Below are 72,089 nucleotides of genomic sequence, written 5' to 3' on the forward strand. Positions count from 1 at the left end.
CCAAAACCTTCAGGATACAGAAAAGACAGCCTTAATCACGAAGTATATTAGAATACAGGCCTATCTCAAGAAGCAAGAAAGGCCCTAAATATACAACATAATCTTTCACCTAAAGGAGCTAGAAAAGGAACAGCACATGAAGCTCACAGTCAGCAGAAGGGAAATTATAAAGATGAGAGCAGAAATAAATGATAAAGAAAAAAAAACAGTAGAACAGATCAACAAAACTAAGAGCTGGTTCTTCAAAAGAATTAACAAAATTGATAAACACCTGGCCAGACTTATCAGAAAGAAAACAGAAAGAAATCAATAGATAAAATCATGAATTAAAAAGGGGAGATCACATCCAACACCACAGAAATAGAATTATAAGAGAATGGAATGAAAGGCTATATGCCAACAAACTGAGCAATCTGGAACAAATGGACATATTCTTAGAAACCTATGAACTACCAAAACTATAACAGGAAGAAATATAAAATTGGAACAGACCCATAACCAATAAAGAAATTGAATCAGTAATTAAAAATCTCCCAAGAAACAAAAATCCTGGGCCAGATGGCTTCCCAGGAAATTATACTAGTCATTTGAAGCAGAGTTATATGTATTCTTTTCAAATTGTTCCAAAAATAGAAATGGAAGGAAGACTTTCAAACACATTCTATGAAGCCAGCATTAGCTTGATTCCAAAATCAGACAAAAACCATACTAAAAAAAGAGTTACAGGCCAATATCACTGATGAACATGGATGAAAAAATTCACAATATACTAGCAAATCCAATTCAATAGTACATTAAAAGAATTATTCACCACGATCAAGTGGGATTTACTACTCAGCTGTGGGGCTGATTCAATATTCACAAATCAAACAATGTGATACACCACATTAACAGAAGAAAGAATAAGAAACATATGATCCTGTCAATAGATGCAGACAAAACATTTGACAAAATACAACATCCATTCATTTCTTTTCTTTTTTCTTTTCTTTTTTCTTTTCTTTTTTCTTTTTATTTTTATTTCTTAATGGTTTCAACTTGGTTGGATATCTGTATCTATCTATATCTATCATCTATCTATCATCTCTCTCTATTATCTATCTGTTTTTATTATTATTATATATGAGTAACCTATCATCTAATATCTATCTATCATGTCAAGAACCAATTGCATGAACTTTGGTAACAACAAATGGGCCCTTTGGGCCCAAACTGGTGTGCTTCTATTTGCATCACTGGTGCAGGGTCAAGCTGTGGATTTTGGACTCTAATCTGCAGTTGCTGGAAGCATGACAAAAGCAGATCTATGCCATGAACTCTTCAGGATTTGGGATTTTTTTCCCTCTGCTGTTAAGGATGAAATAGCATGCAGAGCCCCAGGCCTGGTCCTCTCCCAAACTGTGATGACTACTCACAGAGCAGAAGTGGCCAAGGGACTTTTTATTTTTATTTTTTTTAAATAAAACAAAGCAAAATAAAAATCTGAGACAAATTCTGGGCATAGGGCCTTTGCTGTCTTACCTCATTTTTCATTATCATGAAAATGAAGTGTTGCTACTCTTATTTTCTCATATGCCCACAGGCATCTCTTGATGTTGGTTTATTCCAACTCAATTAGGTAAACAAGAGAGGGGTGGGGGTCCACCCAGAAGCAGTTGCAGGTGCCTGCCTCATGGCTCCTAGGAGCCTTACAAGCTGTGCTGGTAAAGAGCTCTAGCTGCTCAGGTGGGCTGACAGCTGACTGCTCCTCCTTCCAAGACTACATGAGACTGTAACACACCTAGATAAGGTAACTGGTGGTGGGGGGGGAGAGTGGCTAATCTCTGTCCTTCTCCTATAGCTCCATTGTGGCTTCAGAGCCCTCGGAGTTTGAGGTGATCAGCAGAATTGGCCAAGCTCTGTATGGGGTGGCAGCCAAGATGAGGGTGGGAGAGCAGACATGAAGGAGGCCTGATGTGGAGACCAGGAAGAGAACTAAGTGAATTTTTTCCTGAGCAGAGGTCAGACATCCCAGGGAGCCCTCCCCCCAGGGTGGGGCTAGAGTGGGGTTGCCAATATGCATTCAAGTAGAGGATTTGGTATGAAGGTCACTATGATTACATGTGCATCTATGACTGACGACTATGTAAGACATGTAGATGTAGGACAGCTCATCCCATCCGGAATGGCTGATAGGACTGGGAGACTCACAGTGCTATTGAATGGAGGGAGGGTTCCAGATACAGGAGTCAACAGCGCCCAGAAAGCAGAATATAAACTAGGAACATAGCATCCATTCTTGATAAGAGCCCTCAACAAGTAGGGATAGATGGAATATACCTCAACATCATAAAGGCCATATATTAAAGACCCACAGCTTATATCACCCTCAATGGGTAAAACATGAGAGCTTTTCCCTCTGGTCAGGAAAAAGACAAGGATATCCACTCTCATCATTACTATTTAACATAGTACTGGAAGTCTTAGCCTCAGCAATCAAACAAAAAGAAATAAAGTGCATCCGAATCAGCAAGGAAGAATTCAAACTTTCACCCTTTGCAGATGATATAATTCTCTATGTAGAAAACCTGAAAGACCCCACCAAAAAATTGTTACAACTAATACAAGAATTCAGAAAAGTCGCAGGATATAAAATCAATGTACACAAGTCTGTTGCATTTTTATACACCAATAATGAAGCAGCAGAAAAATAAATCAAGGAATTGATCCAATTTGCAATTTCACCAAAACCAATAACATACCAAGGAATAAACCTAACCAAAGAGGTAAAAGATCTGTACTCTGAAAATTATAAAACACTTATGAAAGAAACTGAAGAGGACACAAAGAAATGGAAAACTATTCCATGTATATGGATTGGAAGAACATTGACAAAATGCTTATACTACCCAAAGCAATCTACATATTTAACACAATCTCTATCAAAATACCACCAGTATTTTATACAGAGCTTGAACAAACAATTATAAAATTTATGTGGAGCCACAAAACACCCCGAATAGCCAAAGAAATCCTGAAAAAGAAAAACAAAACTGGAGGCACCACAACTTTGGATTTAAAGCTATATTACAAAGCTGTAGTCATCAGGGCACTTGGGTGGCTCAGTCCAACTTTGGCTCAGGTCATGATCTTGTGGTTCATTGGTTCAAGCCCTACATTGTGCTCTGTGCTGACAGCTCAAAGCCTGAAGACTGCTTCGGATTATGTGTCTCCCTCTTTATCTGCCCCTCTCCCACTTATGCTCTCTTTCTCTCTCTCAAAAATAAATAAACATTAAAAGCTTTAAAAAAAAAAAACAAGGCTGTGGTCATCAAGACAGTATTTTACTGCACAAAACAGACACATAGATCAATAGAACAGAATAGAACCCAAAAATGGACCCACAACTCTACAGTCAACTAATCTTCAACACAGCAGGAAAGAATATCTAATGGAAAAAAGAGTCTCTTCGACAAATGGTGTTGGGAAAACTGGATGGCTACATGCAGTTTAATGAAAATGGATCAATTTTGTACACTATACATAAAAATAAATTCAAAATGGATGAAAGACCCAAATGTGAGACATGAAACGATCAAAATCCTAGAGGAGAACACAGGCAGCCACTTGTTTGACCTTCGCTGCAGCAACTTATTACTAAATATGTTGCCAAAGGCAAAGGAAACCAAAAGAAAACATGAACTATTGGTACTTCATTAAGATCAAAAGCTTCTGCACAGTGAGGAAACAATCAACAAAACGAAAAGTCAATATGGAATGGGAGAAAATATTTGCAAACAACATATCTGATAAAAGGTTGGTATCCAAAATCTATAAAGAACTTTTCAAACTCAACACCCAAAAAATAAATCATCTGGTGAATAAATGGGCAGAATACTGAATAGACACTTTTCCAAAGAAGACATCAAAATGGCTAACGGGCACATCTTTAATAGGCTAAAGATGCTCAACATCACTAATCATCAGGGAAATACAAATTAAGACCATGATGAGAATCCACCTCACACCCATCAGATTGGTTAAAATTAACAACATAAAAAACAACAGGTGTTGGCAAAGATGTGGAGAAAAAGGAATCCTCTTACACTGTTGGTTGGAATGCAAACTCGTGCAGTCACTCTGGAGAACAATATGGAGGTTCCTCACAAAACTAAAAAAATAGAACTACCCTACAACCCTGAAATTGTACTATTAGGTATTTACACAAAATATACAAAAATGCAGATTCAAATGGGTACATGCATCCCAATATTTATAACAGTATTATCAACAATAGCCAAACTATGTAGAGCGCCCAAATGTCCATCAACTGATGAATGGAATAAGAAGATGTGGTATATATATATATATATATATATAGAGAGAGAGAGAGAGAGAGGAGTTAAGTAGTAGGGGGACCCTGGGTTTGCCTCATCCCTCAAACATAGCTAGATCAACATCAAATCATTTTGAACACCTAGGAAATAAATCTGAGGATTAAGAGAATACTATGCACAATTAGAGGAGAGAACATGGCAGCTACCAGGTGTGGAGATGTGAATTAGGGCAGAGAGAAGCCACAGTACCCCTATGCCATGGAAGGGAAGTAGCCTTTTCACAGATAGAGATAGAAAGAGAGAGGGTTAGTGCATCAGGTTTGCACAAGAAATACACTCCCCCAAAACCAATGACTGGGGCATTGAGAGAAACTGACTATTCCAAGTTTTTACCAAAACGTGGAGCTCAAATTCTGAGGCTTTAGAAGTCTGTGCCATTCCCTGGAGTCAGGCATGGGGGGCAGAGGTGCTCCTGGGGAGAAGAAGGCTGCAGGCCTGGGAGTGGACAGCATGGTGTAGAGATTCCCTGGGACACACTGGGAGAGAACATTCCCCTTCCTGGAGTACTTTTGGAACAGGGTATATTGCCTTTCCAAGAACAAGGGACCTGGTTAGGCATGAACAGAGGGCAGATAACCTGGTTTCAGCTTTTCCCTATGCTTCACCATAAACCCAACCACCTTCGCAGCCATGTGACTGCTTTTCTGCAACTAACAGCCCCAGACACAACACTAACAGGCTTTCCTTGAGAGGAGAGGATTAGTTCTCTGCCTTGCACCTTGCCAGGTCCTGTAATATTTGGAGTTCTAAATCCTAGCAATGCACCACAGATAAAACATAGGAGAACTGTGGCACCAGTTATGCCTATGGCCCAGGCACAGAAAGGTTGAGGGCAGAGATCTAATGGGAAGCCTGAAACACAAGAAGAGGTGCCTTTTGTTGGCTTTTCTGTGAGGGCTTCTTGAACAGTGGCTGGAATGAACTCCTCTACAATGGGATGAGTGGGGTGACCCGAGTTTCCCTCACCACCACCCTCTCTGCTCCGCCTACTAGCAAGCTCAGACTTCAGTAAGAAACACAGCACCCTAGTGCAGTCTGGAGCCGCTTAGACCAAACTTGGACCCCCTGCACCTTGAAGGGGCATCTTTATTAAAGTAGGTTTGACTTTGAGCCAGGATAGTAGGTCTAGTCCCAGAAGACCAGTACATGCCCCCACATGCACGAAGTCTACTGATAATAGAATGCTCCAGAGTGTCAGTTTCAGTTCTCATGGAAATAAAACCAAGCTTTCTTTTTTTCTTTCTTTCTTCCTTCCTTTCTTTCTTTCTTTCTTTCTTTCTTTCTTTTTCCTTTTTTTCTTTGGAATCAGGCATATAGTTTTTTGTTTGTCTATTTGTCTGTTATAAGAGAATATCGTAAGCAATTATATTCCAAAAAATATGGCCAATCTGGAAGAAATGGATAAATTCCTAGAAACATAAAAATTGCCAAAACTGAAACAGGAAGAAGAAGAAAATTTGAACAGACCCATAACCTGCAAAAAATTAAATCAGTAATAAAAAATCTCCCAATAAACAATAGTCTAGGACGGGGTGGCATCCCTGTGGAATTCTACCAAACATTTAAAGAAGAATTAACATCTACTATTCTGAAACTATTCCAAAAAATATAAATGGAAGGAAAACTTCCAAACTCATTCAGAGGCCAGCATCACTTTGTTTCTAAAACCAAAGACCCGACTAAAAAGGAGAATTTCAGATCAATATCCTTGACGAACTTGAATACAAACATTCTAAACAAGATACTAGCAAATCAAATTGAACAATACATTAAAAGAATTATTCACCATGATCAACTGTGATTTATTTGTTGGATGCAGGGATGGTTCAATATTCACAAATCAATCAACATGATACACCACATTACTAAAAGAAAGGATAAGAATCATATGATCCTCTCAGTAGATGCAAAAAACAAGCATTTAACAAAATAGAGCATCCTTTCTTGATTTAAAAAAAAACTCAAGAAAGTAGGGATAGAAGGAACATACCTCAACCTTTTAAAGGCCATATAAGAAAGAACTACAGGGGCGCCTGGGTGGCGCAGTCGGTTAAGCGTCCGACTTCAGCCAGGTCACGATCTCGCGGTCCGGGAGTTCGAGCCCCGCGTCGGGCTCTGGGCTGATGGCTCAGAGCCTGGAGCCTGTTTCCGATTCTGTGTCTCCCTCTCTCTCTGCCCCTCCCCCGTTCATGCTCTGTCTCTCTCTGTCCCAAAAATAAATTAAAAAACGTTGAAAAAAAATTAAAAAAAAAAAAGAAAGAACTACAGCTAATATCATCCTCAAAGGGGAAAAACTGAGCTTTTCCCCTAAGGTCAGGAACATGACAGGGATGTCCACTCTCACCACTGTTATTCAAATTGTACTCAAGTCGTAACCTCAGCAATCAGACAACAAAAACAAAAGTAAAACACATCAAAATCAGCAAAGAAGAAGTCAAACCTTCACTATTTGCAGATGACATGATACTCTGTAAAATATCCAAAAGACTCCACCAAAAAATTGTTAGAACTAATATATGAATTCAGCAAAGCTGCAGGATATAAAATCAATGTACAGAAATATGTTGCATTTCTATGCATCAATAATGAAACAACAGAAAGAGAAATCAAAGAATTGATCCCATTAAAAACTGCACCAAAACCCATAAGATACCTAGAAATAAACCTAAAGAAAGAGGTAAAAGATCTATGCTCTGAAAAAATATAGAATTCTTATAAAATTAATTAAAGAAGACACAAAGAAATGGGGAAATATTCCATGATCGTGGATTGAAAAAGCAAATATTTTTAAAAATTTCACATTATCTGCCATTAAGGCAGCTGTTTTTAATGAAAACAGCACTGTGTTAAGATTTAGACAGATCTGAACTGAAATTCAGATTCTACCACTTAACTACCCGCCTGACTTTGGTTAAGCTCTATCACCTCTTTGAGCCTCAATTTAATCAAATGTAACATAGGTATAGTTACACTTTGCTGATAACATTTTAAAAATTAATATTAAATTACCTTTGTCTCTATGGCAGTTTTTTAGTGTTACAAACTGAATTAACATATTGAAGACTTTTAATCTAACTCTTGAAACATTTTTCTCTTTCAAATGAATCAGACTGCCCAGATAACAGAACTTCTGAAATAACAATCATTTTCTTCACAATCATCATCATCTACCAGGATCATATTATGTGTTAGGCACTGTTAATTTAAGTGTTTTAGATGGATTATCTCATTAAATCACTTCACAAAAATCTTATGAGGTATGTACTGTTATTGTCCCCAATTTTATAAATGAGAAAAATACCACACATGGAAAAATACCAATGTTACAGCCAGCAAGGCACAGAGATAAATTTTAAACATCAGGCAGTGGTTCTCCAGAGACAATACAGTACAAGTTTCTCACTGGTACTAAAAAGAACTCATGTTATTTGAAGAATTTAATTAGGAAAGTGCCAGATAACCTATAACACTATGGTAACAAAATGTTATTTTCAATAATCTTAATTACACTAGACTGTGAGATCTTCAAGAGTAAAATGTTTTTCTTATCTTTGAATCACAGATATAAGAAGATACTTCTTGCATAAATGCTTGCTGAATTAATGCCATTGAGGCAACCACATAATAAGCAAATGCAATGTTGAAATGCCATTTTCATAGGGAAATAAATCAAGAGACCATATGAATTGCTATAGCTATATATCTTAAAACGTATTTTTCAATATAATTCTGGTATTATAAAGGATGTTTACAGACCTGTGGGCCTCCAGAGTTGATTTCTCATAGCAGATTTTCATAAAATTAAAAGTGAAAAAACAACTGCAAATCCTTTATCATTTTTGAAGACAAGAACAGATGAAATTTGGTAATGTAGCAACACACTGATACAAAGCAACAAACAAATTTGTTTACCTTTGATTAATTCAAGAAACATTTGCAAGTGACTTCTATATGTAAGACACTGTTCTGGCTAGAAAGGGTACCATGTGAATAAGAAAGACATGGTTCTTACCCAATAATAATGTCTAGAATAAAGGAAACAATATACAGCATACAGATACATGATATAATGTCATGTCCTGGTAAATATTAATAAAAAAATTAAAATATCACAATTTGATAGAAGGTGACTGTGAGAACACAACTTTACAGAAAGGTAGTAGCTGACATTTGTATTGACATTAAAAAGTATCATGGGCAAATACACTGAATCAGGGAAGAACTTAGCCTGTTCAAGGAGCAGAAAGAAGGCCATGGTGACTCTAACAAAGTGAATGAGTGTTAGAGGGGGACCACACAAGGACAGAGAGAAAGGAAAGTACAACTTGCAGAATCTTATCAACCACAGTAAGGATTTAAGATTTATTGTAATGACAGTAAGAATTCATTGATGGATTTTAATCAAGAAAGTAATATTGCTATTTTAGAACTTAAGAGAATTTTCTTTTTTTTTCTGTATTTTTACATTCTTTTTTCTTTCATGAAATTTATTGACAAATTGGTTTCCACACAACACCCAGTGCTCATCCCAAAAGGTGCCCTCCTCAATACCCATCACCCACCCTCTCCTCCCTCCTACCCCCCATCAACCCTCAGTTTGTTCTCACTTTTTAACAGTCTCTTATGCTTTGGCTCTCTCCCATTCTAACCTCTTTTTTTTTCCTTCCCCTCCCCCATGGGTTCCTGTTAAGTTTCTCAGGATCCACATAAGAGTGAGACCATATGGTATCTGTCTTTCTCTGTATGGCTTATTTCACTTAGCATCACACTCTCCAGTTCCATCCACGTTGCTACAAAAGGCCATATTTCGTTTTTTCTCATTGCCACGTAGTATTCCATTGTGTATATAAACCACAATTTCTTTATCCATTCATCAGTTGATGGACATTTAGGCTCTTTCCATAATTTGGCTATTGTTGAGAGTGCTGCTATGAACATTGGGGTACAAGTGGCCCTATGCATCAGTACTCCTGTATCCCTTGGGTAAATTCCTAGCAGTGCTATTGCTGGGTCATAGGGTAGGTCTATTTTTAATTTTCTGAGGAACCTCCACACTGTTTTCCAGAGCGGCTGCACCAATTTGCATTCCCACCAACAGTGCAAGAGGGTTCCCGTTTCTCCACATCCTCTCCAGCATCTATAGCTGATACATGAATTCAGCAAAGTTGCAGGATACAAAATCAATGTACAGAAATCAGTTGCATTCTTACACACTAACAATGAAGCAACAGAAAGACAAATAAAGAAACTGATCCCATTCACAATTGCACCAAGAAGCATAAAATACCTAGGAATAAATCTAACCAAAGATGTAAAGGATCTGTATGCTGAAAACTATAGAAAGCTTATGAAGGAAATTGAAGAAGATTTAAAGAAATGGAAAGACATTCCCTGCTCATGGATTGGAAAAATAAATATTGTCAAAATGTCAATACTACCCAAAGCTATCTACACATTCAATGCAATCCCAATCAAAATTGCACCAGCATTCTTCTCGAAACTAGAACAAGCAATCCTAAAATTCATATGGAACCACAAAAGGCCCCGAATAGCCAAAGGAATTTTGAAGAAGACCAAAGCAGGAGGCATCACAATCCCAGACTTTAGCCTCTACTACAAAGCTGTCATCATCAAGACAGCATGGTATTGGCACAAAAACAAACACATAGACCAATGGAATAGAATAGAAACCCCAGAACTAGACCCACAAGCGTATGGCCAACTAATCTTTGACAAAGCAGGAAAGAACATCCAATGGAAAAAAGACAGCCTCTTTAACAAATGGTGCTGGGAGAACTGGACAGCAACATGCAGAAGGTTGAAACTAGACCACTTTCTCACACCATTCACAAAAATAAACTCAAAATGGATAAAGGACCTAAATGTGAGACAGGAAACCATCAAAACCTTAGAGGAGAAAGCAGGAAAAGACCTCTCTGACCTCAGCCGTAGCAATCTCTTACTCGACACATCCCCAAAGGCAAGGGAATTAAAAGCAAAAGTGAATTACTGGGACCTTATGAAGATAAAAAGCTTCTGCACAGCAAAGGAAACAACCAACAAAACTAAAAGGCAACCAACGGAATGGGAAAAGATATTCGCAAATGACATATCGGACAAAGGGCTAGTATCCAAAATCTATAAAGAGTTCACCAAACTCCACACCCGAAAAACAAATAACCCAGTGAAGAAATGGGCAGAAAACATGAATAGACACTTCTCTAAAGAAGACATCCGGATGGCCAACAGGCACATGAAAAGATGTTCAGCGTCGCTCCTTATCAGGGAAATACAAATCAAAACCGCACTCAGGTATCACCTCACGCCAGTCAGAGTGGCCAAAATGAACAAATCAGGAGATTTAAGAGAATTTTCAAGTTTATTGGAAGATAAAATATTAATGTAAAATTTAGCAAGTTTCTGAAACAAATTCAAGCTGGCTGCACATTCCAAGTAAAAAAAAAAGTTCACAGAGCTCTAGAAAGAGATATATAGTACTGTTTAGCTATAGAACCTTCAGAAATATCATTAAATATGTTTTATTGTCAGTGTGCATCAAAGATTAGTTGGAAAGGAAACAATCAACAAAACTAAAAGGCAACCAACAGAATGGGAAAAGATATTTGCAGATCATAAGTTCTAATGCTTACCTTTAATGAAGTCTCATTCCAATAAATGTAGTTCTATTGCATTTCAAATTAAAAGTCACCAATATATATAGTGGATTTTAAATTGTAAAACTGGATGCAAATGGAAGAGAGACCATAAAGGATTTAAACAAGATACCAATGGCCTCTGCATTTGCACCTTAAAATGCCCAATGTTATGGCTACAAAGAAGCATTAGTGCAGTGCTTCCCAAGACAGTGAAATACCACTAGTCTTCAATCTATTGATTTTTTCATCCCTTTGATGAAAATTGAACTCATTTGATTTTTTGTTTGACTTTAGAGTATTTGAGTGATAAAGAGTTGCTTTTCCTCTCTCTGACTCATGCTTAATTAATTTTAAAATACAACCAGCAGTCTCTATGCAATCTCTTACATTCCAATTTCAATGCTTGTTTTATTTTTCTTTTATCATTGCATGAATTTAGATCTAAATAAAAAAAAAGTCATTTCAAGAGCAACAGTGCCAGCATTGCATTAACATTCACTTCTTTGGCCTTACTAACATTCTACAATTGAAATGTGCCTTGTTTCCTAGAGCATTTTGGTTAAAAGTAGTCTAGGAATTAAAACTTCTCATATATGAATCCATGGTGGACTAAAGTATGTGGCAGAGAAACATGTTACCAAAAATACCCCCAAATGTCTCCTTGGTAAATGTTCCCAAATAAAGACAGAAAAACTACCACCTTACATCTTCCTTTTTTCTGCAGCTATATATAGTGAAAATAATGTTCTATTGAATACATAACCCCACCTCAATCACTCTACTTTTTAGTCAGAAGTTTCTAATTTAAGCATTTTCTAACTATGCTGTAAGAGGTATACAATTTGTTTTAAAAAATATCTTCATGAGGTCCCAATTGTTCATTTTTGCTTTTAATTCCTTGCTTTTGGGGATGTGTCAAGTAAGAAATTGCTGTGGCTGAGGTCAGAGAGGGTATTTCCTGCTTTCTCCTCTAGGGTTTTGATGGTTTCCTGTCTCCCATTCAGGTTCTTTATCCATGTTGAGTTTACTTTTGTGAATGGTGTAAGAAAGTGGTCTAGTTTCATTCTTCTGCATGTTGCTGTCCAGTTCTCCCAGCACCATTTGTTAAAGAAACTGTCTTTTTTCCATTGGATATTCTTTCCTGCTTTGTGGAAGATTAGTTGGAAAGAAAACAATCAACAAAACTAAAAGGCAACCAATGGAATGGGAAAAGATATTTGCAGATGACATATGGGACAAAGGGCTAGCATCCAAAATCTGTAAACAACTCACCAAACTCCAAACCTGAAAAACAAATAATCCAGTGAAGAAATGCGCAGAAAACATGAATAGACACTTCTCTAAAGAAGACATCCAGATGGCCAACAGGCACATGAAAAGATGCTCAATGTCGCTCCTCATCAGGGAAATACAGATCAAAACCACACTCAGATATCACCACACACCAGTCAGAGTGACTAAAATGAACAAATCAGGAGACTATAGATGCTGGCGAGTATGTGGAGAAACAGGAACCCTCTTGCACTGTTGGTGGGAATACAAACTGGTGCAGCTGCTCTGGAGAACAGTGTGGAGGTTCCTCAAAAAATTAAGTATAGATCTACCCTATGACCCAGCAATAGCAGTGCTAGGAATTTACCCAAAGGATACAGGAGTGCTGATGCATATAGGGGCACTTGTACCCCAATGTTTATAGCAGCACTTTCAGCAATAGCCAAAGTATGGAAAGAGCCTAAATGTCCATCAACTGATGAATGGATAAAGAAATTGTGGTTTATATGCACAACGGAATACTACGTGGCAGTGAGAAAGAATGAAATCTGACCTTTTGTAGCAACACGGATGGAACTGGAGAGTGTTATGCTAAGTGAAATAAGTCATACAGAGAAAGACAGATATGATATGTTTTCACTCTTATGTGGATCCTGAGAAACTTAACAGAAGACCATGGGGGAGGGGAAGGGAAAAAAAAGGATAAAGAGGGAGGGAGTAAAAGGGAGCCAAACCATAAAAGACTCTTAAAAACTGTGAAAAAACTGAGGGTTGATGGCGGGGGAGGGGAGAGTGGGTGATGGGTATTGAAGAGGGCACCTGTTGGGATAAGCACTGGGTGTTGTATGGAAACCAATTTAACAATAAATTTAATATTAAAAAATATAAATAAATAAATAAATAAATAAACATTAAAAAAATAATGTCAGGGTATAGGTCATAAAATTATAGATCTGGTAAAATATTTCTATTAATCAAAAACAGTCACTGGGGTGCCTGGGTGGATCAGTCACCTGAGTGTCCAACTCTTGATTTCTGCTCAGCTCATGATCCCACGACCGTGGGATCATGGGATTACCTTTCTCTCTCTCCCTCGGCCCCTTTCCTCTGCTCACATTGCTCTTTCTCAAAAATTAAAAAAAAGCCACAAATCACTAATTTTAGAGATATGAGTGGAGTTCTTGACGGAGGCAGGGAAAATGTCCCCTTCTAATGTCAGCTCTCAGACCAGAGTTGTGAACAAGCAACTTCTCTCACACAAGAGTTAGCAAGTCAATTTAATGAAATATTTATCATAAGATCAGTGTTTATACATTTTCATACTATGGTGTTTGTATTAATTATGCAGTCATATTTCTGTTGTCATGTGCATACCTATTAAATACTAGGTATCTACGAATAATAAAAATGATTTCACCTACTGTTTTTGTTGTTTTTGTTACCAGTCTTCAAGGTAGTAAGATATAGGAATTGTAATTAATATGAACTCATCATGTAGATTGGTTCTGAACATTATTTCAAAAACATTGTAGAATAAGTTAATTTTCACTATAACATGTCTGATATAGCCATATGTTGGTGCTGAAGTACCCTAAAGTCACTGTCTTAGACACATGCATATTTTCTCTTTCTGTCTCTGTGTTTCTTCCTGCATGTCTCTTCCAGTGCCTACTCCTGAATATTATCTTATTTATTAAATATCAATTTAGGATTTAAGTAACAAAAACTGAGAGAATAAAGAAAAATTGGGTGACCATATACTCTTAAGACAGAAAAAGACCCATAGAAATCGTCCTAATTGTTAACATCTAGTAAGATGAAGCAGTTTGTGTTTTGAAAATACCTTCACTTTCATTGAATAATGATTTTTTCTATTATAAAGGCAAGATTGTCAACTTCTACTCTTTGTCAAAGATGGGGCAGAATTTAATATGTTTTTGAAACATTTTTTGCAAGCAAACTTTTTTCAGTGTTTCAGTACCTTTACTGAATAATAATGAGAGGGCCTTCACATAAGCATATCATGCCACTGTTTCACTATCTATATTAATTACTTTGGATGGCCTTACCAGTTTAGTGAAAGAGCATTCACTGTGATGTGGAAAATTGCAATTCTGCTGATGGACAGTATGACCTTGGGAAGTTATTCATACTTCTCTGAGCCTCACTTTCATTTTGAACATTTCTAAAAATGACCTATCTCGTAAGGCTTCTCTGGGAGGATTAAGTTAAATAATACATACAAAGCACCTAATGTAGCATCCGGTAAACAATGGGAGTTCAATAGGGGCGCCTGGGTGGCTCAGTCAGTTAGGCATCCGACTTCTGCTCAGGTCATGATCTTGTGGTTCATGAGTCTGAGCCCCACGTTGGGCTCTGTGCTGACAGCTCAGAGCTTGGATCCCACTTCAGATTGTGTGTATCCCTCTGTCTCTGTTCTTCCCCACTTGCACTCTGTCTCGCTGTCTTTCTCTCAAAAATAAATAAAGAATAATAAAATTGTAAAAAAAACAAAATAGGAGTTCAATATAACCTCTGGGTTTCCTAATATTGCCTCTCCACAACCCCACTCCTTCCTTTAGGGGAAAAGATTTACAGGGAGATATGTGCACTGACATCTTCAGGCCTCTTAGTTAGTTACACAATGTGTTTATGAAAAGATTGGCTATAGTGAAAGAATCTCTGTCTGAGGTGGAGAGCCTTGGCCAAAGTTTTTCACCTTTGGCACTACTGACATTTTGGGAAGGAAAATTTTGTTGTGGAAGATGTTTAGCAGCATCTCTGGCTTCTACCCATTATATGCCAATAGTATCACCCATTCACCCCCCAGATGTGACAACCAAAATTGTTTCCAGACATTGATAAATGTCCTTTGCAGAACAAAAAATCCCTTAACTAAACCCATTGCCTTAAGCTAATATGGAGACAGAGAATTTAACCTAATGAATGCCATTCATTAACCAACTGGTCTAAATCATATACCTGTGTATGCAGGTGATTAATGATTCCAAAATCATTTTTAAATAATATATTTAATGAAATACAGTGTTTTTTAACTGGAAAATTAACTCCTAATTTTAAAAACAGTGGTGGTAATTCTAAATCACACAACTTTGTTTTTTTCTCTATTAGCCACACTCGTACTCTAGAGAGATATTTTACAAATACAACTTCATAGATCATTTGGTGGAAATTTATAAACATACAACCCCATTTGAAAAAAAATTCAACGTGTATGAGCTATAGAAGTTGCCTTTTGATTCACCTAGGTGAGATAGTTAAAGGAACAATCTAGGAGTGGGTCCACTATAGTGTAAAAGGAAGATACTTTATTTCCATGATAATAATGATGTATCTTTAATAAGTGTAATTTTTTTCTAAGGGGTATATAAAATATAATAATTGAGAGGTGTTGGAAGACAGCTTAATGCTAACCAAATAAAGTAAAATAAAAGGATTAGTCATAATCACATTGTTTTCTCTTAATCATATGGTGAACTACAATGTAAATGCCAGTACTGCCTTCACTTTTTTGTAAACAAACGAAAAAAAAAAAAAGAAAAAAAAAAGAAAGAAATGCTAAAATGGATAATAAAGAGGAAACAGCCAGAGGGGCCTTTGCAGATTGTAAATTCAATACCCTGACAATTCAAACAATTGGGTGAAAAGTAAGATAGCTGTCAGGGAAATCCAATCTAGAAAGTCAGAGTATTTCACAGCAGCATATCATTCAATTGCCCTCTATATAGGGACTGGTACAGTCAATGAAATAAAATGAAACATACACTTTCCCTTGTGAAACATGCGATGGCTGCTACAAAGCTTCAGATATGACAGTTCCCTAAGAGGCTTTTGGATATATTTAGGACCCTGTGTTAGCCAGTGCCTCCTCACGACAGCTAAGCAATTTTCAAACAGACACAAATACCATTGAAGCAGAAAAGATGAAAGATTTTCTCTTTGCCTGTGTCACAATATTACTCTGTGAATACAGAAAGATTATTAAATGTATGTGAATATCTCATCAATAGCCTTTACCTAACATTCATCTTCCTTCAACTCTTTGTGACAAAACACTCCTACAGATCCATCTTTCTTAGAATTTGTTTTTTTGTGTGTGTGTTTGTGACAAATTACTCTCCTTCCTCTTTCCTCTCCCTTAACCACACTTTCTTTATCTCGTTTCCTCCTCCCACACAAAAATATGAAAACTACTTAAGGTTCTATCCTTTGGTTTTTCTACTTTTTATTTATCATACTTTTCTTTTAAAGGCCATTTGCTACTTGCCTCAAAATTTTTATCACTTTTATTTGGATGACTCCCAGATATCTTTCTCTAGACCTAACAATTCTCCTGATATCCAGTCTTACATTTCATGTTGCCTACTGTATAATTCTTTTTTTTTAATTTTTTAATGTTTTATTTATTTTTGACAGAGAGGGAGAGAGAGACAGAGCATGAGCGGGGGAGGGGCAGAGAGAGAGGGAGACACAGAATCCGAAGCAGGCTCCAGGCTCCGAGCTGTCGGCCCAGAGCCCGACGCGGGGCTCGAACTCGTGAACCACGAGATCGTGACCTGAGCCGAAGTCGGACGCTCAACCGACTGAGCCACCCAGGCGCCCCCCTACTGTATAATTCTAACAACATTTATTTTTGATAGCAGGTCATGCTGAACATAGCTTTCTTTTAAAATCTGTTTTTCCTTTGGTTTTTAATTTCTCCTCCAGCCATTAGGTAACTATTTCTAAAAGAGAGACCATATTACTTGCTCTTTGATCAAAATTTTTCCATAACTCCCCATATATGTCTGATAAAAGATCAAATGGGGGTGCCTGGGTAGCTCAGTCAGTTAAGCGTCAGACTTCAGCTCAGGTCATGATCTCATAGTTTGTGAGTTCGAGACCTGCATCAGGCTCTGTGCTGACAGCTCAGAGACTGGAGCCTGCTTTGGATTCTGTGTCTCATTCTCTCCCTTCCCCTCCCCCACTTGTACTCTGTCTCTCTCTGTCCCTCAAAAATAAATAAAAATGTAAAGAAAAAACAAAAAAAAACAAAAAAAGAAAGGTCAAATGTATTTGTTTGATTCTTACAGCCATCTCAAGTCTGGCAGTGAGGTATAGTGGAAAATAGAGTATAATAAAACTGCTGGTTTAACAGACCTGGGTTCAAGGCTATACTCAGCCACATAATAGCAAGATAGCATTGACCAAGTATATTAATGATTTGGGGTCTCAAAAAATGAATGGTTTTCTGGGGCGCCTGGGTGGTGCAGTCGGTTAAGCGTCCGACTTCAACCAGGTCACAATCTCGCGGTCCATGAGTTCGAGCCCCGTGGCAGGCTCTGGGCTGATGGCTCAGAGCCTGGAGCCTGTTTCCGATTCTGTGTCTCCCTCTCTCTCTGCCCCTCCCCTGTTCATCCTCTGTCTCTCTCTGTCCCAAAAATAAATAAACGTTGAAAAAAAATTAAAAAAATGAATGTTTTGAACTAGAAGATTTTTAAAGATCTGTCCAAATTTTAAATCTTTATCATTGTGGTTCTATTTTCCAAGCTTATCTTTCAGGAAACTCGCAATACATACAGAATATTACATACCTATATATGTTCCCTATAAGTCCCTGTACTTCAACCATTCTAAACTATTACTATTTCTTGAACGTGTGTGTTCCCACCACCATATATTTCTCATGACTATACACTTTAACATAAATATCTCTCTTTTTCTGCCTACTGAATACTTTATTCACTCTCAAGGCATTGCTCAATTGCTACCTTGGTCTCCAAAGCCAGAAGAGATCTTTGCTCTTCAAGAGCCCAGGAATATTTTATATACCACTTTAAGATATTCATCATACACTTATTTATATTTGCAGTTCATGTGATCACTAGATAATTAGTGCCTGAAGGATAAAATATCATGTCTTAAATCATGGAATTTTTATATAGAAGCGAATTCACCCATATAATGTAGGCAGCTGTTCTATATCACTCACAGATAGCAATCCAGACAATGCTTAAACAATATCTGTGAAAGAGTACCCTGCCTTATGAGGCAGTTTATGCAAAGGATAGAAAAGTTTAATGATGGAAAAGTTCTTCCAACTAGTGAGACAAAACAGAATTTTCAATGACTTCTACAAAGTCTTATTTTTTGTGTGTTTCCCAAGTTTTCTCTTTTTTTTAGTTATTGATTCTGTCATGGGGAACACTGCTGTTTCATCAAAAGTAAGAATCACAGATTTGTGGCATAGATCCAGTGCTGCTGAATTTTTGCTTCACTTTCCTTTGTGTCACACCAAACTCACTACAATATCTTGATACCAGTTTCAGCTCCCTACCTCCTTAGGGTGATTTTTGTCATTTATTTTTTTCATGATTATGTATTTAATTCACTATAAGGCTCATTTATCCTATGAATTATATAAGAGATTAGAAACTCATTTTTCAAGCTCATGAATCCATCTGTCCATCCATCCATCCATAGAAACAAATATAGAGTGCCTACCATGTGCCAGACACTGTGTTTGGCTTTGGAGAAAAAAAACATGTAAACAAAAACAGACACAGACTCAGAATGAAAATCACAGTATAGTGATCAAGACAGACTTTGTGAAAAAATTAATATTTAATCAAAAAATTGTACTCCTAATAATGGTAAGGTTATGAACTAGAGAAGCATTGGGTAACATTTAATAGAAGAAGTGGTTTTCCTAGTTAGGAAGGTCAGGGAAGGCTTCTCTGCAGAAGTTATACTTGAGATGAAATATAAAGGATGAATATAAGTTAACTAAGCAAAGCACAGGGGGAGGAGGGAATTCCAAGCAGAGAGAAAAGAATATGAGAGAACCTGGAGCCAGGAAACACAAAGACATTTGGTAAACTGAAAAAAGATTAGAATCACTGAATTACAAGAAGTATGCTGGTGGTTCAAGTTGGAGAAGAAAGCAAAACACAAAGATTATAAGACATATTAAAGATTTTAGTTATATCTTTTTTGTTTTAATTTTATTTTTTTAATTTACATCCAAATTAGTATATAGTGAAAAAATGATTTCAGGAGTAGATTCGTTAATACCCCTTACCCATTTAGCCCATCCCCCTCCCACAACACCTCAAGTAACCCTCTGTTTGTTCTCCATATTTTAGAGTCTGTTATATTTTGGCGCCCTCCATGTTTTTATATTATTTTATTCCCTTCCCTTATGTTCATCTGTTCTGTATCTTAAAGTCTTCATATGAGTGAAGTCATATGATATTTGTCTTTCTCTGAGTGAATAATTTCGCTTAGCATAATACCCTCTAGTTCCATCCATGTAGTTGCAAATGGCAAGATTTCATTCTTTTTGATTTCCGAGTAATACTCCATTGTATATACATATATATATATATGTATATACATATATATAGTATATACATATATATAGTATACATATATATATGTATATATGTATGTATATATGTATATATGTATGTATATATAGTATACATATATATATATGTATATACATATATATAGTATATATTGTATTATATATATATGTATATTGTATTGTATATATATATTGTATATATTGTATTATATACATATGTATATATATATTGTATATATGGTATATACATATATATATAAATGTATATACATATATATAAATGAACAAATAATATGTGATATATATATATATATATAATGTTCATCCATCGATGCGCATTAATGCTCTTTCCATACTGTGGCTATTGTTGATAGTGCTGCTATAAACATTGGGGAGCATGTGTCCCTTCGAAACAGAATATCAGTATCCCTTGGATAAATACCTAGTAGTGCAATTGCTGAATCATAGGGTAGTTCTATTTTTAATTTTTTGAGGAACCTTCATACTGTTTTCGACAGTGGCTGCACCAGCTTGCATTGCCACCAAAAATGCAAAAGAGATATTCTTTCTCCGTATCCTTGCCAACATCTGTCGTTGCCTGAGTTGTTAATATCAGCCATTCTGACAGGTGTGAGGTGTTACCTCATTGTGGTTTTGATTTGTATTTCCCTGATGATGAGTGATGTTGAGCATTTTTTCATGTGTCAGTTGGCCATCTGGATGTCTTCTTTGGAGAAGTGTCTATTCATGTCTTTTGCCCATTTCTTCACTGGGTTATTTGTTTTTTGGGTGTTGAGTTTGATAAGTTCTTAATAGATTTTGGATACTAACCCTTTATCTGATATGACGTTTGCAAATAACTTCTCCCATTCCATCAGTTGTTTTTAGTTTTGCTGATTGTTTCCTTTGCTGTGCAGAAGCTTTTTATTTTGATGATGTCTCAAAAGTTCATTTTGCTTTTTTTCCCCTTTGCCTCTAAACACATGTTGACTAAGAAGCTGCTATGGCAAAGATCAAAGAGATTTTTACCTGCTTTTTCAAGGATTTTGATCACTCCCTGTCTTACGTTTAGGTCTTTCATCCATGTCAAGTTTATTTTTGTGTATGGTGTAAGAAAGTGGTCCAGGTTCATTCTTCTGCGTGTTGCTCTCCAGTTTTCCCAGAACCACTTGCTGAAGAGACTGTCTTTATTTCATTGGATTTCTTTCCTGCTTTGTCAAAGATTAGTTGGCCATACGTTTGTGGGTCCATTTCTGGGTTCCCTATTCTGTTCTGTTGATCTGAGTGTCTGTTTTTGTGCCAGTACCATACTGTCTTGATGATTACAGCTTTTTAGTATAGCTCAAAGTCCGGGATTGTGATGCCTCCTGCTTTGGTTTTCTTTTTCAAGATTGCTTTGCCTATATGCAGTATTTTTTGGTTCCATAAAATTTTAGGATTATTTGTTCAAGCTCCGTGAAGAATGTTGGTGCTATTTTGATAGGGACTGCACTGAGTATGTAGATTGTTTGGGAAGTACTGACATTTTCATAATATTTGTTCTTCCTATCCAGGAGCATGGAATTTTTTTTTCCATTTTTTTGTGTCTTCTTCAATTTCTTTCATAAGCTTACTATAGTTTTCAGTGTATAGATTTTTCACCTCCTTGGTTAAATTTATTCCTAAGTATTTTATGGTTTTTGGTGCAATTGTAAATGGAATTGATTCCTTGATTTCTCTTTATGTTGCTTCATTTTTGGTGTATAGGAATGACACCAAATTCTGTGCATTGATTTCATATCCTGCAACTTTGCTGAATTCATGAATCAGTTCTAGCAGTTTTTTGGTGGAATCTTTTGGGTTTTCCATATACAGTATCATGTCACCTGCAAAGAGTGAAAGTTTGACATCCTCCTGGCCTATTTGGATGCCTTTTATTTCTTTGTGTTTTCTGATTGCAGAGGCTAAGACTTCCAATATGATGTTGATTAACAGTGGCAAGAGTGGACATCCCTGTCTTGTTCCTGACCTTAGAGGGAAAGTTCTCAGTTTTTCCCCATTGAGGATGGTGTTAGCATTGGGTCTTTCATATATGGTTTTTATGATCTCGAGGTATGGCCCTTCTATCCCTACTTTATTGAGAGTTTTTATTGAGAAAGGATGCTATATTTTGTCAAATCCTTTCTCTGCATCTATTGAAGTGGATCATGTCATTCTTGTCCTTTCTTTTATTGATGTAATGAATCACATTGTTTGTTTTTCAGATATTGAAAAATCTTTATACCTTGCATGCCAGGTATAAATCCCAGTTGGTCGTGGTGAATAATTTTTTTAATGTATTATTGGATCTGGTGGCTAATATCTTGTTGAAGATTTTTGCATCCATGTTCATCCGGGGAACTTGTCTATACTCTCCTTTTTAGTGGGGTCTTTTTCTGTTTTTGGAATAAATGTAATGCTGGATTCATAGGAAGAGTTTGGAAGTTTTCCTTCCATTTCTATTTTTTTGGAACAGTTTCAAATGAATAGGTGTTAAATCTTCCTTAAATGTTTGGTAGAATTCCCCTGGAAAGCCATCTGGCCCTGGACTCTTGTTTTTTGGGAGATATTTGATTATTAATTTGATTTTTTTACTGGTTATGGGTCTGTTCAAATTTTCTATTTCTTCTCGCTTCAGTTTTGGTAGTGTATATGTTTCTAGGAATTTGTCCATTTCTTCCAGATTACCCATTTTATTTGTATATAATTGCTCATAATATTCTGTTATTATTGTTTACATTTCTGCTGTGTTGGATGTGATCTCCCCTTTCATTCTTGATTTTATTTATTTCTTTTTTTTTCTTTTTGATCAAACTGGCTAGTGGTTTATCAATGTTGTTAATTATTTCAAAAAACCAGCATCTGATTTCATTAATCTATTCTACTGTTGCTTATTTGGTTGTTTGTTTGGTTTCAATAGCATTAATTTCTGCTCTAATATTTAATTTTTCCTGTCTTCTGCTGGTTTTTGGTTTTATTTTCTGTTCTTTTTCTAGCTCTTTAAGGCATAATGTTAGGTTGTATATCTAAGATCTTTCTTTCTTCTTTAGGAAGACCTGGATTACTATATAGTTTCCTCTTATGACCACCTTTGTTGTGTCCCAGAGGTTTTGCGTTATGGTGTTATCATCCTCATTGGCTTACATGAAGTTTTTAATTTCCTCCTTATCTTCTTGGTTAGCCCACTCATGCTTTAGTAGGATGTTCTTTAGTCTCCTAGTATTTGTTACCTTTCCACATTTTTTTTTGTGGCTGATTTCGAGTTTCATAGCATTGTGGTCTGAATATATGCACGGTATGATCTTGATCTTTCTGTAATTACTTAGGGCTGATTTGTGTCCCAGTATGTGGTGTATTCTAGAGAACGTTCCATGTGCACTGGAGAAGAATGTATATTCTGCTTCCTTAGGATGTAATGTTATGAATATATCTGTTTATTCCTCTGGTCCAGTGTGTCATTCAAAGCCATTGTGTCCTTGTTGATTTTCTGCTTACATGATGTGTTTATTGCTGTAAGTGGGGTGTTGAAGTCCCCTACTATTATGGTAATACTATCAATGAGTTTCTTTATGTTTGTGATTATTTGATTTATATATTTTTGTGTTCCACATTAGGCACATAAATGTTTATAATTGTTAGGTCTTTTTGGTGGATAGACCCCTTAATTATGATATAATGCCCTTCTTCATCTCTTGATACAGTCTTTATTTTAAAGGCTATATTTTTCTGGTATAAGTATGGTTACTCTTTCTTTTTTTGACCATTTACATGATAGTTTTCCATCCCCTTACTTTTAATGTGAAGGTGTATTTATGTCTAAGGTGGGTCTCTTGTAAACAGCATATAGATGGATCTCATTTTTTTATCCATTCTGTTACCCTATATCGTTTGATTGGAACATTTATTACATTGACGTTTAGAGTAAGTTCTGAGAGTTATGGATTTATTGCCATTATGTTGCTTTTAGAGTTGGAGCTTCTGGTGGTGTTCTCTGGTCCTTTCCAGTCTTTGTTGCTTTGGTCCTTATTTGTTTGTTCATTTGTTTTTATTTTCTCCCCCTCAGAGATTCCCCCTTAAAATTTCTTGCAGGGCTGGTTTAGTGGTCACAAACTCCTTTAATTATTGTTTTTCTGGGTAACTTTTCATTTCTTCTTCTATTTTGAATGACCTTGCTGGATAAAGAATTCTTGGCTGCATATGTTTCTTATTCAGCACATTGAATATTTTCTGCCACTCCTTTCTGGCCTGCCCAGTTTCTGTGGATCGCTCTCCTGCAAACCTGATCTGTCTTCCCTTGTAGGTAGGGACTTCTTTCCCCTTGCTGCTTTCATGATTCTCTCCTTGCCTGAGTATTTTGTGAATTTCACTATGATATTCCTTGTTGATGGTCAGTTTTTGTTTAATATAATGGGAGTTCATTGTGCTTCCTGGATTTTGATGTCTGTGTCTTTCCCCAGATTAGGAAAGTTTTCCACTATGATTTGCTCACATAACACTTCTACCCCTATTTCTCTCTCTTCCTCTTCTGGGACCACTATGATTCTGATGTTGTTCCTTTTTAATGAGTCACTGATTTCTCTAATTCTTAAATCGTGTTCTTTTGCCTTAATCTCCCTCTTTTTTCTGCTTCATCATTCTCCATAAATTTGTCCTCTATGTCACTGATTCTCTGTTCTGCCTCATCCATCCTTGCTGCTGTGGCCTCCATTCCAGATTGCAGCTCAGTGGTAACATTTTTTACTTCATTCTGACTAGCTTTTACTTCTTTTATCTCCACAGAAAGGGATTATAATCTCTTTTTGACTCTAGCTAGTATTCTTATTGTGATTCTAAATTCTGGTTCTGACATCTAGCTTGTATCTGTGTTGGTTAAGTTCCTGGCTGTCATTTATTCCTGCACTTTCTTTTGGGGTGAATTTCTTCGTTTGTTCATTTTGAAAGGAGGAAAGTTATTAATGAGGTAAAAATATTTAATTGAATGTTATATTTTAAATATTAATATTTAATAATTTGATAATTTTAATATTAATTTTTGATAATAATATTTAATATTTGATAATTTAAAAAATGAATACACTGAAGTAGACTAAAATGAAATGATGGAAGTAAAATAGAATTTGAAAAAAATTCAAATAGAATTTGAAAAATATTAATTTTTTATAATAATATTTAATATTTGATAATTTTAAAAAATGAATACACTGAAGTAGACTGAAATGATGGAAGTAAAATAAAATTTGAAAAAATGTACATAAAAGTAAAAAGTATAGTGAAATAAAGTTAAAGAAAAATATTTTTAATAAAAATTGAAAGCCAAAATGAATTTTTTCTCTTTCTGTATTCAAGAAAAAGAAAAGAAATGAAAAGAGAAAAAAAGAAAAAAAGAGAAAAAAATTGAATAGATGGACCAGTGAACAGACTGAAATATTACTGAAATTACTTCGTTTTCCCCTAGAACTCAAACTCTGAAGTGCTTTATAGTCCATAAACTAATCAGGTGGAGAGACTTGTGTTCCTGAAGAGAGAGGTTGGCCCAGTTGTGCGGGGCTTAGTGTAACTGCTCCATTCACACTGTCTAGGTTACTGGGGTGGATTGTTGTGGTGCATGCGTGGGAAAGGTGAAAATGCATCACCCAGCTACCCAATGTCTAGTATCGGAACTCTTCTCCTCGATCAGCAATCATGCACCCGTCCTTTGTCTTCAGCTTCTGTCCATTCCCCACTTTTACACAGTCCATGACCAAGCCCCAGGCAGCACCTCTCTCCTGAGCTTTTCTCAGATGCGGCTGTTTTTCCCAACCCCTTACTTCTGAGGGACTGTGGCTTTGACCTGTTCTGCCCCTCTGTGGGAGGGTCTCTCCAGACAATGGCCAGGTGCTGGCAGCACCCAGGAATGTTTGCAGGAGCATGCTGCTGCTGATGCCCAGATACTGAGGCTGGGTGCCAGCTGGCTCCAGAAAAAGTTTGCTAGATAGTGTAGCAGCAGCATTTTAGGGATAATGGAAAATCACAACACACATCTCGTGCCAGGCTTCACCCTTAATGATGTTGTTCCAGCACCAGCAAATGTGGTTGTTCTCCTGGGTCCACTAGGACCTTGCCTTTGGGGGACCCACACAGCCTCTACCAGGTGTCTTCCCAGCAGGGGAACTACCTCTTCCCATGTGGCCTGAGGAACCCCAGACTCCAGTGTGCTCCTGAGGATTCTCCCTTCCCAACAGAGCACCACCAGATGTTGAGCTTCAGAGTTCCAGACTCCCCTTGTGTATAGAGTCTTAATGGAATTTAAACCCTCTCCTTTCTTCCTTTTGAGTTCAGTCCCTGAGGCTGTTTCCATTTTCCACTTTTTCTCCAACTGCCTTTTGGGGGGGGTGCTTTTCCTGTATTCTGCCCCCCTCGTCTCTTTTCTCTCTGCACGCAAAAGTAGCCCCCTGCCTTCCATGGCTTCTCTCTCCCTCAGTTCACCTCTCGGCACCTTGTACCTGCTGAATTCTGTGGTTCAGGTTGTGCAGATTGTTGTGTTAATCCTCAGATCAGTTTTCTAGGTGTGCAGGACGGTTTAGTGTTTGTCTAGCTGTATTTTTCATGGATGCGAGACAAAAAAAACTTCCATGCTGTTCTGCCATCTTGGCTCCTCCCCCTAAGATTTTAGTTATGTCTTAATAACCTAAGAAATCACTGAATTTTAATATGGGGACAAGGTGGTAAATAATCAAATATACATTATTTTTATTGAGGTATAACTAACATACAACGAAATGCTCATAAAGGGTTTTGGTGAACACATGTCAAGTCATGGAATATTTTCATGATGCTGAAAATTCCCTTGTATCCCTTCCCAGTCAATCCTTAACTCTCACAAGCAACCAGTGATCTGATTTCTACCACCTTAGCTTAGTTTTACCTACTCTAGCACTTCATATAAGTGATTCATACAATATGCCATCTTCAAATTAGCTTTCTTCACTCAGAATAACACATTTGTGTTAGGCTTTGTGTTTGTGATTGCATGCATGCACACATGTATATGTGTATTATGCTCTCATTCAACTTAACATATTGGTGTTATGTCTAATCTATATTGTTGTACATACCAGTTTATCCATTTTCTTGTTGATTAGACTATTAATAATGAATGAATAAGAAAGTGAGATTCAAAGTGTATCTTTCTAGGTTATTACTTTATGTAGTACAAGGGAAATTTTGTGATAATTTTAATGGATTATTTAACTGGAGAAAGAAGCAACTGGGTGGTTTCAAGAAATATTTAGGAAGAAGTAAACAGGATCTGGTGATGGATTGGATGTAGGGGTAAGGTGATGAAGGAATCAAGGGTAACTATCTTTTTGGTTTATGTATGGTGGTATCATGCAGAAACATAGGAAAACAATGTGATAAGGACCATATTTGGGACATGTTTAGGAGATTATGTGTATTTTATTTTGGGCATGTTGGGTCTGAGGTACTGTCTTTGAGCCATTCAAGTGGCAATGTCAGGTAAACAACTCAATATCTGCATGTGTAGCTAAGAGAAGAGGTCAAGATCACCACCTGGGTGAACTCTTCCACCCCTTTTTCTAGCAGGAATACCAGTTTTTATTTGAAAACTACCATGAAGAAATGGTGGCTACCTCAGGCCAAAACACAAACACTGAAGCTTTTCCCACAGTGACCAGACTTTAAATGACTGAAATTAAATGACTAAACTTCCAGAAGAACTGTAATAGACTTTAGCCTTTGAATTCCTGGTTTCTAGAAGATCTGGGAACATGGACTTAAGTGAGAGTTACTAATTGAACTCCCTACTAGCTTTTCCCAACCTCACTAGATAGCTTTTCATAGTGAGGGAGGAGGCTAACATCTTTCATCAAAACAAAAAATATATAGTTATCAAAATTTCTTTACTTTTTTTGGCATCTGTTACCTACAATAGTATACTTCTATAAGAGGCTGCCTTTCACATACTAATAAATGTTTCATGCTCACATCCAGTGTAGCCTGTCTTCAACAAGAAACTCATCAATAAAAGGGCCTATGACTTACTGAGTTGTAATCTATATTGTTTTATACAGCACCACATACCTAAACATACTGAATAAATATATCAAGTCATGACGTTAGTCACAGTGGATAAGATATCTGGAAGAATAAGGGAGATAATTATTTTAATATGTGAATATCATTTATCTTATGATTAAAAGTGTTTTACAAGAACCCACAAAGAAAAAGATAATGAAGTTGTTATAGAGAACATGAAGAGAATTCTTAATTTGTAAATATAAAAATAACAGGACCTGACATGGTTCTTGAATCTAAAATGCCTATGGAAAGAGCAAGGAAAAATGCATTTCAATAAAAATAGCAATTTTTCAATATTTAAATAGATTGCCTTCCCAAAGTCTCTCTTCCTCCAAAAACTCATTAAGGTGAATTGGCTCATTTGTTTCAAAGAAAATTTAAACTGAATTAAGTTTGAAAAGTGGACTGAAATGGAACTCATGCTAATGCTGAAATGTGAAGTATAAATATAAATGAATTGAGTTATTTGTACTTTGCACTTATTCAATAATACTGGTTCACGTATTACCTAAACCAGTGGTTCATAAGCATCTAGCCCAATATTTCTCAGTGTGTTTCAGGGATCACACTTAATATCACATCTTGAGAGATTACACCTTAATATTAATTAAGATTGAGATATAATATCCTTCATTACAGTTTTCTACTCAAATAACACCTTCTCTGAGAGGTCTGCTTTTACTTCTTGTCTAAAATAAACCACATTCCTATCATTCTTCATCACCTAACCTGCAATTTAATATACTTCACAGCAGTTTCATTTATCTTATATGAATATAAAATATTTGCTGCTCATCTTTATCTTTGTCTAAAGTCTAAGCATCATGATGGCAAGACCTTGTTTTGCTTTGTTCAATTTTGTTTAAAAAGTATGAGGAGCACAAATATTCATTGAATAAATAAATGACAAATGAGTAGATAACCCTGTTTACATTTTCTTAACCAAATATTCTGCAAATTGTTTGACTATGGTATTCTTCTTTCATATTGCACATAGTAACATCTTAAGAAACTAATGTTCTACAGAACATCTTTCAAAAATTCTGATCCAGGTGAATGTAATCTGGAAAAGAGGACATTGCCAGAGGCTTAAAAGAGTGAAATAATCTGGTGGAATATCTAAAACATCTAGAAAATGTTAGGTTCCTCATCTTAGTTTTTTAATTGAGGAGAAAAAAAGACTATTAAAGGTTTTAGTTACTATACTTAGTCTATATAAAAACACTTTAATTGTTGTCAAAGATTTTTTAAACTTATCACCTGATCAAATTATAAATTATGTCAGATTTGTATGCTTAAAAACCTAATGGAAAGGAGACAGAGGTTACACTGGGCAAACGTATTTTAATTGTATCAAAGCAATAAAGGATGTTATGACTAAATTATTTGATGAAAGTAATTTAATGAAATTAACTGGTTTAGTTAAATAGTTAACTTAGTTAAGTTGACTCAGGTTTTGCTTATAATTTAAAACTTTTAGTCCTTAACATATAAACTTTATTCTTTTTTTTTCTTTTTGATTAACTTCACACCTGGAAAATTTGATTAACTCTTAGAAGAATTTGGATGATAAAACTGTGGTCTCAAATAAGCATTACAATCAGGCTGTACTTGCTTTTGTTCCTGTTACTTCAGTGTATCTTAAATAAGCTTGTACAATTAAAATAAAGTTCATCGGGCTCTGTGCTGACAGCTCAGAGCCTGGAGCCCGCTTCAGATTCTGTCTCCCCCTCTCTCTGCCCCTCCCCTGCTCATGCTCTCTCTCTGTCTCAAAAATAAATTAAAAAAAAAACCCATTAAATTAAAAAAATAAAGTTAATAAGGTCTTTATTTGTCAGGAGGTAGTAGGGTACTTTTTATTTATTTTTTAATTTTTAATGTTTTATTTACTTTTGAGAGAGAGAGAGAGAGAGAGAGAGAATGTGACTGCAGGAAGGGGAGAGAGAGAGAGAGGGAGACACAGAATCCAAAGCAGGCTCCAGACTCTGAGTTGTCAACACAGAACCTGACATAGGGTCAAACTCAAGGACCATGAGATCATGGTCTGAGCCAAATTCAGACATTTAACTGACTGAGCCACGCAGGCACCCCAGGAGGGTACTTTTCAATGTATTACAAAGGCAAAACTAATGTCAGCAAAGGCTCTGTTAAAAGACCAGGACATAACAAATTTCCTTCCAGCTACCTGTAGGGAGGATAGGTGGAGGTGAGGGTGGTAAAGCAAGAGGTCTATGGGTAGTGAGAAAAGACAATAATCACTATTACAAAACTTAGAATGCTTTTTCTTAGACTACTGGAAAATAAGAAACAAAAAGCAAACAAAAAAAAGCAAAAAAAAAATCTAATTTCCCACTCCATAAATAAGAAAGCTGAGCACTTTTAGCATCTCAGGAGAAACGTGTTTGACAGAGAAATAAGACAAAGCAGTGCTAAAGGGGTTCAACTATCTGTTGGTGCCGAAAGAAAGAAAAATGGTGAAAAGAGGAAAGATGTGTTTTTCCACTTTAATGCTAGGATTGACACAACTACAAAAAAGACTTTAGATATTCTGTTTCTACAATGGATGGAAAGAAAAATTTAGAAGTTCTTGGGCCCTTTTTTCCAGAGCTTGCATTATGCAATAAAGACAATACATTTATCTTATAATTATCACTCTCAGGCTTCTGAGTATGCAAAACTAAAAGTAAAAAAAAAGAGAGATAATACTTGCTGAATAAGAGTATACTTTTCAGAAAGGAAAGGATATTGATGATCTATATGTATTAAGTTGTGAATTTCACATTATTTTTTTTATTTTTTTTAAGTAGAAGGAATATATTATCTCTGACCTAGCTACATTTTGCTACCAGTAGTCTTGCAACCAGTAGCCTGCATTAGGGGACAGATGGATGGAGTCAGGGATGAAGTCTAAGTCATTTGAACAAAGAAAGTTAACTTATCTCTATGGAGACAGAATTCCAATATTTGAAATTTCCAGGTTTGTCTTCTAAATAATGATTTCCAAATGTTAATCCATGCACCATCGTTCTTTTTCTGCTTTTAGTGGTCTGTGGCAAAATTACAAAAAGCACAATTTTACATAATCAGTTAAATCACTTTTCTCTTTTTCAGAAAAATTGTTCTTTATCTTTTTTACTTTTTTGATTTTAACATGTTCTTTCTTGTATGAAATGATGAAAATAGTGTAAGAAATCATGTGTTTTAAACAGTATAATTTATTATAAAAATCAAAAGCTGGTAACCTAACTTGGTCCTCAAAATTTTAGGAGGACTTTTTTTCTTAACCATTCAATTTAAAACCCAATGGACATTCCCATTTTATAGCATACCAATTTCTAAGAGATTTGAAGTCAACTGAGTATTATTTTTAATGCCAGAAGAACTTTGCCTATCATCTCCTAATCAGTAAATCCCAGGAGAATAACACATCATATCATTGAATGCTGGTACATCTTTATATAGACAAGTATTCATTATTTATAAATGAATCTGTTTCTCTTCACACGTTAATGAATTCCTGTAAAATATCAATAAACGTTATGGGTCTTCCATTTTTACTAGTATAACCATCCAAGCACCATGGCCATTTTTCAAAAAAGAAAACCAGAAAACAAAGTACCATGACTGAGAACCAACAGAAAGAGACAATAGAATATTAACCCATCAAAACATCAGGAATTGGAACTATAAGATATAATATGAAATAATTGTGTTTAATGTTTCAAAAAATAAAGGTGAAGTTTGAAAATATATGACAAGCATATCTAAAAAGGAAAAAAAGGAATTTCAGAATATTTAATTTATAACTTTATAATTTTGAAAATGTTAATAATGGATAAAATAAATACCTGCAGCTAACAACAGAAAAAAATTGGAAGGTAGATCTAAGGAATCATTGGTATGCCACATTGGAAGACATAGAGATGTAAAAGACTCAAAAAGGGGTTAATAAATATGGAATAGGGAGTGAAAAGTTTTACCATCCATATAATTGTAATTCCAAAAGGAAGGCACTGAAAGGGCCAGAGGCAATATTTTAAAGATTTGATGGAAAAGAATTTTCCAGAACTTAAAAAAAATAATCTACAAGCTCAACAAACACAATAAATCTCAAGGAGTTTACATGAAAAGAAACCTATTTTACACACACCATAGTGCAAGTGAAGGATACTACAAGGAGAAGATTTAAAAAGCAACAGGAAAAGCGAAAACATGACAAATTATATACAAAAAAGTGCACTTATACTGATGGCTGAAATTTCAAAAGCAACAGTGGAAACAAGAAGACAGTAGATCTCTATTTTCTTTGTGCTGAAAAAAAAAGTATCAACCCAAACAAACAAAAAACAGACTCTTAAATACAGAAAACAAACATGATTGCCAGAGGAAAGGTGGATTGCAAGATTGGTAAAATTATCTATCTATCTATCTATTACTCAGCCATAAAAATAATGAGACCTTGTCTTTTGAAAGGATGTGGATGTGGATAGCGCTAGATGATATTATGCTAAATGAAAGAAGCCAGTCGGAGAAAGTCAAATACTATATGATTTCACTCATATGTGAAATATGAAAAAATATATACAAATAAAACAAATGAACATGGGGGTAAAAGAGAGGCAAACCAAGAAACAGAGTCTTTAACTATAGAGAACAAACTGGTGGTTAGTGGAGGGGAGGTGGGTGGGGGGATGAGTTAAATAGGTGATGGGTATTAAGGAAGGCACTTATGATGAGCACTGGGTGTTAAGTGATGAATCTCCAAATTCTACAACTGAAACTAATATTACATTTTATGTTAATTAAATGGAATTTAAATAAAAATTTGGAGGTGTCTGGCTGTCTCAGTTAAGTGTCTGGTTCTGTTTTCTTGCTCAGGTCATGATATCCCGATTGGTGGGTTCAAGCCCTGCATCAGGCTCCATGCTAACTGTGTGGAGCCTGCTTAGAATTCTCTCTCTCTCCCTCTCTCTCTGCCCCTCCCCCACTCTCTCCCTCAAAATGCAATAAAAATAAACCTTAAAAAAATTGGAGATAAAAGATAAAGACAAAGATATTGATATTTTTCTAAATAGCTATATTTTCTATTCATAAGAGATACAAGTAAAACATAAGGGTAAATGAATGAAAGTGAAATATGAGAAAAATGTATAGCAAATACCATTTTATATAAAATAAGTTTACCTATATCGATATCAAATAAAATATACTTTATGGTAAATTGATAAATTAGAAACTAAATAATGCCAAAAGGTAATTTTACCAAGAATATGTAACAATTCTAAATATCTATTTCCCAGAACTTATCCTCAAATTATATAAAGCAAAAACTGATAGACTTTTAAGAGAAAATTTAAAATCTACAATTATTTTGGAATTATTTTTTTAATTTTTAATGTTTATTTTTGAGAGAGAGAGAGAGACAGATTGTAAGTGGGGGAGGAACAGAGAGGGAGGCACAGAACCTCCAGGCTCTGATCTGTCTGTAAGCACAGAGCCAAATGTGGGGCTCAAACCCATGAACTTTGAGATCATGACCTGAGCAGAAATCAATACTTAACTGACTGATCTACCCGGGTGCCCCAGTAGTTGGATTTTTTTAGCTATCTTATTTCTCATTATCTGGAAAAGTAAAAAGGAAAAGAATTCAGCAAGGTTATAGAATATTTGAACAATCTAGTTAGCAAATCTGATTTAATGGATAAATATAGAACATTACAGAGTACCAATTTTCTTTAAAACACACACAGAAAAAATTATATTCTGCATAAAAATCCAAGTCTCAATAAACATAATATATTGGCATTATACACAGCAACTTTGTTGAAAATAATAGAGTTAAATTATAAATCAGTCACATAAAATATACTAGAAAGTATCCATGTGTTCATTAAGAAATTAAGAAACAAACTTCTAAGTAACTTTTAGGTCAAATAAGAAATTATTGGTAAATTTTAAAAACGTGCTAAGTTAAACAATAATCAAATACTATATATTAAAATTTCAGGGACACAAGTTGTATCATATTAAATTTGGCTTCAAATTCTTAGGCACTATTTCCATTGAGATGTGGGTCTATTTTCTTATATTTCCCTCTCCTCTTGAATCTGGGATGGACTAGGATGACTTTCACAAATAGAGTAGGGTGGAAGTGATGCTATCTTAGTTCCAGGCCTAATCTTTAGAAGTAGAAGCTTTTCTTCAGTCTGTTGAACCCCTGCACATCCAACTATTCTAATGCTACTCTACATTGAGAAAGCTCTAGCAGAAGACAGTTTGGAAGGCAGTGTGGAGAAATATGAAGGGAGGAAAGGAAAGCGAGAAAGCAAGAGTGAGATTATCAGAAGCAGTACTTAGAAGGAAATTTATTCTTGGGGTGTCTGTGTGGTTCAGTTGGTTAAGCATCTGACTCTTGTATTTGTCTCAGGTCATGATCTCTCGGTTCATGGTTTTGAGACCCGTGTTGGGCTATGCACTGACTGTAGAGCCTGCTTGGGATTTTCTCTCTCTCTCTCTCTCTCTCTCTCTTCCTCTCTCTCTACATCTTCTCTCTCTCTCTCTCTCTCTCTCTCAGAATAAATAAAAGAAGGAAATTCACTCTCTTAAATGATTACATTAGAAAAATAAAGACTAGGGTAGTTCAGTTTCCTAATGATTCTGACAGCCATCTAACATCATGTAAAAACTCTTTCTTAAATTAATTAGATTCACTATCTGCCTCTGGAATTTGATCAATGTGAACTTCCATGTAGGATTTTTTCCCTATTCTTATTTTTCCTTTATGATTTGGCTCAGTTTCTAGGAGGATTTTGGATATCTGCTACCATACCATCATCTTTCCTGAAAGTATTTTTTTATATTTTATGTAGGTCTTTATGTGTAGTCTTTATGTATTTCAGATATGTCATAAAATTTCAGATATTTGAAAAAGAAAATAAAAAAATAAAAACTGAAAAATAATTATCTGAGCATACAGTTTGAGAAATGAGAAAGGAATAAAAAAATCAGCCTAAAAAATGCAAGGGGAAAATAAATATATGAGCAGAAATGAACTAGAAAGCAAACTTAGAAAGATAAAGCCCAGATACTTGCAAAGCATAATAGACAAAGGATTGGTTTCCAGAGTGTTTTTATTAAATAAATAAGAAAAATACAAAATGAAAATGGGCAAATGGCAAAAACCTTGGCCAGTCACTTCATGGAAGCACAAATGGCCAAGAAGCATATGTAAGAAGCTCAACCTCATTACCAGGGGAAATTCAACATTCAACCAAATGTGACACTGTTTCATACCCACCAGATTGCCAAACATTTAATTTTGGTAATAGTTAAGTGCAAAAGATGCAGAGTAACTGGATCACTTATACATAAACATTTTGAAAAGTAAATTAGAATGATCCAGTGAAGTTGAAGTCACATATACCCTATGATTCAGCAATTGCACTCCTAGGTATTTATACTGTATAAACTCTTGCAGATGTGCACCAGGAGAGAGCTACAAGAATGTTCATAGTAACACTGTTTGTAATAGTAAAAAAAAAAAAGGAAATAACTTTAATGTCCATCAACAAGAGAATAAATATATTCCTGAGTAGTCATATACATCAATTTTCTACACAGGGGCAAATAATAATGAACTAAAACCTCATGAAACAACATGAATGAATCAGAAGAACATATTTTTTTGTCTTAAAATGAGTCAAAGAAAAATGCTTGCAATATGATTTTTTTTGCATATAAAGATTAAACTGAAAAACTAAAAAGATGATTTTATAGGGATACAAACATATATGGTAAAAGTATAAAGAATTGCAAGAGAATGAAAAACACAAAATACAGGATAGAGATTTCCACAATGAGAGAATGGAAGGGTAGGACACTGAGAGGACTTAAAAGGTAATTGATAATGTTATTTTTCTTAAACTGGGTGAGAGAAGAGTGTTTATTATAATTTATTGTATTTTACATATAAGTTATAAATAATATTTATATATACTCATAATTTAATAAAATGTGTTAAAGCAATAGAATTTTTCATTTACTTTTAGGTTTTTTTAGACTTTCTCAATATTTTAATGAAGGTGGTAAGCAGTATAAGATCAAACCTCAATTTAACAGCTGAAACAAAATTTCCAGAGGTAGGTTGCCATCATATATTGATGTAGTATGATGATAGTCTTTCTCTTTCATGTGAAGCAGTGTCTATGAAAAACCTACATGGAGGGGCGCCTGGGTGGCTCAGTCAGTTAAGCGTCCGACTTCAGCTCAGGTCATGATCTCATGGTTTGTGGGTTCAAGCCCCACATCAGATTCTGTGCTGACAGCTTGGAGCCTGAAGCCTGCTTAGGATTCTGTCTCCCTCTCTCTCTGCCCCTCCCCTACTCATGCTCTGTCTCTCTCAAAAATAAATAAACATTAAAAATTTTTCCAAATAAAAACCTACCTGGAGAACAGCCAAATGTCAAATGTCAACCTAAGCAGTACAACCTTGGCACAAAACTAGAAAACCATTGAATTTGCCTTTCTCAATAGTTAAATGATCCTGTGTTGTTGTTTCACTAATAAGGAAATAATAGGTATCAGAGAGTATAACCATGGAAGCATTGGATTTTACTGACTAGAAACTTATAGTTTACAGTCAGTTGTCCAATATGAAAGCAATACCTTCATAGGATAGAAAAACAGGAGTTCTAATATAGAAAGGGAAATTTATTAGAATTCATATAAAACATAATCAGTGGTAAATTCTCTGGAATATTTCTATAATCAAATTGCTGTGTGGATGAAAAATCTGCCTAAGTTCCTCTTCTTAGTAAATGAAAGATATCAGGGATCAAATGAGAGGCTTAAAAGGACTGGACATGTAAAAGATTATTAGATATTCAATACATATACCAATAACATTTATTGTTAATCTTGAAATTTTGCATAACTTTTCTAGTGAAGAAAATACAATATTTGGTATGAAATGTTATAAATTTTGCTATCATTCTCATTATTTCTATAAATTATTTTCAGTGTTCTGATACATATCTGTCTCAGACTTATTGTAATTGTTTACCTTATCTGTGATATCTTATATGAAAACAGTAACAGGGGCGCCTGGGTGGCGCAGTCAGTTAAGCGTCCGACTTCAGCCAAGTCACAATCTCGCGGTGTGTGAGTTTGAGCCCTGTGTCAGGCTCTGGGATGATGGCTCAGAGCCTGGAGCTTGGAGCCTGTTTCCGATTCTGTGTCTCCCTCTCTCTCTGCCCCTCCCCCGTTCATGCTCTGTCTCTCTCTGTCCCAAAAATAAATAAACGTTGAAAAAAAAAAAGAAAACAGTAACAAATCTAATAAGGAATTAAGGCACATATAGAAATTACTTTGCTTTTTAGAAATTATTGGAATTTAGAAATCCCTAGGCTTTCACTGAATTCAAGGGAAAAATAAAACATGATTGAATAGTAAGGATTTGTGGGAAAGGATATTAATTTTTTTAGGTTATTAAAATACTTTTAAAAACTACTCTTAAAACAAGTTTACTCTTAAAAAACTTTACTCTATTACCCCACAGATTTTAAGGGTGGGATTATACAACACATTACCTTGACAGGGTGTATCTTGGCAATCAGGGCAGCTTATAGCATAAATTAAAGTGTCAGGATTTATGGTTACACGAGTCAAAAGTCCTCTGAAAATCTGAAATTTAGAGAACTGTCTAAATGATACCTACTCCCTGGCTCTTTTCAGAATGCAGTACAAGTACATGCATATGCATGTACATGCATACCACTCCATTTGTTTACATCTTAAACTCCCATGAAAAACACTAGCGAAATGTAGGAGAAAACAATTACACACATTACAACTATTGCCAAGAAAGTCAGCAGAACAGAGGTAGTACTACTGTGTTGATTTTTGTGAATACACTATGTGTGGAAACTTGGAGAGGCAGACCATGTCTCTTTAAAAAAGGAGCAAAGAAAAGCCCACAGCTAACATCATCCTCAATGGGGAGAAACTGAGAGCTTTCTCCCTGAGATCAGGAACACGACAGGGATGCCCACTCTCACCGCTGTTGTTTAACGTAGTGTTGGAAGTTCTAGCATCAGCAATCAGACAACAAAAGGAAATCAAAGGCATCAAAATTGGCAAAGAGGAAGTCAAGCTTTCGCTTTTTGCAGATGACATGATACTATAAATGGAAAATCCGATAGACTCCATCAAAAGTCTGCTAGAACTGATACAGGAATTCAGCAAAGTTGCAGGATACAAAATCAATGTACAGAAATCAGTTGCATTCTTATACACTAACAATGAAGCAACAGAAAGACAAATAAAGAAACTGATCCCATTCACAATTGCACCAAGAAGCATAAAATACCTAGGAATAAATCTAACCAAAGATGTAAAGGATCTGTATGCTGAAAACTATAGAAAGCTTATGAAGGAAATTGAAGAAGATTTAAAGAAATGGAAAGACATTCCCTGCTCATGGATTGGAAAAATAAATATTGTCAAAATGTCAATACTACCCAAAGCTATCTACACATTCAATGCAATCCCAATCAAAATTGCACCAGCATTCTTCTCGAAACTAGAACAAGCCATCCTAAAATTCATATGGAACCACAAAAGGCCCCGAATAGCCAAAGGAATTTTGAAGAAGAAGACCAAAGCAGGAGGCATCACAATCCCAGACTTTAGCCTCTACTACAAAGCTGTAACCATCAAGACAGCATGGTATTGGCACAAAAACAGACAGACCAATGGAATGGAATAGAAACCCTAGCACTAGACCCACAAACGTGTGGCCAACGAATCTTTGACAAAGCAGGAAAGAACATCCAATGGAAAAAAGACAGCCTCTTTAACAAATGGTGCTGGGAGAACTGGACAGCAACATGCAGAAGGTTGAAACTAGACCACTTTCTCACACCATTCACAAAAATAAACTCAAAATGGATAAAGGACCTGAATGTGAGACAGGAAACCATCAAAACCTTAGAGGAGAAAGCAGGAAAAGACCTCTCTGACCTTAGCCGTAGCAATCTCTTACTCGACACATCCCCAAAGGCAAGGGAATTAAAAGCCAAAATGAATTACTGGGACCTTATGAAGATAAAAAGCTTCTGCACAGCAAAGGAAACCACCAACAAAACTAAAAGGCAACCAACGGAATGGGAAAAGATATTTGCAAATGACATATCAGACAAAGGGCTAGTATCCAAAATCTATAAAGAGTTCACCAAACTCTACACCCGAAAAACAAATAACCCAGTGAAGAAATGGGCAGAAAACATGAATAGACACTTCTCTAAAGAAGACATCCGGATGGCCAACAGGCACATGAAAAGATGTTCAACGTCGCTCCTTATCAGGGAAATACAAATCAAAACCACACTCAGATATCACCTCACGCCAGTCAGAGTGGCCAAAACGAACAAATCAGGAGACTATAGATGCTGGCGAGGATGTGGAGAAACGGGAACCCTCTTGCACTGTTGGTGAGAATGCAAATTGGTGCAACTCCTCTGGAAAGCAGTGTGGAGGTTCCTCAGAAAATTAAAAATAGATCTACCCTATGACCCAGCAATAGCACTGCTACGAATTTACCCAAGGGATACAGGAGTACTGATGGATAGGAGCACTTGTACCCCAATGTTTTAGCAGCACTCTCAACAATAGCCAAATTATGGAAAGAGCCTAAATGTCCATCAACTGATGAATGGATAAAGAAATTGTGGTTTATATACACAATGGAATACTACGTGGCAATGAGAAAGAATGAAATATGGCCTTTTGTAGCAACCTGGATGGAACTGGAGAGTGTGATGCTAAGTGAAATAAACCATACAGAGAAAGACAGATACCATATGCTTTCACTCTTATGTGGATCCTGAGAAATTTAACAGAAACCCATGGGGGAGGGGAAGGAAAAAAAAAAAAAGAGGTTAGAGTGGGAGAGAGCCAAAGCATAAGAGACTGTTAAAAACTGAGAACAAACTGAGGGTTGATGGGGGGTGGGAGGGAGGGGAGGGTGGGTGATGGGTATTGAGGAGGGCACCTTTTGGGATGAGCACTGGGTGTTGTATGGAAACCAATTTGACAATAAATTTCATATATTGAAAAAAAATGGAGCAAAGAAAAACATCAAATAATATTTTACCAGAGATTTCAGAATTGCAGAATCTATGTAATTGTAAAATATGATTACTGTTACCAAAACTGTCAATACTGATACTATGTGGAAGAAATTACAAAAGTGGGTACATATAAGAGAAAGGAAAATATTTGAGTGTGGCAATTCCAAGATTTACATAGGTATAATATAATGAAATAAGGGAAATAAAAAGCTAACAACATATTTTCACTCATGAAGCAACATTTTTTAACTTACTTGACCTTTTACCCTAGTCAGATTTATCTCATATTATTTTCGCTTATATTACCTCATGGCACAATCTAAGTAAACTGCTTATTATATGAGAAATTCACTTTTTGCACCACTTGTTTGCATAAACCTTTGCAAATACCTGATTTTTAAGAGGTCGCATGGTTAGAATGCTGACTGCATGATAATGGATTTCAAGCACACTGTTTAAATTATTGTAATGGTTCAGGACCAAGCAATGGATTGCATGGTCAAGTAGTTGTTCCAATTCACTTGTTAAGAAATAACTGAACCATAAATAATTTTTCTGGCTAGTGAACTCATATTAATAGTGCTTAATTGCTAACCAGTTGAGTCATCAATAAATGTAAATAAAACAAAAAATATAACAAAATATATTAAAATCCTCAATATATTTAGTGGATGATATTCCACAAAGGGAATTCAAAATTATTACAGAAATTTGTTTCTCCTGTAGGAATATATATTTTTCTGGAAAAAAATTACATTCTCTCAAAAAAACCTATTTTATATGAAATCATTAGTGACCTCTAGCTCTTGACACACAAAAGTAGTTTTCTGACTCCTCTGGGTATCTCAGAGAAACACTCCCAAAAGAATATCTAGAAACTAGTATAGAAGGATCACTAGGCTATGCTCTTTTTTCCCCAAATCTCTTTTCATATTTAAGACATTGTAGAAATACCAATGTGGTTTTCATCTTTTTTCATTAAAAATAAAAATCAGGGGTGCTTGGATGGCTCAGTTGGTTAAGCATTTGATTCTTGATTTCAGCCCAGGTCATGATCTCATGATTCGTGGGTTGGAGCCTCACACTGGGCTTTGTGATGACAGAGCAAAGACTGCTTCAGATTCTCTCTCTTTCCTTGTCTCTGCCCTTCTCTCACTCTCTCCCTCTCTCTCTCTCTCAAAACAAAGAAACAAACAAACAATAAATAAATATTTTTAAAAAGTTAATGAATATTTAAGACAAAAAATAAAAATCAATGTAGTATATTATTTATAGCCAGAGTAAAATGAAATGTATTTTAATTCCATAAATTTCACTATAAACCTAATTTACCATTAGTTTTGCTTATACTTTCTAAAAACTACAGTGTGCAAAACAATGTTAAGATTGGTAAAAGTGGAATCTTCATTCATTTTTTTAAATCATTTTTTTCACTCAAAATATCTTCATTATATTCTATCTTCTTGTTCTAAGTTTTTAACCAAGAAGGTTTGACTGCAATCTTGCCAGAGCAGAGATGATTGTGTGCCAGAATACTAAATAACCTTACTAATGATCAGTCACACAGAACTACTTCATCTGGGTTTCTGTCCATCCAAAGAACCAGCTGCTCTAAAGAAATGCCTCACTCATCTTGCCTGTTACATCACTAGCTGACATTTGCTATTGCCATAATTATCATTATCAACTTCTGAGTAGAACCAGCAACCAACAAAAAAACTTATTGAGCACACAGGCTGGTGCAGCCATGCTCCCTGGACATTCAATGTGGGCATTTTAGTACACATAAAATGTGAATCTGTGACACTGAGGTAAATATAAAAAGCTGAAAAATTTGGAGGGCGGTGAATACCTTAGGAGGTCAACTACCAGCAAAAACTGCTCAAAATGGAAAATATTACTTATATTAGAAAGGTATTGTTTATAATTGCTTTTTATGGCCACTGCTCTGGGGGTCCAGATTGCTGGAAAAAGTGAGACATTTATGGTGATGTCCCTAAAGTTTTTCTGGATATTCCTCTCTAGTTCAAGACTAATTCCTATAGCAATAGTAGCACTGGGGAAAAAAGAAATGCAAGGTAAGAGCAATGCAGGAAGCCAGATCTATCTTTTACTAGGCCCTATACCTGAATAAGTTAAAGCAACTGTGAAAATTGCCCTCCATATCATCTATGTAAACTCTCTACTAACATGTAATTGAGAAGAAGGACTTTGCTGTCTCTCTGGTACCTAGATTAATGTCTGGCATATAGCAAATGCTCAGTAAATAGTTAATAAATGTGGAACAAATCTGAGCTTAAATCAACAGGTTTTTGCAGTCATTTTATAGTGCCAGATGTCCAACAGTATCCAATATTCACAATATTGAAACCTAATTATGATTTATATTTATTGGATTAAAACACACATGTCCTTTGGAGTTTTTTTTTCCTAATGTTTATTTATCTTGAGAAAGAGAGAGAGTGAGAGTGAGTGTGAGCAGGGGAGAAGCAGAGAGAGAGGGAAAGAGAATCCCAAGCAGACTCAATGCTCAGCATGAAGCCCAATGCAGGGTTTAATCCCATGACCATGAGATCATGATCTGAGCCAAAATTAAGAGTAGGATGCTTAACCAATTGACAAACCCAGGCACCACTGCACATGTCCTTTGAAACAACAATTTCATTTCTATGAATTTATCTAAAGATATACTTGTATATGCAAAAAATATAAATATGTGAGAATATACATTGTAAATTTACCTATAGTACAGAAATATTGAAAACAACTTTTATGTTCTTTAGTAAATATAGGTTACATAAATTGTGATACATCCATAAGACAAAATAACATGCAACTACTAATAGGAATAGAAAGCTCTCTTTATATTCAAATACAATGATATTCAAGATATATATATATATATATATAATATTTAAATGCTTCTCTATGTTTGAGAGAGAGAGGGAGAGAGACAGAGAATGAGTGGGGAGGGGGGATGGGCAGAGACTGAGAGAGACACAGAACCTGAAGCAGGCTCCAGGTTCTGAGCTGTCAGCATACAGCCTGATGCGGGGCTCAAACTCATAAACCATGAGATCATGACCTCAGCCAGAGTTGGAAGTTTAACCAACTGAGCTACCCAGGTGCCACAAGAGATATTTTAATTAGAAAGGTAAGATGCAGAACGGAGTATAGACTGTGCTTCCATTATTGTTAAAACAAATCCACACTTGTACACATAAATATGACTGTATATTTACAGAATACCTCTGGAAGAATATCCAGAATAATGATAATACTGATTTTCTCTGGGGAATACTGGACTGAAAACATGAGGATTGAGGTATGAGAGACTCATTTCTCACTGCATAACTTTTCAACTAGTACAATGCTTGCCTTGTGCATTAATTATCCCAAAGAAAAATAAAATTTAAAACAAAAGAACATAATGTAATTCGTAACACATAAATATGCATATTTGAAGAATTAATCATTGGCCAAATTCATTCAGCAAACACATGTTAGCGTTCTCTGGGAATGTGTCTAACAACTTGCAGGTCATTTGAGAAGGTAATATTGGACTCCCATACCTGATTCCCTGCCTTTCCCTTTCTGCTTATATTTTACCAGGAGTCCACTCTTTTGTAATGATTTACTAACAGTTATAGAACAGATCTGACTTTAGGCAACATTGTAAAGGCTTAGCTGATATTTTTCAAAACTGTCTATCTCTTCCTCTTTCTACCACCAAAACCAGGGCCTGAGCCTACAAACATATCCTGATTTCTAAAAGAAATCCTATAGATGGGGTGCCTGGGTGCTTTAGTAGATTGAGTTCCTAACTCTTGATTTTGGCTAATATTATGTCCAGGAGCATGGGATTGAGCCCAGCGTCAGGCTCTGTGCTGAATGTGGAGCCTGCTTAAGATTCTCTCTCTCTCTCTTTCTCTCTTTTCCTCTGCCCCTATTCCTCACTTGTCTGTGCTTGCTCTCTGTCATTCTGTCTCTAAAAAAATCCTTAAGAATACTTTACTACTTTAAGTTTTTTCTCCAGTTCTCTGTTTTTTACTGTATTGTCTGTTTTTATTTTTTTATTTTTTTTTGAGAGGGACAAATAACTGTTTTTGAGAGTGTTTTTAAAATTTTAAGCACAAAATCTGGAAATTTTTATGTATTAATGACTATGAAGAATATTATATTGTACTTTTTCACTGGTCATCTAACTATATTTCAATAAAGAGGGTCTTTAAAATAAAGAAGAGACAGAGAAAGAGGGTCTTTTTCAGTCAGGTGCTTGAGCAAGCCAGTTGGGGGAGTTAGCTTGGAGTTAGGAGGATCTTGTAGGCCACTGACCATGCACTCAACCCATCTAATGAAACATAATAGCAAGGAGGTATTTTATGGCTCAGTAAATCTCTATTGAAAGGTGGCAGACGACATGGTTAAAGAAGAAGAAATATGTAAAAAACAGAGGGAAATTTGGTTTCTGCTGGTCCATTTTCTTTTGAAATCTGAGAGGAGTCACTCAGGCAAAATAAATCCAATGCTGGCCTATCATATGCCACAAGATCTTCACTACTGGATGTGGTTTGATAATACTGATAAGAGTAAGCTCTTGATTTTTCTTTGGTTCAACAGTGACATCTACCAGGATCCTAGCCTATTTGGAGAACAAGCATTCTATTTGTTTATGATACATTATTAGTAAACAGCAAAAGAGACTTATAAGGTTTTGAAGTAGGGTCCTCAGAAAGGAAAATAAATACACACAGAAAAACAAATCACAAGAATTTTCAAGAAACTTAAGAAAAAAACACATAATTCAAATCTTGTTTTCTCAACCCTGAAAGTTTCTTTCAGTACAATATTATATATAACTAAATATATGTTGAGTTGAAGAGAAGCATATGTTTAATCATTTTAATTGCCATTATTTGGTACATTTCCACAGGACTCAAAACTCATTACCTTGGATATATCACACAGCACATTATTTATACACATAAAGTATATCAAATATAACAATATATTACAACTACAATAATATAATGGATAGAATTTTGTTATGAATTTTGTTATTAACTATTTGTTATGAATGCTTTTGTCTCTCCAAAATTCTTACGTTGAAGTCCTAACCCCCATGTGATGATATTTAGAGATGGGACTTTTGGGAAGTAGTTAGTGTTAGATGAGTTCATGATGGTGGGGTCCTCATGATATTACTAGTGCTCTTATAAGAAGAGACAACAGGGAGATCTGTCTCCCAGTGTGCACAGAGAAAAGTTCATGTGAGTGGTGGCCTCCTACATGCCAGGAACCTCAAGATAATATCTACCTTGCTGGCACTTTGATCTTAGATTTCTCAACCTCTAGAACTGTGATAAATATATTTCTATCATTTAGACTGCCTAGACTATAGTATTTTGTTATGGCAGCCCTAACTAAGACACTATCAAAATAAAATATAATGTAATTAATTATTATTAAAGCAAACATATAGAGGTCATTAAAGAGATCTAGAGAAACTAAATGTCCTTAGGTACTTGAAATATGTTAGTCCCTACTCTTTAGGACTGAAATTTTCTGTTTTCTAGCAGCTAAAGTACAGTAGGAAACATACTGGATTACTTAGAAGTGAGTATTTGTAAACAAACAAACAAACATTCTGCCTATTTTCAAACTTTATCTGAAAGCATAATAACCAAAATATAGAGTCTGTGTGAAAAAGCCCCAGGAGCTATCCCAAAGGTCATCAGTGAATGTAAATAAGGCATAAGATGGGCATGATATTTGAAGAGAGCCATTAAAACATATCTTTTGGCCACAGAAACAGTCTTAATCCTCTGTAACTTTGGAAAGTGTAACCTTATGTCTAGTTAAGTAAGCATCAACTTTCACTTCTAGAGAGACCTAAAGTCCAGTAATATTATTTTCCCAAGTTTTCTGTCAGGAAGAAAGAACTCCCTCTGCCCTATGGTCCTTTAATACAGATTAACATAAGAAAATAAAATTTAATAGGCATATGTGTGGGGAATCCACATAGACATGAAATTTCACAATTAGGCAACATGAAGCTTGAATGAGCTAAGGAGAGGAGTTGGGGCCTGAGGATACAAAGGGGAGAAAGACCATTAACAACAAGGTGAGAGGAGATGTTTGGAAAAATAAGGTTGACCTATAATTCAGATATGATTCATAGGTAAAGGAATGTCTGTGAATAGCTCTCCTGATACAAACTCTTCTTTCCAATGTAAATTTAGGCACTTGAAAGGGAGACAGAGAGCTTTACCTGCTTCTGCTGGGTTTTGATTACTTTTAAGTTGAAATAATCTTTATGACTAAGTAGCCCATCATGGGGTCACCTACCTTTGGCCATACAGCTGACATGGCTAAAGTTCCATCATTCGTTCTTTCAGGTTGAGAGAAACTATCTCCAATAATTTACCCTTAAGATGGAGATTAAACCTCTTATTTAATAAAAGCTGAAAACTCTTTTGAATATACACATGTATTCTGTGATATACACAGAAATTTATTTTATATAGTGATAATTAATATGAGGAAATATTTGGGAAGAATTTTAAAAGAAGAAATTTCAGTTAGTTCTGCAGTACATTTTTTTAAAATTTATATTCAAGTTAGTTAACATACAGTATAGTCTTGGCTTCAGGAGTAGAACCCAGTGATTCATCTCTTACATATGAAACCTATTGCTCATCCTATAAAGTGCCCTCCTTGCTGCCATCGCCAATTTAACCCCCTTCCAGCAACTCTAAGTTTATTATCTGTATTAAAGAGTCTCTTATGGTTTGCCTCCCTCTCTGTTGTTATCTTATTTTTCCTTCTCTTCCCTTATGTTCATCTGTTGAGTTTCTTAAATTCCACATATGAGTTAAATCATATGATATATGTCTTTCTATGACTGACTTATTTTGCTTAGCATAATACCCTCCAGTTCCATCCATGTTATTGCAAATGGCAAGATTTAATTCTTTTTCATCACTGAGTAGTATTCCATTGCATATATGTACCGTTTCTTCTTTATCCATTCAACAGTTGATGGAAATTTTGGCTCTTTCCATACTTTGGCTATTGTTTATAGCGCTGCTAGAAACATGGGGGTGCATGTTCCCCTTTGAATCAGCATTTTTGGATCCTATTGATAAATTCTTGGTAGTGCAATTGCTGGGTTGTAGGATAGATTAAAAAAAAATTTAAGGAATATCCATACTGCTTTCCAGAATGGCTGAACCAGGAGTGCAAAAACGTTCCCCTTTCTCTACATCCTCCCAACATCTGTTGTTTCCTCAGTTTTTAATTTTAGCCATTTGAACTGGTGAGAGGTGGTATCTTATTGTGATTTTGATTTGTATTTTCCCGATGATAAGTGATGTTGAGCATCTTTTCATGTGTGTTTTGGCCATCTGGATGTCTTATTTGGAAAAGTGTCTATTCAAGTCTTCTGCCTATTTCTTCACTGGATTATTTTTATTTTAGGTGTTGAGTTTGATAAGTTCATTATAAATTTTGATATAAACCTTTATCTGATGTGTCATTTGCAAATATCTTCTCCAATTCTGTCTGTTGCATTTTAGTTTTTCTGATTGTTTCCTTTGCTGTGCAGAAGCTTTTTATCTTGATGAGGTCCTAATAGTTCATTTTTGCTTCTGTTTCCCTTGTCTCCGGAGACATGTCAAGTAGGAAGTTGCTGTCTGTTTTCTCCTATACAATTTTAATGGTTTTCTGCCTTACATTTGGATCTTCCACCCATTTTGAACTTATTTGTGTGTATGGTGTAAGAAAATGGTCCTGTTTAATTCTTGTGAATGATGCTGTCCAGCTCTCCCACCACTGTCTCTTTTCTATTGATACTCTTTCCTACTTTGTTAAAGATTAGTTGGTCATATATTTGTGGGTCCATTTCCGGGTTCTCTATTCTGATCCATTGATCTATTTGTCTGTTGTTGGTGCCAATACCATACTATCTTTATGATTGACAGCTTCATAATACAGCTTAAAGTCTGGGATTGTGATGCCTCCACCTTTGGTTTCCTTTTTTCAACATTACTTTGGCTCTTCATGGTCTCTGGTGGTTCCATACAAATTCGAAGATAGTTTTTTTTCTAGCTCTGTGAAGAATGCTGGTGTTATTTTGATAGGGATTTCATTGAATGTGTAGATTGCTTTAGTTAGTATCGACAGTTAAAACAATATTTGTTCTTCTAATCCATGAGCATGGAGAGTGTTTTCATTTCTTTGTTTTTTTCTTCAATTTCTTGCATAAGCTTTCTATGGGTTTTAGCAAACAGATATTTTACCTTTTTCGTTGAGTTTATTCCTAAGTATTTCACGGATTTTAGTGCAACTGTAAATGTGAGAGTTTCCTTGATATCTCTTCCTGTTGCTTCATTATTGGTGTATATAAATGCAACCCATTTCTGTACATTGATTTTATATCCTCTGACTTTGCTGAATTCCTGTATGAGCTCTAGAAGTTTTTCAGTGGAGACTTTTGGGATTTCCATGTACAATATGATGTCATCTGTGAAGAGTGAAAGTTTGACTTCTTCTTTGCTAATTTGGATGCCTTTATTTTGATTTGTTGTCTGATTGCTGAGGCTAGGTCTTCCAACACTATATTGAACAACAGTGGTGAGTGGATATCCCTGTCATGTTCCTGAACTTAGGGGGAAAGCATTCAGTTTATCCCCATTGATGATATTAACTGTGGGCCTTTCACATATGGTTTTTATAATGTTAAGGTATGTTCCTTCTATCCCAGCTTTCATGAGAACTTTTATCAAGAAGCGATGCTGTATTTTGTCAAATGCTTTTTCTGAATCTATTGACAGGATCATATGGTTCTTATTCTTTCTTCTGTAAACATGGTGTATCACATTGATCGATTTGCAAATATTGAACCATCTCTGAAGCCCAGGGAAATATCCCACTTGATCATGGTGAATAATTCTATTAATGTACTGTTGAATTCGATTTGCTAGTATCTTGTTGAGAATTTTTGTGTCCAAATTCATCAGGGATATTGGCCTGTAATTTTCCTTTTTAGTAGGGTTTTCATTTGGTTTTGGAATCAAAGTGATGCTGGCTTCATAGAATGAGGTTGGCAGCTTTCCTTCCATTTCTATTTTCTGGAACAGTTTGAGGAGAATTGGTTTTAACTGTTTTTTAATGTCTGGTAGAATTCCCCTGGGAAGCCATCTGGCCCAAGACTCATATTTGTTGGGAGGTTTTTGATAAACAATTCGTTTGCTGGTTATGGGTATGTTAAAAATTTCTATTTCTTTGTTTTCATTTTGGTAATGTGTGTCTAGGAATTTGTCCATTTCTTGCAGATTGTCCAGCTTGTTGGCTCATAATTTGTCATAATATTCTCTTATAATTGTATTTCTGTGGCATTGTTTTTGATCTCTCCTCTTTCATTCATGGTTTTATCATTTTTAGTCCTACTTCTATATTATTTTTGAAAAGTCTGGATAAGGTTTTATCAATTTTTTTTCTACTTCTCTCAATAATAAAGCTCTTAGTTTCATTGATCTGTTCTACTGTGTTTTTGGATTCTATATTGTTTATTTCTGCTCTGGTATTTATTACTTCCCTTGTTCTGCTATCTTTGGGCTGTATTTGATGCTCCTTTTCTAGCTTCTTTAGGTTGTGTATTTGGTACCTTTTTTTGACTTTTGAGATAGGCTTGAATTGCAATGTATTTTCCTCTTAGGACTGTTTTGCTGCATTCCAAAGGGTTTGGACTTTTGTGTTTTCATTTTCATTTGCTTCCATGTATTATTTAATTTCTTCTTAATATCCTGGTTAAGCCGTTCATTATTTGGTAGGAATTTCTCTAACCTACATGTATTTGGGAGTTTTCCAAATTTTTTCTTGTGGCTGTTTCAAATTTCATAGCATTGTGATCTGGAAATATGCATGGACATGATGTCAGTATTTTTGTACCTGTTGAGGGCTGTTTTTTGACCCCATATGCAATCTATTTTGGAGAATGTTCCATATGCACTGGAATAGAATGTATATTCTGCTGCTCTATAATGAAATATTCTGGATATATCTGTTAAGTCCATATGGTCCATTGTGTCACTTAGCCCCATTGTTTCCTTATTGATTTTCTGTCTAGACGATCTGTACATTGCTCTATGTGGAGTATTAAAGTATCCTACAATTAAAATATTGTTATCGATGTTTGCTTATGTTTGTTATTAATTGATTTATATATTTGGGTTCCTCCACTTTGGGGGCATAAATAACTACAATTGTTAGCTCTTCTTGATGGATAGACCCCTTAATTATGATATAATGCCCTTCTTCATCTCTTGTTACAGTCTTTGTTTGAAAATCTAGTTTGTCTAAGTATGGCTGCTCAGGCTTTCTTTTGATGTCCAGTAACACAATCTATGGTTTTCCATTCCTTCACTTTCAATATACAAGTGTCCTCAGGTCTAAAATTATTCTCTCGTAGGGTGAATAAAGATGGGCTTTGTTTTTTTTTTTTTAATCCATTCTGGTACGCTTTGTCTTTTGATTGGTGTATTTAGTCCATTTACATTCAGAGTGATAATTGAAAGATATACATTTAGTGCCATTGGTTTATCTGCAGATTTCGTGTTTTTGGTGATGTCCTCTGGTCCTTTGTAGTCTTTGCAGATTTCCATTCACATAGTTCCCCTTAGGATTTCTTGCAGGACTGGTTTAGTGGTAATTAAAACCTTTAGTTTTTGTTTGTCTGGGTAAGGCTTTATCTTACCTTTTATTCCAAATGAAAGCCTCACTGGATAAAGTATTCTTGGCTGCATATTTTTCTTATTCAGCACATCAAATATTTCCTGCCACACCCTTCTGGTCTGCCAGGTTTCAGTGGACTGGTCTGCTACTAATCGTACATGTCTACTCTTGTAGGTTAAGGATCAATTGTCCCTAACTGCTTTCAGAATTCTCTATCTTTGTATTTTGCAAGTATACTATGATATGTCATGGTGTCATCCTATTTGTGTTGATTTTGAAGGGAGCTCTCTATGCCTCTTGGACGTGGATGCCTGTTTCCTTCCCCAGACTAGGGAAATTCCCATTATTTTTTCGAATAAACCTTCTGCTCCTTTCTTTTGCTCTTCCTACTGGGAAAGTCCTATGATAAAGAAATTGTTTTGTTTCATGGAATCATTTAGTTCTCTAATCATTCCCTTGTCATCTAATACTTTCTTTTCCCTTGTTTTTCAGTTTCATTCTTTTCCATAATTTTTTCTTTACCTATTCTCTGCTGCTTCCTTCTTCACTGTCACTGTATCTGGTTTATTTTACATTTAAGTTATATCATTCTTTAATTCTTTGAGACTAGTTCTTAGGTATTTGATCACTGCAGCAAGAGTTTTTCTGGTGTCTTCTATACTTTTCTCAAGCCAAAGTTATTAGTCTTACGTCTCTTATCCTAAATTATTGTTCATGTATATTGTTTATATCTGTTTTGAGCAATTCTCTGGCTGTGATTTCTTCTTGAAGTTTCTTTTGGGGATAATTCCTCCATTCTGTCATTTTGGATAAGTTTCTGTCTTTTGTGTGCTATGAAAGTGTTTTACGTATACTGCACCTGAGAGTACTACTATATTAAAAAGGAGTCATACACTCTCCAGGGCCTGGCACTCCAAGACATGATTTTGGTGTATGTTGTATGCACTCTTATGTGGCATTTTGGCTGCTCTACTCCACTGGTCAGTCCCTAACCCTAACCCTAACCCTAACCCTAACCCTAACCCTAACACTGTTGTTGCATTTTGGCTGCTGTATTACACTGGTCAGTCCAGTGGTCTTCCTTGCTTGTAGTGGTGGAGCGTTTGGACCTTCAACAAGATGTGCTTTTCTTTGTTTAAGTAGCCTTGGGGAAAAAAGGAAAGGTGCAGGGGAAGCTTGATCCCATAAAAGGAGAAAAATGAAAGGGGAGAAAAGAAATCCAGACAATCAAAAAGTTTCAAGGCTAAATCCAGAGAAAGAGAAATAAAGAAGAAAGAAGGTGGGAAATGAATAGAATAAAAATGCCCACTTAAAAATGTATATATCTAACTTATATTATATTATATTGTATATAATAGCATAGCTATTATATGAAATGCATACAGTCAGATCATAGGCACTGCCGCAAAGGGGGGAAAAGGAGAAAAATGTAAAAGGAATTAAGTTACTATTATTTGTAGCTAGCATGACCACAGTATTAGTCAGAAATAGGTTCAAAACACCACTCTAACATGTAGAATCCTAGTCATCCTAATTTGTTTTCTTATTTTATGGTCACAAGGTGGCACTGTTCCATTTATTATGAGGTTGGCATATTGTTCATGGTGTTATAGTCAATCTGTAATGTTTTCCACTGGAACTAGCATGGCGTGCATCATTAACCATTCTGCTGCACAGGCCCTGATATCATGAGGATCATACAAGTAGCTACTCTGACAGAGCTCATTAAGAAAGTGTTGTAAATAAGAAACTTGGAGAAAAGCAAAACGGTAGGTTAAATCAGTTTCCCTACCTTGGAAGGAAACTAATCCTTGTGGCTGATGTGCTTTGGGCAGAAATAAATTACTATTTGCATCACAAATGATGGAGGCATTCCACCAAGCATGACACAGCTACAGCTGACTGCAGCTTTTGATTCACTTGTCTCTACAAACCCCATCCAAACAAAACAATTTATTCTCACCAGCAATGACTGAAATGTTTACCTATTCACCTGGTCAAGCAGACACAGGTACATATTAAACAGCTATGGGGAATGGTTCTAACTGACTTTAGACACTCATGATTAAGATCAAACAGGTGTCTAAATTTCTGAAACAATGTAGCCAAAATGTAAATAAAACAAAACAAAACAAAAAACTGGCTGGAGACTTTACCCAATTTCTCGTCAGCATTCAACAGCAGTTCCTTCTGGCTTAAATCAAACAGGTAAAAGAATATCCTGAGACACACAAAAAGGAACAGTGAAAATTTCCCATCGCCTACAAAGTCAGCCACAGGGGATAGAGGTAAGGGGCTTTTTAAATGCCTCTTCTTTTGGCAGAAGTACGATAAGCATGAATGAAGAAGTAAGATGCAGCTCCCCAAACATTATGTCTTATCAAGCACAGTGTACTAAATATAATTGCATTGCATTTTAAAAGCTTGTATTTGTTAGATTTTCTCAATCATATAGATCCATTTCACATTTTAAATCTGGCTGTAACAAAATATGTCAAGAGTTGTTAATACCATAAAGGCATATTAAACTGTTATTTTCTTGTCAGTAATTACATTATGAAGCCAAAACACAATGGAATAAATACCTGGGTAATTTTGGGCAAAAAAATAAAAAATAAATCAAAGTCTAGTCATTTTATAATTGAATTCTTTGATTCTTCACTTTTCATTTTTGCAGTGGAAAGTGACCTTTTAATGCAATGGAATAGCACAGCTGAAATTGCTCAGGTTATTGGGAATGAAAGGAGGCCAGTCAAATTCAAATGATGGAGTTCTGTAATTACTCAACCCTAGAGCAGTGCACCTGCTTACACTCCAGCCTATCCCAGCACAGTCTTTAGTGGATGGTCCTTTGTTGACCACTTAATGCACTATATAGTCAGAACACTGCTTCAGTGAACAAAAAGGATGCTTTCTGAATTCACCTGTCAGGGAGATTGCAATTACTAAGCTCAGAGAACAGGTAGAAATCTCCCTATTATGAAAATAAGACTTCAGAAGTAGTTTTGGTTGTATGATATTTTGTCAAAGATCCATGGGAGCTGATGCCTAGTTATTTTGTTTAAATTAACAAGTGAAAATCATTGTTTTAGTCATTGATGGAGGAAAATAAATAGGGCACACGATAAGTGTGGAGGACGGTAGTAAGAGGTTACAAGAAAGGTTTCACATACACATCTATAAGATACTGCATCCCAGTATCTTACTCCTTCCTTTTGAACTTGTAGGTCTGTTGTTTATATGCTGTTTTTTATATATTTTGTGCTAGTAGGAGATGTGAAATTAGGGTTGTTACATTTTCCTAGTCAGGGAGTAGGTATTGAAAATGTTTGAGATGACAAAGGAGGAGCCATTAAGGACCCTGACAGTGAGTCAAGAGAGCTAGGCCTATCACAAGTAGAGTTAGTTCTCTTCCTCTCCCTTCCTGTTCCCACTTGGAAGAAAACAATGCAAAATAAATATTTGGGCACTTTTCATATATTGATGGTAGTCATGTAAACAGAAATTTGCCTGAAATAATAATTCTCACACAAAAATAATTTTAGCTAAAATAATTATTATCATCATAATATAGTCAATTAACTATAGCTTGTATGGAATTTCATATATATATAGTTAACAAAAAAAACATAAAATAGCCTTTATTAGCACATGTCTGAGGTGCTGGGTGAAACTCTCAATAGCCTCAAATTTTGCCCGTATTATTCTACACACTGGAGTACTTTGCCTTTCATATTCCCCCACGATTCTTTAATGCTTGTCTAGGTCTACCTTTCTGCAAGTTATAATTTAATCCCAAACCTATGTGATAATTTTACATACCTCACTAATGCACATTCTGACATTTATAATCTCTTCCCACAAATATCACATATATATCTCTGTGTTGCCAGTAAATGGTTATAGTGTTTTATATGCAGTAGCATTTAAATATGTTTTTGCTTGCTATTACTATCAATTTTCTTCATTTTTGCTCTCCAGGATTGTAGCAACATACATGATAAATATGGTGACAAAAATGGACTTGTCTCAGAAGGTATAAACTATTAATTCAAATAATAACTGGTTAACTTTTAGCATGAGGTACAGGCAAAAGGATATGTTCATATCAGAGGTGGAACCTAAAAACAGTTCTAGAAATTCCATGTTGATGCCAGGTAAACATGCAGGAAGCAGGAAGTATACAATCCAGGCAGTTCCTACAAGATACACAGTTGAGAGAACAGCTGTATAATTTATAAATCTCATGAGAAGTTATTCTTGTGAAATTGAGCTATTAAGATCATGTTACCAATCCTAAGTGGTCTGGACAAACATAATATCTTTTAACCAAATCCAAGTATATGCAGGTTTTCCATCACAAATTTAAATGGTACACTAATGTGACTGGTGACATAAAATAGGTTGTAACAACTTCCCAGTTGAAACTATGAGTCAAATCATTTTAAGACAAAAATAAATGGAAAAGCCCATACATCTTTTCACTGTGGAGCACTTGCCATTATCAAATGTGGGTAGTCTTTCAGAGGAAATGGCAGCAGTGATTACAAAGCCATAGAATTTCAGCTTCAGTATAAGAGCTTGAAAGTATTTTTAACTTAATGCTATTCAGGTCTTAATATCTAAAGGCAACTGTCTTAATACTTTGAATTATAGATAACCAAATCAGATCCATTTTCTGGCAACTTAATAATTTTTATTTCAAGTACATTCTTGAATATGAAAAAATAAGAATGTTACCATGTTGGCTTACCTTTCACTTTAAGCAAAAATTATTTACCTTTCCTATAGTGTATAATCCATTTTTTCACTAACTAGAACCAGAATTTCAGAATTATGATCATAGCAATAGTGAATAGTTGTCAGCAATTTGAACAGCAGATACTCTTATTTCTACTTTGAGTTAGAACTTATTTGCTGCATTGGTTATAACATGGTATTAAAAAGATCCATATCATGGGGAAAATTCCCATATAGGCCACTTGGTTTCACTTCATGTTCTAATCATAGAAGTCACCCCTAATTAATTGGCTGGCTTTCACCTGTGTGCCACAGGTCATAAGATACAAGGAATGAAAATTATTTCGCATACAGCTCCATCCAGCTTCTGACTAAACAACTCAAAGCTCAGTACCTAGAGACTATTGATCATTATTATCTCTGAAGCTTAATGACATTACATCTCTTATTAAAGCACTTGATTACCATGATATATACCTTTTTCAGCATGTGCAAAGCACACATTGTTTTCATATTTACTTTGTCCTAATGTTTATTATTGACTTCCATTATAATGATGTGCACTTACTGTAGTACAAAGAATTTTTTTAAATGAAATGTTATTAAAAGTAGTTTCCAAGGTAATACTCTGCATTGGTGATAATAGCAAAATATTACTACAAAGTCCCAAAAGAACACAAATGTGAAAACATCAATCTGTCGTGGTACAAAAATACATATACTCTGAGTCTTTGTATTATTGAGAAACAACCATGGTAAGTTTGATCATTCTTCTAAGCTGATATTCTTTGGCATTGGAAAAGAAAAGGAGGTGCGTTATTCAGTCCTCACCTTGATAGGGGAGAAACATCTATGTCCTGAAGGAGATAGCATGATAAATCTCTAACACATTAATTGAAATAGCATACATACCTGACACTGAGATATGTGTAGATAAGAAGGATGATAGATTACATCAACCTGCATACAGTCTATATAATTAACAGTTTTGTTGAGGTTGTTCTACACCTCTGAAATACTTTTACTACCCTGTCGTCAAGCTGGAAGAAAATTATGGACAGTTTGTTTCCATGAAGACCCTGACCATATGGCCCATGGGTGTGCATCAGAAAATAAACAAATTGCAACCCCAAACACCATATTTCTCACCTACAACACCAACCGACTGTCTTTCAGCACAGCTTGTCAAAAAGCATGCAGATGCAGAGCCACATTTTGATATTTATAGCTTTGAAAGCATTAATTCCATTATAAATTTGAAAATTTTACTATACAGATGTTGACAGTCTATATATCTTTGTTTGTTTCTTTGTTCTGTGTGATGATCACAGGGCGAGGGCAGAAATAGTTCCTCTCTTCAAATGACTGTGTTGTGAGCACATTCTCACTAACAATGCCACTGATTTTGATGATATGCATTACATGCATATAATTTAAAAAATCTTTCCCCAGTTCTTAGTACTACAAACAGCTTGATTAGGCAATTTGCTCTTTTCATTATGTCAACTAACAAGACCTCAATTGAAAGAACAGGGAAAAACATCAGAAGGCATGCATATTACTATGGAAAAACCTCTCTAAATGGGAGATGCCTTAAGGACCAAAAATGAATAGGAGATATGCCAAAATGTTTTGACTGCTCAGAGTAGTAGCAAAAGCATTACAAATGTAGGTAGATTTACCCTGGTTCTGATAAACAATGAAGCATTACATAAAACAAAGTATTCCTATGGCTTCAAGTAATGGAATAATTATAGATGCCTATGTTACTTGACCTACTCTGTTTTTTTAAGTTTGCAATCCTCTTGTAACCCATTCTATTATTTTCCAAGTACATATAAGCTTTATTTATAATGGTAAATAATTAAAGTCATTGCTTAGCCATACAGAAGTTTGTGCATTTAAAGTGTACACCACTGCTGATGATTTTATCTATACCCACACTCACCCACACTGAAAACATAATGGGTGTGTTTTTTTGAATGGTAGTCTTTTTTATTTATATAAACTATATACCAAAAATAAGTGTGGATTATATATTTTTAAATTGTCCAGTGTTAGAATTAATTATGGTAATAATGCATATTACTTCAGAAGAAAACTACCTTTAGTGATTTTTCTCCAGGAATTTTCACTCTAGAAGCAGTGTGCTTTTATCAGTAAATTAAAAGTAGTATATGGAAGTCTCTGAAGCCCCCAAATATCTACTCTACCATTAGATATACTATCTTTTGAGTCTTAGAATGCTACCAGGAAAGGAGAAAGGGATCCTGAATGCGTATATAGCAGTTAACAAAAGATTAATCTCACCCACCGTATAATTTTTTTTTTGTATTTCAATTCTGCTACACACAACACAAATACTAGAATTATATCACTTTCTTTGAATTGAGCTAATTTAAACTCAATGATCTTGAAAGTCAAATTGCCCTCCCAGGTGACATCAAACAGTGAACAAAGCCTCCTTGTGGTAGTAGTCCAGAAAAACCCAGTTCATTGAATGGTAAAGTGAATTATTAAATAGTGCAAGAATTTCATAAATTGCCACTGTTCCATGGATCAATTCAGAACAGTTTTATATTTACTGTAAATTATATTTATGCTGCAAATATATTTATGCTGCAAATATCAAGATGCAGTTGGCTCAACAGTCAACATAATCTATATCACAAAATGAAGCAAACTCATTTGGATTACTCCCAATGCCATAGAAGAGCATGCCTGAAAATAAACAAAACCGCCTTCTTATCTCCATGAAAACCTCCAGAGCATTTATATGATTTGGAGTTATTTTCTTTTGTCTCCATTCATATTAAATACAGAAAGTAACTTATCAGAATGTATATTTTCATGAGGAAAATACATTCCATCAAAGCTATGTGATCTTGAATGCATTCCTAGTTTAAAACATAACTTTAGATCCTATGTCTAATTATGGTACATCGAGTTCATAACTTGGCAATAATCTTTTTCCCCATTTATTGCCTAATAAATCTTTTCAAATGAATTGAAAATTGCTTTCCCTCTTGTTTTGCAGAACATTTTGTGTGTATGTGTGTACTAAGAGCATATTTCTCCTACTGTGTTAAGAGGCAAAGATAGATTTGATGCATTAATCTTCTAGATAGTATAGGGCAAGCTCGAATAGAAGTACACAAATCAAACATAGCATCTTGGCTGAACCCTGTGTTGATTATTTTGTTTTTCTTTCCCTAAGTACAGTTGTACAATTTTATAAAAGTAGTTTAATTCTCCAACTGCTACTTCTAGGTTTGTGTTTACCACACAGTTATTAATATCCTGGATTCTGAATCCTCACTATAACCTTGATTTTATTGTTTTATTTTTACATGAAAACAAACTACATGTAAATTGATATGTTAAAATAAATTTTTAATTTCTGAATAACTTTTTCATTTTTAAATCATGACCTAAGATGGAATCATATTACACGAAATTTTATTCTATCATGTGCCATGTTATAATGGCAACTGTATTATGAATGTGTTACTTATGGATATACTACCTAAGAAACAAAGTACACAAATTTAAGCAAACACCTTTCCAGTCACTTGTCAGGTACAAGTTGTTTTCTTACTTAAATTGTATGAAATTATACTAAAGGTCACTATTGATTTGTAATGTCCTATAAAGTCAGTCTAACAACCATGACATTAGATTTGCAACTTCAGAATGACTGTAGCATAATCATTAAAAATACTAACTTTAAAAATGGGGCATGGGGGGCGCCTGGGTGGCGCAGTCGGTTAAGCGTCCGACTTCGGCCAGGTCACGATCTCGCCGTCCGTGAGTTCGAGCCCCGCGTCGGGCTCTGGGCTGATGGCTCAGAGCCTGGAGCCTCTTTCCGATTCTGTGTCTCCCTCTCTCTCTGCCCCTCCCCTGTTCATGCTCTGTCTCTCTCTGTCTCAAAAATAAATAAACGTTGAAAAAAAATTTAAAAAAAATGGGGCATGGTTCAACATCTTCAAAGAAAATTGTGGCTAGATTTGTTTTATTCATGAAAGCAAGCACTTTCTGGTATAGTACCATCAGAACTAATTGATCACAACAGGTATCTGCTGTGTACCCGCATTTTTAGGGGTTTTAAACATAAAATGAATTAGTAAAGTTGATTTTTCCCTAAAGACCATAATTTAAATCTTGTACATGTTTGGCACAATCTGGTATATCCTATCTTAAGGCAAGTGTACACACTCAATAACCTCCAACAATATATTTGAAAATAATTTTTTGCTTCAGATCTTATTAATCAGACTTATAAGAAAGTATTTTGGTCCATTAAAAAAGATATACTTTTTTATTTTTTAAAGTTTATTTATTTATTTTGAAAGAGAGAAAGGAGGGGATGAGAAAGGAAGAGAGAGAATCTCAAGAAGGCTCTGTGCTGACAATATCACGAACCATGAGATCATGATCTAAGACAAATCAAGAGTTATATGCTTAACTGACTGAGCCACCCAGGTGTCAGTGGCCCATCTTGAAAGCTGCTACCTTTTTATTAAGGAGACACAAGAATAAGATATACTTTGGAGTACAATTTATATCTAACTCTTTTAATAATTTGAGTTTTCAATAACTTATCCAATGTAATCAGAGAACAACAAAAGTCATTTCTCCATTTAACTATACACAGCTTATTATCCAAATTTGATGGATATTACTTAATTGTGTTTTTAGCCATATTAAGTGGCATAATCTGTCGGACAACTCACAATCCAAAATGAGATGATACTCAAAAGAATAATTTTCAAATATCAAATCATTTACAAAATAGAGTTACAATTATGAATATAGTTATTTTGTCATTGTCATTCTCAAAGTAACAGGAGGAGATTTCTCACAAATGTGGACAATAAACAGATGGAGTATTGAATAGCTACCATGTTGTCAAAAATCACGCCTTTATAATGGATTATGGTGGGTCCCTAAAACTAAAAACAGCAATAAAAGGAAAATAGAATAAACCTTTTTGAAAATGGGATGTATTTTCTTCTGTGACAATGGTCTGTTTCATAAAAGCTAGATGGACTGTTTCAAAATAGCCCTTGCCCATGAGGTTCTAGTAGGGTATTGTTTCTCCAATTTGGAGAAAGTAAAGGAGACAGTGAACATATCTGAAATGCCCTAAGATAACTGCTAAAATCTTACAAAATCATGAGTATGGTCAGAAACAAGCTATTATGTGGGGTTAACAACTGAGAAGCAAAATATCTTACTAGTTAACAGTGGTAAGTGTGGTAATGGCTCCCAGGAAGAAAAATGTTTAAAGATAATAAACCTAATCTTTATGAAGAATATCCACTTAATGATTTGGAAGAAAAAATAAGGAAAATTTATTTATCTACTGGTCAATTACTTAAGAAATTGATTTCAAGAAACTTGAAACTAAGAATTATATGTCCTTATAAGATATTGTGATGGTTACTTTTATGTGTGAACTTGATAAGGCTATAGTACCCAGTTATTTAATCAAACAGTAATGTTGGTGTTGCCACAAAGGTACTTGTAAATGTAGTTAATATCTACAATCATTTTATTTCAAATAAGGGATATTACCCTGGATAATGTAGGTGGGACTCATCCAATCAGTTGAAAGATCTTAAGAGAAAAAAGTTAGGTTTCCCAGGAAGAAGAAATTCTGTCTCAAGAATGCAGCAATTAACCCAACTTTCCAGCTTACCACTTGCTCTACAGATTTCAGACTTTCCAGCCCCTAAAATTATATGAGTGAAGGGTAGCAAATTTTGCTACTCCAATATATGCCTCTTCAGCATATTCAGTACCTTAAGCTGGGTATTTTTAAGAATCTGCAGACATAAGAGAAGTTATTAAAACCAATAGATTTACCTTTTTCTAAGACACATTAACATTTACAAGATAAATTTCCATTGATATGGGTATCTCCCTTGCTGTGCCAGGAAGAGAAAAATGACAAAATTTCTAGACACTTTTATCAATGGATAAATCAATTACTTAAATCTTCATAAAAATCTACCATTGTTTACTGTGCTTTTCCTGGTAATTTTGCATAACTGTCTTCTGACCTTCAATATCTTCTTTGCCTTTAGCTGAAGATGGTATTTAAGTGATGTTTTTGGCCATTTGGGGGAGTTCCTACTCAGTTTTTCTGGGACTTTACCATATATACATGTTATTAAACTTTTAAAAAATGTTTATTTATTTTGAGAGGAGGAGGGCAGATAGAGAGGGAGAAAGAATGCCAAGCTGGCTCCACACTATCAGCAAGGAGCCAGATGCAAGGCTCCATCTTACAAACTGTGAGATAATGACCTGAGATGAAGTTAAGGGTCATACACTTAACTGGCTGAGCCACCCAGGTGCTCCTATTAAACTTTGTTTTCCCAGTTATATCTGCTTTGTGTCAAATTAATTATTAGATCATCCAAAAAATGTAGGAGGACAGAAGAAAAAACATTTTTTCTCCCCAACTAAGCCAATTCTTTAAATTTCTCTTTCTCTCCCCTTTCTATCTTTCTCTCTATATACATACACATGAATATATATTATATTGTATTGTCTTGGTTTCCTTCTCTGGAGAACCCTAAATGATACAGATATTTGTGCACATACACTCATGCCTACACACAGTATTTAAATATTTTTACAACTGGAAATGACAGAGATTCTCATTTTGAATTATCTGATAAGTGAAATGATATAATATCCATACCTAGAACTTATGTCTTATACTTCATAATATGGGTCAGTACATAGAAGTAAAAGCTCAGATAAAATCACATCTAAACAAACACATATAAAGCAAACTGGAATTTTTATTCTAAAATAATGGTTTCATAGTTATTTTCACAGGGCAAAACAAATAGACTGACCTAAAGAACAAATAATTTTGAGTGACTTCATCAATATCCTCATAGTGTTGGAGTCTCCAAGGAAGTGAGAAATGAGTTGTTTCATATTCCCTCAAGTTCTTCAGAAACAACACCCTGAAAAAATAAATTAAATGGACAATGACCCTGATCCTCTACTAAAAAAAATAAATAAAAATAAAATAAAAAAATAAAAACACGTAATCCAACTTCTTGTAAAAACTGACTGTTCTGCTAGTCTGGAAAGATAGTAGTGAAGTGGGAGGACCCTAGGCTCACCTTGTCCCACAAATACAACTAGATACTTATCAAATCATCCTAAGTACTCCAGAAATCAAATGAATACTGGCAGAACAACCTCTACAACTAAAGGTGGAGAAGTGGCCACATCAAATAGGGTAGGATGTGTGGAAACGTGCCTTGGGAGAGAAATGGATCTTGAACACCATGATGGGGAGGAAGATACAGTCATAGAGAAGAGTGAAATACAGACTAGCACACAGAGGAGCCCACACAAGGAAGACATATCCCCATAGCAATAGACTTGAAAGGCAAGAGGTGCTGAGTTTCCTGAGTTCTTGCAACCAGCAAGGCTTGGAGCCTGTAGGTTTAAAGGTAGGCTTGACTCAGGCAGAGTCTAGTGGGCATTTGGACTACTCTTGGAGAGAAGGCAGAGCAAACAGTCCATGGACATACAACATGGAAACAGTGATCTGAAGAGCACCAGGGGCACACAGTAGGGAGATTATTTGGTCATCTCAGAGCTCATTCCAGAGAGGCAGCATTCATAGAGAGACCCCTTTGGTAAATTTCCTCCTGTTCCCCTCAGCATAAGCACAGAGACACCTGCAAGAACCAGTGCTGTCCTGAAACTCACTACCTAACTTGTTTACATGAGTCCCACCCCCCACCCCTGTACTCCAGTGTAACTCCCCCTCTGTAACACTTGCTTCCATCCCAGTGCAGCAGGCCTACTTCCCCAGAAGAACAGTCCAACCCCTGCCAAAACCATATCTCCCAACTGGAGAGTTTTGCAGGGCTTCACCTCTGGCAACAGTGGCTACAGGTCTCACTTCACAAGCAGACCAGAGCACACCTAGTTAAAATGTGCTACATTCAGGCTAGGAACCAAACACTGCCCACAACAAAGAGATCCTCTGCAGGAAACTTCCATGAAGGATAAAGCACATGCATCTCACATTAGAGACACTCTATAAAGTGCCAGTCCCCAGGGAACAGGGCACACTACACTGCAGGACAGTACAGGACCTCTTCTTTATAACGTCAATACCCACATGAAGAAGAGATATAGCTGACTTCCTTACCACAGAGAAAGAGGCACAGAGATTTAGACAAAGCAAGAAGACTGAGGAATTTGTCCCAAATGAAAGAACAGGAAAGACCACAGCCAGAGATCTAAGTGAAACATATCAGTAACATTTCTGGTAGAGAATTTATAGTAATGGTTATGAAGGTACTCACTGGACTTGAGAAAAGAGTGGAAGGCATCAGTGAGATCCTAATCAAAGATATAAGTAATAACATACCAGAGATAAAGGGTTAAATAAATGAAGTGAGAAACACACTTGATGGAATGAAGAACAGAATGGAAGAAGCAGGGGAAAAAATTAATGAAATAAAAACAGAATAATAGAAAGTAATCAAGCTAACCAAAAGAAAGAAAAAAATATGCAAAATAAGAATAGACAGGGAAATCAGTGACTCCATGAAATGTAAGTAACATTCATATTATAATGATCCTGGAAATAAGAGAGAAAAGGGGGAAGAAAATGTATTAAAAGAAATAATAATTGAAAACTTTCCTAATCTGGGGAAGAAAACATATATCCAGATCCAGCAGGCCCAAAGAATCCTCAACAAAATAAAAAATAACAGATCCACAAGATAACATATTGTAATTCAAATAGCAAAATGTAGTGAGAAAGAAATCAATAAAGCAATAGGAGTAGACAGTTATATACAAAGGAAATCCCATAAGGCTATCAGCATATTTTTCAACAGAATCTTGGCAAGCCAGAAAGGAGTCGCATGATATATTCAAAGTGCTTGGGTGCATGAATGGTTCAGTCAGTTAAGTGTTCAACTCTTCATTTCAGCTCAGGTCATGATCTCAGGGTCATGAGACTGAGCCTTGTGTTGGGCTCCATGTAGAGTCTGTTTGAGATTATCTCTCTTCCTCTCTCCCTGCCCCTCCCCTGCTCATGCTCTCTCTCTAACACACACACACACACACACACACACACACAAAGTGCTGACTGAAAAATCTGCAGCCAAGAATGTTCTATCCAGCAAGGCTATCAATCAGAAGAGAAGGAGAGAAAAAGAGTTTCCACACAATCCAAAATTAAAGGAGTTCATGACCAATAAACCAACTCTGCAAGAAATATGAAAGGGTAATCTTATAGTGGAAAAGAAAGACCAAAAGTGATTGTATGAGAGTAGGAAATACAAAAACAGGATAAGTGAATTTTTGTAAAAAATCAGCCCAGGAACTCACAAAATAAAAGGATGTAAAATATGCCACCATATATCTAAAATGTGAAGGGGAGAGGAATAAAGAATGAGTTCAAAATTAAATAACCATCAATTTAATTTTAACTGCTATATGCAGAAGATGGTATATACAAACCTAATGGTAACCACAAATCAAAAACCACTTATATGCAAAAAATGAAGAGAAAGGAATCAAAATATATCACTAAAGAAAACCAGGAAACCATGAAATAGAGAAAACAATAAAGGATCGGAGAAAAACTTTAGAAAAAAATCAACAAAACAAGTGATAAAATGGCAATAAATACATATCTATTAATAATTAATTTGAATGTAAATTTACTAAATGCTTCCATAAAAAGGCATAGGGTGATAGAGTGGATACAAAACAAGACCCATCTATATGCTGCTTATAAGAGACTCATTTCAGACCAAAAGACACCTACAGATTGAAAGTGAGGGGATGGAGAAACAACTATCATGCAAATGAATATTAAAGTAAAGCTGGAGTCACAATAATTACATCAGAAGAACTAAATTTTAAAACAAAGAATGTAACAATAGGCAAAGAAGGACAGTGATCATAAGAAAAGGTACAATCAAACAAGAAGATACAATGATCAAAAAAGATTTGACAATACCCAAATATAAAACAATTAATAACAAACATAAAGAAACCAATCAATAGTAATACAATAACACTGGGGACTTTAATATCCTACATATATTAATGGACAGATAAGCTAAACAGAAAATCAACAAGGAAAAAATGGATTTGAGTAATACATTGGACCAGGTGGCTGTAACAGATATATTTACAATATTTCATCCTAAAACAGCAGAATGGACATTCTTTTCAGGTGCACATGGAACATTCTCCAGAATAGATCTGATATTAGGTCACACACACACACACACACACCTCAGAAAATTCAAAAAGATTAAATTATACCATGCATCTTTTCTGAAAACAACACTATGGAGCTAGAAATCAACCACAAGAAAAAATCTGGAAAACCACAAATACAGGGAGGCTAAGTAACATGCTACTAAACAATGGATGGATTAACCAAGAAATCAATGAAAAAAATTTAAAAAGCACATGAAAACAAATGAAAATGAAAACACAATGGTCTAAAAATCTTTGAGATAAGGCAAAAGCAGTTCAAAGAGGGAAGTTTATAGCAATACTGGCCTAACTCAAGAAGCAAGAAAAAGCTCAGGGTGCCTGGGTGCCTCAGTCAGTTGGGCTTCTGACTTTGGTTCAGGTCATGATCTCATAGTTTGTGAGTTTGAGCTGACAGCTCAGAACCTGGAGCCTGCTTCAGATTCTCTGCCCTTCCCTTGATCAAATCTGTATATATCTCTCTCTCAAAAATAAACATTAAAAAATTAAAAAGAAGCAAGAAAAATCTCAAGTAAATAATGTAACCTTACACCCGAAGGAGCTAGGAAAAGAAGAACAAACCAAACCAAAAAAAAAAAAAAAAAGAGAGAGAAGGAAGGAAACAACAAAGATTAGAGTGCAAATAAATGATCTAGAAACTAAAAGAAAATAGAAAATATTAATGAAACCCAGGAACTGCTTCTTTGAAAAGATCAACAAAATTCATTAACCTCTAGCCAGACTCATCAAAAAACAAAGAGAAATGATTGAAATAAACAAGATCACAAATTAAATAGGAGAAATAACCAAAAACGCAGAAATAAAAACAATATAAAAAGCTATATGCTAACAAATTGTACAACTTGAATGAAATGGATAAATTCCTGCAAACATATAACCTACCATAACTGAAGCAGGAGGAAATAGGACATTTGAATAGATTGATTGTGGACAAGGAGATTGAATCAATAACCAAAAAACTACCAATGAAAAAATGCCAGGACCAGATGCTTCACAGGTGAATTCTACCAAACATTTAAATAATATTTAATACCTATTCTTCTCAAACTATTCCAAAAAAATTAGAAAAAGATGAAAATTGCCAAATTCATTATATGAGGCCAACATTACCATAATACCAAAACCAGACAAAGACACCTCAAAAAGTAAGAACTACATGTCAATATCCTTGATGAAAACATATGCAAAAAAACTCAAAAAAAATACTAGCAAACTGAATCCAAAAATACATTTAAAAAGTCACGATCAAGTAGGATTTATTTCTGGGATGCAAGGTTGTTCAATTTTGACAAATCAATCAATGTGATACATCACATCAATAAGAGAAAGGATAAAAACCATATGTTCATTTCAACGACACAGAAAAAGTATTTGACAAACTACAACATACACTCATGATAAAAGCCCTCAACAAAGTAGGTTTAGAGGAAATATATCTCAACATAATTAAGGCCATATATATTTAAAAAAAACACTAAGCATCATACCAAATGGAAAAAAAATGAGACCTTCCCCCTAAGGTCAAGAACAAGACAAAGTTATGCACTCTCACCATTTTTATTCAACACAGTCCTGGAAGTCCTAGCAATAGCAATTAGCAAAAAGAAATAAAAAGCATCCAAATTTGTAAGGAAGAATTAAACTTTTGCTATTTTCAGATGACATGATACTATATATAGAAAACCCTAAAGACTCCACAAACACACACACACACACACACACACACAAATACTACAACTGATAAATGAATTCAGTACATTTGCAGGATAAGATACCAATATTAATAAATCTGTTGCATTTATATACACTAATAGTGAGAGAAATTAAGAAAACAATCAGATTTAAAATCACACCAAATTGTGATATCTATGAATAAGCCTAACTAAAGAGGTAAAAGACCTGTAGTACAAAAACTATAAAACATTGATGAAAGATATTGAAGACAACATAAAGTAATGGAAAGGTATTCCATGTTCATAATCTGGAAGAACAATTATTGTTGAAATGTCTGTGCTACCCAAAGAATCCTACACACTTAATGCAATCCCTCTCAAAATAATACCAGAATTTACCAATATTTTTCACAGAACTAGAATAAACAATCCTAAAATTTGTATGGAACCATAAAAGACCTTCAATAACTAAAGAAATTTTGGAAAGAAAAAGGAAAGCTGGAGGTATCACAATTTCGGACTTCAAGTTATATTACAAGCTGTAGTAATCAAAACACTATGGTTCGGGCATAAAAATAGATGCACAGATCAATGCAACAGAGTAGAAAACCCAAAAATAAACCCACAATAATATGGTCAATTAATCTTTGACAATGTGTTAAGAATATCCAATGGGAAAAAGGAACTCTATTCAACAAATGGTGTTGGGAAAACTGATCAGCTACATGAAAAAGAAACTGGATTACTTTCTTATACCATACAAAAAATAAATTCAAAATAGATAAAAGACCTAAATGTGTGACTTGAAGCCATAAAACTACTAGAAAAAAATCCACAGGTAATAAAGACTCTGCCATTAGCTGTAGCAACATTTTTCTAGATATACTTCCTGATGCAAGGTAAATAAAAGCAAAAATAAACTGCTGGGGCTATATCAAAATAAGTAACTTTTGCACAGTGAAGGAAACAATCAACAAAACTAAAATGCAACCTACTTAATGGAAAGAGACATTTACTAATGACATATCTGATAAAGGGATAGTATCCAAAATATATAAAGCACTCCTGAAAATCAAGAATTAAAAAAACAAAGACACAAATAATCCAATTTAAAAATAGGCAGAATAAAAGAACACACATTTTCTAAAAAACACATCCAGATGGCCAACAGGCACATGAAAAGATGTCAATACCACTCATCATCAGGGAAATACAAACCAAAACTACAATGAGATATCACCCCACACCTCTTGGAATGGATAAAATCAACAACACAAGAAACAAGTGTTAGTGAGGATGTGGAGCAAAAAGAACACTACTGCACTGTTCATAGGAATGCAAACTTGTGCAGCCACTGTGGAAAACACTATGCAGTTTCCTCAAAACGTTAAAAACAGAACTACCCTATGGTCCAGCAATTGCATTACTGGATATTTACCCAAAGAATACAAAAACACTAATTCAAAGGGATACATGCACCCCTATGTTTATAGTAGCATCATTGATAATAACCAAGGCATGCCAGCAGCCCAAGTGTCCACTGAAAGATGAGGAGATAAAAAAGAGGTGACATAAATATATATATATATATGTATATATATATATATATGTAGTGGAATATTATTCAGTCATAACAAAGAATGAAATATTGACATTTGCCAAGACATGGATGGAGCTAGAGGGTATAAGTGAGATAAGTAAGTCAGAGAAAGTGAAATACCATATGATTTCACTCAAATGTGGAATTTAAGAAACAAACAAGCAAAGGAAAAAATAAGAGAGAGACAAACCATGAAAGAGACTCTAAACTATGGAGAACAAATTGATGGTTACTGGAGGGGATATGGGGGGCATAGGTGAAATAGATGATGGGGATTAAGGAGTGCACTTGTCATGATGAGGACTGGTGATTATAGAATTGTTGAGTCACTGTATTGTACACGTGAAACTAATATAACATTTTATGTTAACTATATTTAAATTAAAATTAAAAAAATAAAACAAAATTTTAGCTATGTACATTGATACTAATTCAAATAAATAAATATTTGTAAGACGAAAAAATAATTGACTATTCTTTCAACCATGGATATATCTATCACATCTATGTGGTAGAAAATGAAAAACCATCACATCAGTAGGATTCTCTCTATGGGCCATTGTTAAAATAAATATTGTTACTTAATTAAGGAAATTAGAATCTTTTTGGACAGATAACAAAGTCAAACAACATAATAAATTGTGTTCTTAAGAGATTCAGTGGAGGGATGCCTGGTGGCTCAGTCGGTTAAGCCTCCAACTCTTTGGTTTTGGCTCAGGTCAGGATCTGGCAGTTTTGTGAATTTGGGTCCCACCTCAGGCTATGCACTGGAAGCACAGAGCCTGCTTGGGATTCTCTCTCCCTCTCTCTCTGCCCGTTCCCCACTTGTGCTATCTCAGTCTCTCTCAAAATAAATAAATAAATAAATAAATGAGATTTAGTGGAAAGCCAATTTGCCTATTTCTCCCTTTTTAAGCATTTAGTGGGCTTTCTAAGAGACAGTTTTATCACTGAGATGTTCACTTCTATTAAATCTTTTCAAAACACGTATATGCTTTCTATAACTTAGATTTGAAATGCTTCTCTACTATTACTCCTCTCCTTCGTTTATGTTATAAATGCAGTCATATGAATGATACTTGCATTATGACTGATATACTGCATTTCTCCTCCCAGAAATAGTTCTAAAGAACTGAGGTCAGCATTTTGGGAAAAAATACAGTCTTTCCTGAGAGAAACAAACAAACATAAGGCAACCAGGAGGATAAAAAAAATAGAAATGTTTTCCCCTTATCCCAAATGATTTTCTCCTAACATTGAGTGAAAGCCAGACTATTTGTGAAGGAATGGATATTCAGTATGGTATTCAGCTGTTACATTGTTTTAAGTGGGATTGACTCAAAAACAAAAACAAACAACAGCAACAAAAACAAATTCATGCAACCAGCTATCATACCATGACCTTAAATGTGTCTTTTAAATTTAACTATAAAGTATTCCCTGTCTTAAGTATTTTTCATGGAAAAATAGGTCCCTTCTTTGTCCTCTGGGAAGTGGTTTCATCAGTACTATTTTATTTTTATTTTTATTTTCACAGAGGAAAGGAAGATTATGATAATATTCCTTGCAAACCTAATGATAAAATGAAAAAAGGGCAATGTTATAAACAAATAGGATGGAATTGTAACAAAAATTAATAGATATGACTGGTCATAATCATATGTCATAGTCATATGACCAAGTAACTTTTTAAAAAATTCTTATCCCCTAAAGAACCTAAGGAAATGATCAAAAAAATTGAAAAATTTATATCCAATAAAATATTGATTATCCAGAACCCTCATTAGGTTTTGAACTATTGTTATTATGAAATATGTATTTCAAATTAATATACCTAGGGGCGCCTGGGTATCTCAGTCGGTTGAGCATCTGACTTCAGCTCAGGTCATGATCTTGCAGTTCGTGAGTTTGAGCCCTGCATTGGGCTCTGTGCTGACATCTCAGAGCCTGGAACCTGTCTCCCTCTCTCTCTGCCCCTCCCCCATTCATGCCCTGTCTCTCTCTGTCTCAAAAATAAATAAACATTAAAAAATTTAATATAAATAAATATAGACAATATTTAATTGGTATTAAGTATAATTTAACTGTTCCTGATAATTAAGAGTCACTCTAATGAATTCAAGGTGTACTTAACAGAACAGGAATCTTTGCCCCCACCATACTATTCTTTGTGAGTTTTCTGTCACCTCTTTGATGTAAGAAAATTCACTATGACTTTTCTTCTGCCATCAGAGATCTTGCCTAGAAGTATAACTTCCCTTCCCTCATTTGCAACTCCTCTTCTCTAATAGCTTTAGAAACCAGATAATGAAGCCTTTTTGTCATTTTTAAAGAAAACAATCTAAACAAGAGTCTGAAAAAGTTGTACATTTATAATATGCATAAGTATCAGAGCATGTGTAATGTATTGCAAATTCCAGGTAGCCATAAACTTTCTATAATGGTTGCTGCTCACCTGTTTTGTTCATCTGTACATGATCATCTTGATTTAAAACATTAGTCAGGGTCGGAGAGGGGAGCCAAGATGGTGGAACACCAAGGAAGTTTTTTGTGTGTCTCATGTCCATGAAATACAGCCAGACCAACACTAAACAATCCTACACACCTAGAAAACTGTGTGGAGGATTAACACAACAATCTGCACAACTGGAACCACATAATTCAGCAGGTACATGGCATGGAGAGGTAAACTTGGGGAGAGAGAAGCCAGCAGCAGGGACGGAGCTGCCTTTGCAGGCTGAGGATGGAGACTGGGGTGGGGGAGAATATGGGAAAAGCACCCCTGCACAAAAGCAGCTGGAGAGAAAGTAGAAAATTGGAAACAGCCACAGTGACTAAATTAAAAAGATAGAAAGGAGAAAGGAGAAAGGAGAAAGGAGAGGGTTTAAATTCACTAAGACTATAAACAAGGGGAGCACAAAGTCTGCAACTCCGCAGCTCAATAGCTGACTATGCTCTGGTGGGAAGGGCGAATCCCCAGGAACAGAGTGGGGTCCCAGAGGTTGTCAGGCCACATGGGGAAAAGCAGTTCCACTGCTGGAAGAACATTTAGTAGAGACTGTTGAAGCCACCTGGTCCCATCAGACCCCCCAAAAAAGCCACCTTCGTTGGTGCTAGAACAAGGTCATTAAGGGTGAAGCCTGGTGCCAGATGT

The sequence above is a fragment of the Prionailurus bengalensis genome, chromosome X (genome assembly GCF_016509475.1).
Source record: "Prionailurus bengalensis isolate Pbe53 chromosome X, Fcat_Pben_1.1_paternal_pri, whole genome shotgun sequence".
NCBI lineage: Eukaryota > Metazoa > Chordata > Mammalia > Carnivora > Felidae > Prionailurus > Prionailurus bengalensis.